The sequence below is a fragment of the Oncorhynchus clarkii genome, chromosome 3 (assembly GCF_045791955.1).
Source record: "Oncorhynchus clarkii lewisi isolate Uvic-CL-2024 chromosome 3, UVic_Ocla_1.0, whole genome shotgun sequence".
Taxonomy (NCBI): Eukaryota; Metazoa; Chordata; class Actinopteri; order Salmoniformes; family Salmonidae; genus Oncorhynchus; species Oncorhynchus clarkii.
Window position 1 is genome coordinate 82,656,414 of NC_092149.1, and position 56,235 is coordinate 82,712,648.

Here is a 56,235-nt window from a genome sequence, read left to right on the forward strand (position 1 = left end):
TTACCTTCTGAATTCTGCCATCGACGTCCAGGTTGAATACTCGGTACACCGACGAAGCTGATCCCATCTCTCTCTTTCCTCCCCTCTAGCCTGTCTCGCCGTCACCTAGGTCGAGGACTCGGAATGTGAGATATAGGCTACCGCTCCGCTCCGTCGGTGACCGAGCTGGAACCCCCCCACCCGAGAGCGATCTCTGAATGGGGAAATTAAATTAGCGTTTCAACATCATCTGTCTCCGTCACTTACCTAGCTCTCTCTCATCTCATAAACTCCCTTTCTTCTCCCCCTCCCGCCCGTCTCAGCCTCCCTCAACAATCGCACATACACTGGAGAGCAGGAATTATAGTTTCCCTCTGAGCCAAAACTGCTTGAATCAACGTTGTTTCCGATTGGATTAGCAAAGTCATCAATTCAAGAGAATTTCGTATTTAAAAAAAATACTTTTAACCTAAATCCAATGACAGGGTAAAATGTTTGATTGATTTCACGTTGAATTCACGTTAGTTGACAACTCAACCACATGAAGGCCTAAGTCAAAACTAGACGTTGAACTGGCATGTGTGCCCAGTGCGTTTTTTCGCTCTCATCGCCATAGTTACTGGGTCTCCTGAAGGAAGCAGGCGCGGCTGGTACAGGTTTGCCTGCAGGTCGCCCACTCAACCCCCAGAACGCAGTCGATCTGTCTGTCCGCTACGTCCATTCAACTTTTAAAAACACAGGCTAAATTCTACCCTGAGTATGGCTATTAAAGTCATCTAACTAAACTGTACTTATTTGTCAAGGAATTTAAAAAAAATGATATGAGCTAAGGAGAGATAACCAAAGCCGGGAGCAAGCACTGTGAAAAGGGAAGTTTCAAATTGAATTTAGTTTCTTGCGTGGGCACCCGCCTGTGAGATTCACTCGATAACATATCCAGTTTTGCAGACTCGAGTCAGCTCAGATGTTTGGTGATGCATGTCAGATGAGTCATCGACGATCAAAACAATATACTAATTATACCTTCAATAAAGACTAATTGAATTTAGCCATATAATCCTGAATAATTACCTTCTGGTTTATTTAGGCACAACATGAGCAGCTAACCACCAGTTATGACTGATTTGTTAAGGACTGTTAATGTTTATTACAGGACCGTTTCAGAAAATAATAAATCATGTAATTTGTCCTGCGAGAGGAGAGAGAGATAATGTGTCAGTTCAGTGGAGGACTAGTTGTCAAAAGTGTACAGTTTTTTTGTTTACATCTGCCCCCCCCAGCTGAGACAGCTAGAGACTTCAGACCACTCTTCATCCTGACTGGAACACCTTTAGCTTGGTTGACAAAACAACTCAACATTATGCTTCAAAACCGAGATTGAGATATTTTGCTTTGGTTATAGAGGCTTCCAGAGAATTTGGTAATACAGACATGCCATCATTTTTTATTTATTTACCAAGAGGTCATTACAAATCTACAATTGTCACCAAGACCATGTAGCTATAGTGATCAAGTAAGGCTCACACATACGTCACTGAACGAAGCAACTGCCTGACAAACAACAAAAGGCACACAGTATTTCAAGTACTACCACTGAAGAACTTAGATGAACGTTTTATCTTCCTCCACGATGTGCTCTATCTCCACATAAATAAAATGCACATGTTGTTGGATGGGGTCCATTCCACTTGAATTCTGTTTAACACAGGAAGTGAACTGGAATTGACCACAGCCTCTGCATGTGCCATCATGAAAGTTAAGAATATATATATTTTCTTATAAAGATGATTATCACCTACATTTTTTCACTCATTTGGCATTTTGTGCTTTTTACACTCTAAACGGGACTTGAGTTAGCAGGCATTAGTCAAAAAGAACACATTCAAAATGTTCACATTGTAGAGGCAGAATAAATGAACTCACTCTTATATGATCATTTAAGGTTTGGGACGATGGTATTTGATATTTTCTACATCTACATAAAACATCATCACTAACGTTTTCAACATCGCACTGCCTAAAGAAAAGCTTATTCAGAAATGATTGATCCTCCTCATCAGTTTGAGTATGAAATTCTACATACCAACTCTAACACAGAATGTTACATTCATAGGATTGAAGTCACCAAACATAATAAACATCATTTGTTGATCATATACAAAATAGCAGTACCTGAATATACTTCATTTACAGAGAAAATACACCACAGAACAGAATTATATAATGGCAACTTTAAAAAAATTATAATAATACATTTCATATAAATTATAATGCATTTCCACACAATCTTTGGTTCCATAAGGCAGACCTGACAGTAAAATATATATATATATATATATTTATATATATTTAAGGCCCAGTGTGCTGTAGAACAAGTAAAACAAAAGTTATAGTGGTACGTGCTCAGAGGAACTTTGGATGGCTTGGTTGTTTGCTTATTATCTTGTTACCGAATCTTCAATCGGCTTTCATTCGGTTCTAAGGAGGTGCTGCTTCACACTAGCTCAGTTCAGTTACTGGACGGAGGTACAGGTTAGTGGCATAAGATGCAGCGTGTGTGTCTGTGCTGAGGGACAGTCTGTTCACTCCTCTGTCTGGAGTTAGTGCAAAGTGCTCAGTGCTCTTTCATCCTACAAGAGAGAAACAGAAAAACAGACTTTGATCAGGGACTATGATTTATTTATTTGCATGAGGTAAAAAATAAATAAAAAAACAAGAGATGCTCGTTAAGGCACTTCTCACTTTCAAATGTTTATAGAATAAAATCCAAAAAGTATCCTGATATAAGAAACAAATAGATTTACAGAAAGAAAATGAAAACATGATGAACCAGATTTAAAAAAAAGAGAAAGGAGGTTCAAATTAAATAATAACAATTATTATTATTATTACGGGACAAAGATAGGCAGAAGGTTATTTAATAATAAGGCACGAGGGGGTGTGGTATATGACCAACATACCACGGTTAAGGGCTGTTCTTAGGCACAACGCAATGCGGAATCCCTTGATACAGCCCTTAGCCGTGGTATATTGGCCATATATCAAACTCAGAGGTGCCTTATTGCTACTATAAACTGGTTACCAACGTAATTAGAACAGTAAAAATAAATGATTTGTCATACCCGTGGTATATGGTCTGATGTACCATAGCCGTCAGCCAATCAGCTTTCAAGCTCGAACCACTCAGTTAATAATGGGATTTATACAAAGGGTGGTGTCTCACCCTGGAGGACTATTGGTTAAAAACACATTCCAGCCCAGTGTCTATTCCACAAGTTACCACCAGCTAAATCTATGATGCTGAAATGTCTATTTACTCTGTTCCATCTCACTGTGCAATCCACTGTCTCATCAGCCCAGCCAGGCAATTTATAAACTTGAGCTCCACTATAAAAAGCATTGAGACATTAATCTCCCATTTCTTTTAGACTAGCAGTTGGTTTACAATAGTGGAGATTTGTATAAACCTTGCTTTCTCTCTCTCTGACATTTGCAACATTGTTTCAATATTGAAATTCGATCTCCAGCTGTGCCATAGTAATGAACGTGTAGGGGTCGGGATTCTGGACAAGACAGAGAGGCATGCAGCTTTTCTCAGCCAGTCAAAATCACGAATCAGCATAATTATTATGGACATATGGCAGAGGTTATTGGGATGAGTCATTGTATGGAATGTCTAGTAGATATTCCTTAATTTTGTATTTGAAGGAATTGAAGGTGTTGCAGTGCATGAGGTGGTTCCAATAACATATATATATATATATATATATATATATATATATTATATATATAAATAACACACTAGATGACTAACAGTGGGCGCTGTTTTGAAGCCACCGTTCCTCCATCTTGGTATTCCCCCACCATTGTAAAAACATCTATTACATACACCATAATGCACACTTTTAAATTATATTATGTGAGCTAAAGCTAAATATAAAAAATGAAAAAAATCTATTAAAAAAACATTTCTTAAATTTTTATTATTTGAGATTACTAGCGTTATTGTCTCCACTACAGCAAAAACAATACTTAAATCCTTGTAATTTTGTCTTTGAAACATTTAATTGAAATACTGTACAATGCCATGCGTTCACATGGAAGACTGCTCCTACTGTGGAGCGCCAATATGGCCGACAAGTGGATTCAAATGGGCAATATTAAGCACCAGCAATACAGGGTTTATATACATCATTGGGTGGTCCGGGAGACTGTTCCAAAACAACAGATGTGATGGAAGATTGACCTAATCTTGTACGGAAAAAATGGATGTGGAGATCTCTGGCAGTTCTCGTAGAATAATGAGGAACCTTAATATTGAATTTGAATAGTGTTTGGAAAGAAACGGAGAAGATTCATTTTGATTTGGAATACAAAAACAGAAACACTTGAAGATGGTTGACATAAATATTGAGGATTTAAAAAAGGCGAGGAACTGGCACGACTGTCTGAGTGAGTTGCTATCCTCACAAAAACGTTTTTGGAGAAGGAAGATGTTATTGAGGTTGTTTTTAGAAGTAGTGGCCCAGACTATATTGCAATCTGAGATAAAATAATAGATTAAGGTGTATTAGGCTACAGATAAAAACTAATATTTTCTTGGGATGAGATGTTGAACTCGTCCCATGACACCCGATAGCTTTTGCAATTTTATCAGAGAGAATTTAAATACGATATTTTTCCTCAATAAGGATACCTAGGAATTTGGTGGATTGAACAGTAGATAATTGAACAGTAGATTGATGGTAGATAACAGTAGATTGATGGTAGATAACAGTAGATTGATGGTAGATAACAGTAGATTGATGGTAGATAACAGTAGATTGATGGTAGATAACAGTAGATTGATGGTAGATAACAGTAGATCATTTAATATGGATTTCCTCTTGGGAATTGTTAAAACATTTTCTAATAAAAAGCATGTAAGATTCTGGCAATTGCTCAGTTTATCTACTTAGCCAGATGAACACGTGGGATAACACCTCTTCATGCATACGCTAACGTACCTGTAGCGTACCTTATAGCTTTGTGATTTTTATTCGTTTTTATTTGAAATTCAGTTTGGTTTCAGTTAGTTTTCAGACTTGATTTACCTGTTCCATTTCAGTTTGATAAAAGCATTTATTATTTAGTCTTTATATGATATAGTTTCAGTTTTAGTGTTAGGGACAGTATGGGTTGTAGGCCTATAGTTTCAGTTTTAGTGTTAGGGACAGTATGTGTTGTAGGCCTATAGTTTCAGTTTTAGTGTTAGGGACAGTATGGGTTGTAGGCCTATAGTTTCAGTTTTAGTGTTAGGTACAGTATGGGTTGTAGGCCTATAGTTTCAGTTTTAGTGTTAGGGACAGTATGGGTTGTAGGCCTATAGTTTCAGTTTTAGTGTTAGGGACAGTATGGGTTGTAGGCCTATAGTTTCAGTTTTAGTGTTAGGGACAGTATGGGTTGTAGGCCTATAGTTTCAGTTTTAGTGTTAGGGACAGTATGTGTTGTAGGCCTATAGTTTTAGTGTTAGGGACAGTATGTGTTGTAGGCCTATAGCAGGGGTACTCCAGTACTTTTTGAGATGGTTTGGTCACACACATTTCCTTGGTGGCAAAGTTCCAGATGGATATTGTCATTTATCGGCATAGTAACAAACCCCTGACCCCCTGACCCAATTTCATCCTGAAATTCTTTGTGGGTGCTGTTCAGATGAACTTGAAAATGTGTTTCCGCATGTAATTTTTTTTAAACCTTCATTTAACCAGGCAAGTCAGTTAAGAACAAATTCTTATTTTCAATTACGGTGTAAGAACTGCCTTGTTCACCCTCTGTTCTACACACGCTGCCATCTTTTGTGCTTTTGCGATCGGCCACTTGCTGGTGTTGGGTTTGCTGCCGCCATTGTTCACAGCTATGGTCCGCGACCTCCCTCAGATTTTGTCCCTGTTAGCTACTGATAGCTAGTGACAGTGATGCACAAGCCAGGCCTATTTGAAAGATTGCCATCTACTGTCAGCATTTACCCGCCAGATTCAAAAGCTCACAAACCCCATTAGGAAAAAAAAAGGTTGAAAACCCGATTTGATTTTTAGAACGGGAGAAAAATAAACTACAATTAAACAATGTATTTTTAGTTTGTTTCACAGTGAAATATAATCGTTTTAGTTTTTCAAAAGTTTTTATTTATTTTATTTCAGTTTACTAAATAGTTTCTCCAATTGTAGTTTCAGTTTTGATTACTATAATAACCTTGAAGCTTCCAATCATCGTACTAACGCTAATTAGCATTGACTAGCGAAACCACCCAACTTACGTCATAATACACACAGACATAAAAATGGTATCCACAAGTTCATCTGACTGATTTATCAGTATTTCTGTGACATACAGTGAGTGGGGTTTCCGAAATGATTGACACCCTTGATAAAGATGAGCAAAAACGACTGTATAAAATAAAAATAGAGCTATATTGTATGCTCAAAACATTTTGATAATTATATTATTTTATAGTAATACAGTGGGAAGAAAAAGTATGTGAACCCTTTAGAATTACCTGGATTTCTGAATAAATTGGTCATGTAATTTCATCGGATCTTCATCTAAGTCACAACAATAGACAAAACACAGTCTGCTTAAACCAATAACACACAAACAATTATAATTTGTCATGTCTTCATTGAACACACCGTGTAAACATTCACAGTGCAGGGCGGACAAAGTATGTGAACCCTTGGATTTAATAACAGGTTGACCCTCCATTGGCAGCAATGACCTCAAACCAACATTTTCTGTAGTTGTGGATCAGATCGGCACAACGGTCAGGAGGAATTTTGGACCATTCTTCTTTACAAAACTGTTTCAGTTCCACAATATTCTTGGGATGTCTGGTGTGAACTGCTCTCTCGAGGTCATGCCACAGCATCTCAATCGGGTAGAGGTCAGGACTGACTGGGCCACTCCAGAAGGCATATTTTCTTCTGTTCAAGCCATTTTGTTGATGATTTACTTCTGTCTAATGGGCTGTTGTCCTGTTGCATCACCTAACTTCTGTTGAGCTTCATTTGGAGGACAGATAGCCTTACATTCTCCTGCAAAATGTCTAGATAAACTTGGGAGTTCATTTTTCTGTTGATGATAGCAAGCTGTCCAGGCCCAGAGGCAGCAAAGCAGCCCCAAACCTTGATGCTCCCTCCACCAGACTTTACAGTCGGGATGAGGTTTTCATGTTGGTGTTCCTTCCAAACAACAACACAATTTTAGTTTCATCTGGCCACAGAATATTTTGCCAGTAGCGCTGTGGAACATCCAGGTGCTTTTTTACAAACGTCAGACGTGCAACAATGTTGTTTTGGAACAGCAGTGGCTTCTTCTGTGGTGTCCTCCCATGAACACCATTCTTCTTTAGTGTTTTACGTATTGTAGACTCGTCAACAGAGATGTTAGCATGTTACAGAGATTTCTGTAAGTCTTTAGCTGACACTCTAGGATTCTTCTTAACCTCATTGAGCATTCTGCCATGTTGCAGTCATTTTTGCAGGACGGCCACTCCTAGGGACAGCAGCATCAGTGCTGAACTTTCTCTATTTATAGACAATTTGTCTTACCATGGACTGATGAACATCAAGGCTTTTAGAGATAGCTGTGTAACCCTTTCCAGCTTTATTCAAGTCAACAAATCTTAAATCGTAGGTCTTCTGAGATCTCTTTTGTTCGAGGCATGGTTCACATCAGGCAATGCATTTTGTGAATAGCAAACTCCAATTTTGTAAATGTTTTTTTATAGGGCAAGGCAGCTATAACAAACATCTCCAATCTCATCTCATTGATTGGACTCCAGTTTAGCTGACTCCAATTTGCTTTTGGAAAAGTCATTAGCCTAGGGGTTCACATACTTTTCCCAACCTACACTGTGAATGTTTTAATGATGTATTGAATATAGACAAGAAAAATACAATAATTTGTGTGTTATTAGTATTAAGCACACTGTGTTTGTCTATTGTTGTGACTTCGTCAAATTTTAAGTGACATTTATGCAGAAATCCAGGTAATTCCAAAAGGGTTCACATATTTGCCACTGTACAATTGCTCAAAGAAAGAGATTTTGTTTAACAAGTAATACATTTTGTCTTCTCTCAAAAAGTTACACGTCAAAATTGACACCTCTAAAGAGTCTTATAAATAAAGTAGTCAAAAGTGAAGTATTTGGTCCGGTTTTCCTAGAGCACAATGACTACATCAAGGTAGTGACTACAAACTTGTTGGATGCATTTGCAATTAGTTTTAGTTGCGTTTCAGATTATTTTGTGCCCAATAGAAATTATTGGTAAATAATGTGTCATTTTGGAGTTACTTTTTAGTATAAATAAGAATATAATACATTTCTTAACATTTCTACTATAATGTGGATGCTACCATGATTACAGATAATCCTGAATGAATCGTGAATAATGATGATTGAGAAAGTTACAGAAGGTCAAAGATCATACCCCAAAGACATGCTAACCTCTCACTTTGACCAATAACAGAGGAGGTTAGCATGTCTTGGTGGTATGATCGTAGAACATAGATCATCAACATAGAACATGATCAGTGGCCTCAATCATGATTATCAAGCCTGGATACCACCCTAATACAATAGGTAGAATATACACCAAACAGAGAGAAGTCACTTACTCTACTGTGGTGCTGCCGGAACGAGGTTTAACCACGGTGGCAGCGGTCAGCTCCTTTGTCACCAGCCGCAGCAACAGCTACAGAGAAAGCACATCCACACACATTAAAACCTAATTCTATGAGATCTACACACATTAAAACCTCATTCCATGAAATCCACACACACATTAATGCACATTTCAGGTCAACTATTTAGAAGATTAGCATGCGCACACACCACCAGTGCTAGGAAGTCAGCTGCCATCAGCATGTAGAAGACCTGGTTCCATCCCCGTGACGACAACACTCCTGCCAGGAGGGGACCTATCGCTGCACCTGAGAAGAAAACATCATCCCAGGACAGTTAGTAAGTCACAGAGATAGTCCTATGCTGAATTCGAAAGCAACCCGTGGTTGTTAGCTACCGCCTTGTGGAGCTAATTTATCATGTAGGATCTACTGGTGGGGCTGGAGGTGACCCGGAGAAGAGGGCGAGAGACTAACCTACTGATCCTGTGCCGTCGATGATGGCTGTGACAGTAGAAAGGGCTCTGGAGTTGCCCTTCAGGCTCTTGTGTGTTCCCTGGAGTCAAAAGGTCAAACAGAGAGAGACAGGATTTGAGGTCAGAGAGAGACGGGATTTGAGGTCAGAGAGAGGCGGGATTTGAGGTCAGAGAGAGGCGGGATTTGAGGTCAGAGAGAGGCGGGATTTGAGGTCAGAGAGAGGCGGGATTTGAGGTCAGAGAGAGGCAAGATTTGAGGTCAGAGAGAGGCAAGATTTGAGGTCAGAGAGAGGCGAGATTTGAGGTCAGAGAGAGGCGAGATTTGAGGTCAGAGAGAGGCGGGATTTGAGGTCAGAGAGAGACAGGATTTGAGGTCAGAAAGAGGCGAGATTTGAGGTCAGAGAGAGGCGGGATTTGAGGTCAGAGAGAGGCGAGATTTGAGGTCAGAGAGAGGCGAGATTTGAGGTCAGAGAGAGGCGAGATTTGAGGTCAGAGAGAGACGGGATTTGAGGTCAGAGAGAGGCGGGATTTGAGGTCAGAGAGAGGCGGGATTTGAGGTCAGAGAGAGGCGGGATTTGAGGTCAGAGAGAGGCGGGATTTGAGGTCAGAGAGAGGCGAGATTTGAGGTCAGAGAGAGGCGAGATTTGAGGTCAGAGAGAGGCGTGATTTGAGGTCAGAGAGAGGCGAGATTTGAGGTCAGAGAGAGGCGAGATTTGAGGTCAGAGAGAGGCGGGATTTGAGGTCAGAAAGAGGCGAGATTTGAGGTCAGAGAGAGGCGGGATTTGAGGTCAGAGAGAGGCGGGATTTGAGGTCAGAGAGAGGCGGGATTTGAGGTCAGAGAGAGGCGAGATTTGAGGTCAGAGAGAGGCGAGATTTGAGGTCAGAGAGAGGCGAGATTTGAGGTCAGAGAGAGGCGAGATTTGAGGTCAGAGAGAGGCGAGATTTGAGGTCAGAGAGAGGCGAGATTTGAGGTCAGAGAGAGGCGAGATTTGAGGTCAGAGAGAGGCGAGATTTGAGGTCAGAGAGAGACAGGATTTGAGGTCAGAGAGAGGCGAGATTTGAGGTCAGAGAGAGACAGGATTTGAGGTCAGAGAGAGGCGAGATTTGAGGTCAGAGAGAGGCGAGATTTGAGGTCAGAGAGAGGCGAGATTTGAGGTCAGAGAGAGGCGAGATTTGAGGTCAGAGAGAGACAGGATTTGAGGTCAGAGAGAGGCGGGATTTGAGGTCAGAGAGATGCAAGATTTGAGGTCAGAGAGAGGCGAGATTTGAGGTCAGAGAGAGACAGGATTTGAGGTCAGAGAGAGGCGGGATTTGAGGTCAGAGAGATGCGAGATTTGAGGTCAGAGAGAGACAGGATTTGGGGTCAGAGAGATGCAAGATTTGAGGTCAGAGAGAGACAGGATTTGAGGTCAGAGAGAGACAGGATTTGAGGTCAGAGAGAGACAGGATTTGAGGTCAGAGAGAGACAGGATTTGAGGTCAGAGAGAGGCGAGATTTGAGGTCAGAGAAAGACAGGATTTGAGGTCAGAGAGAGACAGGATTTGAGGTCAGAGAGAGGCGAGATTTGAGGTCAGAGAGAGACAGGATTTGAGGTCAGAGAGAGACAGGATTTGAGGTCAGAGAGAGGCGAGATTTGAGGTCAGAGAGAGACAGGATTTGAGGTCAGAGAGAGGCGAGATTTGAGGTCAGAGAGAGACAGGATTTGAGGTCAGAGAGAGGCGAGATTTGAGGTCAGAGAGAGACAGGATTTGAGGTCAGAGAGAGACAGGATTTGAGGTCAGAGAGAGACAGGATTTGAGGTCAGAGAGAGACAGGATTTGAGGTCAGAGAGAGGCGAGATTTGAGGTCAGAGAGAGACAGGATTTGAGGTCAGAGAGAGGCGAGATTTGAGGTCAGAGAGAGGCGGGATTTGAGGTCAGAAAGAGGCAGGATTTGAGGTCAGAGGCGAGATTTGAGGTCAGAGAGAGGCGAGATTTGAGGTCAGAGAGAGGCCCACACACAGGAAATACTGAAATATTATGGCCACTCAAAGTTTAGGAAGATAAAACTAGGGAGGATTATAAACTGTGTAAAAGGATAGCGAGACAGACTCGCAACACACACACACACACACACACACACACACACACACACACACTCACCAGATCAGCAGACACTGCTGTTGTAATAAGGGCATATGGTCCATTCACTAGCCCTCCACACACCAGCAGCATACCTAGGAGGTACACGGCACATCAAAACACCATTCACTTGATCGTTGGTTGAATGTCAAAACCAACCAAGCTTGTGACATAACACTGTTCACCTGTAAGTCATTTACAGTCAAAATAGCACAGCCAATATAAGTCAATGGGCTCATGAGAGGATTCAGTCAATCCCTCAACACAAACTGGAGAATATGAGAATGTATCCCTACCGATGGTGGGTCCCAGTCCAAACTCACTGATCATAGAAAAGCCATAAAGCTGAAACAAAGAACAAAAAACAACAGCTATCAAATACACTGAGTGGACAAAACATTAAGAACACCTGTGTACACAAAACATTAAGAACACCTGTGTACACAAAACATTAAGAACACCTGTGTACACAAAACATTAAGAACACTTGCTCTTTCCATGACAGACTGACCAGGTGAATCCAGGTGAAAGATATGATCCCTTATTGATGTGACTTGTTAAATCCACTTCAAAATCAGTGTAGATAAAGGGGGGGAGACAGGTTGAAGAATGATTTATAAAAACTTTGAGACAATTGAAATATACTGAACAAAAATATAGACGCAGGATGCAACAATTTTAATGATTTTACAGTTCATATAAGGAAATCAGTCAATTGAAATACATTCATTAGGCCCTAATCTATGGATTTCACATGACTAGAAATACAGACATGCATCTGTTGGTCACAGATACCTAAAGGTAGGGGCGTGGATCAGAAAACCAGTCAGTATCTGGTGTGACCATCATTTGCCTCATGCAGCGCGACACATCTCCTTCACATAGAGTTGATCAGGCTGTTGATTGTGGCCTGTGGAATGTTGTCCCACTCCTCTTCAATGGCTGTGCGAAGTAGCTGGATATTGGCCTGAACTGGATCACGTTGTCGTACACGTTGATCCAGAGCATCCCAAACATGCTCAATGGGTGACATGTCTGGAGAGTATGCAGGCAATGGGAGAACTGGGGCATTTTCAGCTTCCAAGAATTGTGTACAGATCCTTGCAACATGGGGCCGTGCATTATCATGCTGAAATATGAGGTGATGGAGGTGGATGAATGGCACGACAATGGACCTCAGGATCTCGTCACAGCCTTTCTGTGCATTCAAATTGCCATCAATAAAATGCAATAGTGTTCGTTGTCCATAGCTTATGCCTGCCCATACCATAACCCCACTGCCACACCATGGGGGTCTCTGACATCAGCAAACCGCTTGCCCACACAACACCATACAGGCTGTGTGCCATCTCCCCGGTACAGTTGAAACTGTGATTCATCTGTGATGGTCTGCAGTTGTGAGGCCGGTTGGACGCACTGCCAAATTCTCTAAAACAAAGTTTGGAGGCGGCTTATGGAAGATAAATTAACATTAAATTCTCTGGCAACAGCTCTGGTGGACATTCCTGCAGTCAGCGTGCCAATTGCACATTGTGTTGTGTGACAAAACTGCACATTTTAGAGAGGCCTTTTGTCCCCAGCACAAGGTGCACCTGTGTAATGATCATGGTGTTTGATCCGCTTCTTGATATGTCACACCTGTGAGGTGGATGGATTATCTTGGTAAAAGAGAAAATGCTCACAAACAGGGATGTAAACAAATTTGTGCACAAAATTTGAGAGAAATAAGGTTTTTGGAACCTTTGGAAGGTATGGAACATTTCTGTGATATTTTATTTCAGCTCATGAAACATGGGACCAACAATTTACTTTTTATATTTTTGTTCAGTGTAGATTTTGTATGTGTGCCATTCAGAGGTTGAACGGGAAAGAAAATATTTAAGTGTCTTTTGACCGGGGTACGGTAGTGGGTGTCAGGCGCACCGGTTTGAGTGTCAAGAACTGCAACGCTGCTGGGTTTTTCACACTCAACAGTTTCCTGTGTGTATCAAGAATGGTCCACCACCCAAAGGACATCCAGCCAACTTGATAACTGTGGGAAGCATTGGAGTCAACGTGGGCCAGCATCCCTGTGGAACGCTTTCGACACCTGGCAGAGTCCATGCCCTGACCAATCAAATCAAATTGTATTTGTCACATACACATGTTTAGCAGCCAACTTGGTTAGCAGCCAATTGAAGCTGTTCCGAGGGCAAAACTGGAGGGTGAAAATTAATATTAGGAAGGTGTTCTTAAATGTTTTGTACACTCAGTGTACATGTCCTGTAAGGTTCATGATGCATGCTCATATTTTTATTCATTGAGATGATCAACTGTGATTCCTGTCCTGTACAACAGGGGGAGGCAGAGAGAGAGGCAGAGACAGAGAGAAACGGACCGACTCACAGTAGGAGCAGCCAGCAGCAGCATCACTGCACAGGTAGTGGCCCTCTTTCCCAGCTTATCAGATATGACCCCAGCCAGGATTCCCCCTATACAGACAGACAGACAGACTATGTGATGAGCACAACAATCAAGACAATAGGAGTGGTTTGAGGGTAGTTATATTCCAATGATGTCTATTAGTTTCCAATGATAATCTCAACAAATAAAAAACAATCTCTGACACAAAACACACAAAAGGAGCAGAAACATCCAGATCATAAGACAGTTATATGGTTCGTTTTGACATCATGAAGCTACATGAAAAAAAAAACAGATGTAAAAACAACCACTGGAAAAACTAAAAAAGGGAACATACCCACAATTCCTCCCACGTCAAACAGAGTGGAGAGCTCTCCGGCCTTCTTGGCATCTAGGTGAGCTGAGACAGAGAGACAGACAGCACATTATCTCAACACACCCTCTGGCAAACAAAACAAGTGACATACTAATAATGCTACCTGGCAGAGCACGGGAACAACTACCTGGCAGAGCACGGGAACAACTACCTGGCAGAGCACGGGAACAACTACCTGGCAGAGCACGGGAACAACTACCTGGCAGAGCACGGGAATAACTACCTGGCAGAGCTGACCATGAAACATCAAGACCTAATGTCAAATAGTCATCAGACAAAGACTGAATGCCCTGACATGCAAGATATACTAGATGTCTCTTACCACAATGCCCAAATAGAGTTTCTATACAGATATAGCAGGGGGTGTTGGTGAACTGAGTGTAGTGTAATGTACATACCAGTGATGTGAAGTAGTTAAGTAGTACTTTTAAAGTATTTTTACCTAAGTAGTGTTTTGGGGAATCTGTCATTTACTATTAATATATTTTTGACAACTTTTACTTTTACTCCACTACATTCCTAAAGAAAATAATGTACTTTTTACTCCATACATTTTCCCTGATACACCTAAAAGTACTCATTACATTTAGAATGATCAATCAGGACAGAATTATGGCATCTATCAATATAACACCTTGTCATCCCTACTGCCTCTGATCTGGCGGACTCACGAAACACAAAATACTGTGTTTGTAAATGATGTCTGAGTGTTGGAGTGTGCCCCTGTCTGTCCGTAATTAAAAATAATAAGAAAACCGTGCCGTCTGGTTTGCTTAATATCAGGACTTTGATGTATGGCATTTACTTTTACTTTTACTCAGGTATGACAATTTTGTACTTTTTCTACCACTGACCTTAAGTACATTTGAAACCAGATACTTTTAGACTTTTACTCAAGTAGTATTTTGCTGGGTAACTTTCACTTTTACTTGAGTAATTTTTCTGTTAAGGTATCTTTACTTTTACTCAAGTATGATAATCAAGTCATTTTTCTGTCAAGGTATCTTTACTTTCACTCAAGTATGATAATCAAGTCATTTTTCTGTCAAGGTATCTTTACTTTCACTCAAGTATGACAATCGAGTCATTTTCCCACCACTGCAACACACCTGCTTTCGTGATGTAGAGCGGCAACCAGAAGAGGAAAGTGTAGCTGACCAGCTTGGCAAACAGCAAACACAGAGAGAACTCGATCACTCCCTGGATGGAGAAAGAGAGAGAAGCAGACTGTCAACAAATAAACGCTATATAGTTGTCTAGAATAGAAAGGTACTTGGTTTATGTTTAGGGCCAGCGTTTTCCCCAGTTGCTTACACAGTACCTATGCAATTCTTTTTGATCTATTTAAGAGCCGGCAGGGTTCCGCTGCCCCTTGTACTTGATTTGATCAATTAAGGTCATTGATTAGATAGGAACTCCCCTCACCTGGTTGTGTAGGTCTTAAATTGGACTTGAATTGAAAGAAAATAACAAAAACCAGCCGATACAAGCCCTCCAGGAAATGAGTTTGACACCCTGGCTTTGGGGAACAGGGCCTGGGCGTTGGTGTGTGTGTGTGTCATACGGGGTTGGTGGCACATTAAAAATGGGGAGGGCTCGTGGTAATGGCTGGAGAGGAAACAGTGGAATGGTATCCATTTGTTCCGTTCCACACTATTATGAGCCTTCCTCCCCTCAGTAGCATTTTTGTTTAACTATCCTTGTGGGTACCAGAAGTCTTCATAAGGATAGTAAAACAAGGACAATTCTGACATGTTGGGAAATGTTGCTGTTCCCTACAAGTAAAAATGCTATTTTAGACTTGAACATTACAGTTAGGCTTAGGTTTAGTGTTGGGGTTAGGAATAAGGGTTTAGGAATGAGGAGTAAGGGGTTAGGGGTAGGTTTAGTGTTAGGAGTTAGGGTTAGTGCTAGGGTTAAGGGTTAGGTGTAGTTTTAGGGTTAAGGGTTTAGGGTTATGTGTAGTTTTAGGGTTAGGGGTTTAGGGTTAAGGGTTAGGTGTAGTTTTAGGATTAGGGGTTTAGGGTTAAGGTTTAGGTGTAGTTTTAGGGTTAGGGGTTAAGGGTTAGGTGTAGTTTTAGGGTTAGGGGTTAAGGGTTAGGTGTAGTTTTAGGGTTAGGGGTTTAGGGTTAAGGGTTAGGTGTAGTTTTAGGATTAGGGGTTTAGGGTTAAGGTTTAGGTGTAGTTTTAGGGTTAGGGGTTAAGGGTTAGGTGTAGTTTTAGGGTTAGGGGTTAAGGGTTAGGTGTAGTTTTAGGGTTAGGGGTTTAGGGTTAAGGGTTAGGTGTAGTTTTAGGGTTAGGGGTTTAGGGTTAAGGTTTAGGTGTAGTTTTAGGGTTAGGGGTTAAGGGTTAGGTGCAGTTTTAGGGGTTTAGGGTTAAGGGTTAGGTGTAGTTTTAGGGTTAGGGGTTTAGGGTTATGTGTAGTTTTAAGGTTAGGGGTTTAGGGTTAAGGTTTAGGTGTAGTTTTAGGGTTAGGGGTTAGGTGTAGTTTTAGGGTTAGGTGTAGTTTTAGGGTTAGGGGTTTAGGGTGAAGGAACAAAGGATTTGGGATGGGAATCAATTATTTGGTCCCCACAAGGATATCAATACATAAGTGTGTGTGTGATATGGGTGGTGTGAGTGTGTGTGTGTGTGTGTGTGTGTGTGTGTGTGTGCGTGTGTGTGTGATATGGGTGGTGTGAGAGCTCAGGTGACTGACCGGTATGCGTAGTGCTCCCATGAAGCTGATGGCCGAGGGCTCCGATTCGCTCTTCACCACTACCACCTGCTGTACAGGGAGCAGCAGCTCTGTGTCCCAGTTCTGAGAGGGAGACCAAGGGTTAATAACACAGATCTAGATACAGACATTAACCAAAAAACACAGACAAACTCAGATAAAAACAGACACACACCTGAGATTTGCCTCCTTGTTTGTACGAATGATAGAGCTGGTTATGTCCATTCACCCCTTTCCAGCTATTGGTCAGCTTCTACATTAGAAAACAAAACCAAGTACAACACCATTTACCATCATGTTACAGAATCCACATGAAGCTACAGTCAGCTTCATGTGGATTCTGTAACATGATGGTGAAAACTGACTGTAGCTTCATGTGGATTCTGTAACATGATGGTGAAAACTACAGTCCGTTTCCACCATCATGTTACAGAATCTACATGAAGCTAGTCAGTTTTCACCATCATGTTACAGAATCCACAGGAAGCTACATTCAGTTTCCACCATCATGTTACAGAATCCACATGAAGCTACATTCAGTTTTCACCATCATGTTACAGAATCCACATGAAGCTACAGTCAGCTTCATGTGGATTCTGTAACATGATGGTGAAAACTGACTGTAGCTTCATGTGGATTCTGTAACATGATGGTGAAAACTACAGTCCGTTTCCACCATCATGTTACAGAATCTACATGAAGCTAGTCAGTTTTCACCATCATGTTACAGAATCCACAGGAAGCTACATTCAGTTTCCACCATCATGTTACAGAATCCACATGAAGCTACATTCAGTTTTCACCATCATGTTACAGAATCCACATGAAGCTACATTCAGTTTTCACCAGCAAGATGCAGTGTTCCAGCAGCCACCAATGTAAACATCTGTAACGCAGTTCAAAGTCGTGTGGGAGGATGAAAACATCACCTGTCAATCAAGAATAACCCTAAATAAAGATTTTACAATGAATCCACCCACATTGTAAACAATTATGTTTTGTTTCCCTTTTGGACGTGTGACACTCAGGTACTCTGCTGCTACCAGTGGGATAAAGTGGGAGACAGTTGTTATGGAAACGATGCTATTCAGGCAAATTCTGAAGACGTGGGCTACGCACAATGAAACCACTCATGGCTCACAAAACAAAAAAAAACAATGTCCACAACACATTTCCAAAATGGCACTTACACTCGGCATAGGACAAAAACAAGGGGGCTTTGTCTGTGAGATTCATACCTCTGAAATGTCGTCCCCATATTATGTCTATACTAAAAGATGCTTTGGGAGACACCCAGAGAGACATGATAAGTACTCACAGTGTTGCTGGAAGCAGGGTTCTGTACATCATGGATGCTTTTCAAATCATTTGGATCTGCAGACGACAAAACCAGGTCAGATTAGATGTCAGCATGCAAACGTTTTACCATTCCAAAAATCATGCACTTCTCTGAGGTCAACGGCAAGAAAGTCCCTTCCCATCTTCCTACAACCAGTCACAGAGCAGTACTCACGTTCGATGAGGAAGAGGAAGCAGACGACGCCCATAGCAGCGATGACGAGGCCGGGGACGATGAAGGACAGGCCCCAGTTGGAGGAGACCCAGTAACCTGCGATCAAAGAGCCCAGGATGTTGCCCACTGAGGTATGGGAGTTCCATATGCCCATGATCAGACCCCTCCTGTAGGGAACACCGGTTAAAACAGGGTTAGGATATAGTGTTCTGATCAGTTAAAACAGGGTTAGGATATAGTGTTCTGATCAGTTAAAACAGGGTTAGGATATAGTGTTCTGATCAGTTAAAACAGGGTTAGGATATAGTGTTCTGATCAGTTAAAACAGGGTTAGGATATAGTGTTCTGATCAGTTAAAACAGGGTTAGGATATAGTGTTCTGATCAGTTAAAACAGGGTTAGGATATAGTGTTCTGATCAGTTAAAACAGGGTTAGGATATAGTGTTCTGATCAGTTAAAACAGGGTTAGGATAGTGTTCTGATCAGACCCCTCCTGATTAGGGGTCTGACCCACCAAATAACATAGTTAAATTCCTATTGTAACTTCAACGTATCTGAACTATAGCGGAATCATCAGAATAATAACAACAACAACAAATCTTGTGGCTTACCTTCCCTTCCCAAACCAGTTACCGATGCACGTGACCACACTGGGCCAGCCAGTGGTCTGAACCAAGCCATTGGCCACCTGAGGCAGCGGAGAAACACACAGAGGAGTATGTTGTGTTAGACTTGGGAGCAACGATAGCAGCTAGAAAAACATTCAGAATACAGAATAGTTGTTCTCTGATCTCGCCAACATTTGTGTGTGTGTGTGTGTGTGTGTGTGGCATTCTATGTATGCGTTTGATTCACCTGGACAAATATATAGAAGCTGAGGTTGTGGATGTTGTAGATGCGGCCCAGACCAAACAGACAGGTGAAGAGGCCACTCATCAGCATGCCGAACGTCAGGTACAGACGAATAGGCAGGCGCTCGCCGATGATGCCACTGCGGGACGCACAATGATGACACAATCATAGGAATAGACACAATCTCCTCCCAGGTTCAGGACTTAACATCACTAGGCCTCTTATAGAATACAAAACTGTCACCAAATCAGATCTTCAGCATTGACACTCTTGCTCAAGTTAAAATAGCAGCTAGCAGTAAGATAATGGTGGGTATTCCTAATCACCTGACCTGTCCAGGATCAACTCCAATACCTTTCTAGCTAATAACACAGCCAGAGATTTCCCCCTGGTCAGGTTAAATGGACAGCCTGGATGAGGCCTTACCTGAGGTACATTCCCACAGCGTAGGCACAGAGGAAGGAGTAGTCCATGGCTCCCAGAAGCTGCTTATAGTTGCTTTTATCTAGAAATGGCGAAAAAAAGTTTTTGCATAAGAATAACATCAATTCAACCAATGGCCACTTACAGTGGGGCAAAAAAGTATTTAGTCAGCCACCAATTGTGCAAGTTCTCCCACTTAAAAAGATGAGGCCTGTAATTTTCATCATAGGTACACTTCAACTATGACAGACAAAATGAGAAAAAAAATCCAGAAAAATCACATTGTAGGATTTTTTATGAATTTATTGGCAAATTATGGTGGAAAATAAACTTTTGTTATTGACCAAATACTTATCTCAATACTTTGTTATATACCCTTTGTTGGCAATGACAGAGGTCAAACATTTTCTGTAAGTCTTCACAAGGTTCACACACACTGTTGCTGGTATTTTGGCCCATTCCTCCATGCAGATCTCCTCTAGAGCACTGATGTTTTGGGGCTGTTGCTGGGCAACGCAGACTTTCAACTCCCTACAAAGATTTTCTATGGGGTTGAGATCTGGAGACTGGCTAGGCCACTCCAGGACCTTGAAGCCACTCCTTCGTTGCCTGGGCGGTGTGTTTGGGATCATTGTCATGCTGAAAGACCCAGCCACGTTTCATCTTCAATGCCCTTGCTGATGGAAGGAGGTTTTCACTCAAAATCTCACGATACATGGCCCCATTAATTCTTTCCTTTACACTGATCAGTCGTCCTGGTCCCTTTGCAGAAAAACAGCCCCAAAGCATGATGTTTCCACCCCCATGCTTCACAGTAGGTATGGTGTTCTTTGGATGCAACTCAGCATTCTTTGTCCTCCAAACACAACGAGTTGAGTTTTTACCAAAAAGTTATTTTTTGGTTTCATCTGACCACATGACATTCTCCCAATCTTCTTCTGGATCATCCAAATGCTCTCTAGCAAACTTCAGACGGGCCTGGACATGTACTGGCTTAAGCAGGGGGACACGCCTGGCACTGCAGGATTTGAGTCCCTGGCGGCGTAGTGTGTTACTGATAGTAGGCTTTGTTACTTTGGTCCCAGCTCTCTGCAGGTCATTCACTAGGTCCCATCGTGTGGTGCTGGGATTTTTGCTCACCGTTCTTGTGATCATTTTGACCCCACGGGGTGAGATCTTGTGTGGAGACCCAGATCGAGGGAGATTATCAGTGGTCTTGTATGTCTTCCATTTCCTAATAATTGCTCCCAAGGTTGATTTCTTCAAACCAAGCTGCTTACCTATTGCAGATTCAGTCTTCCCAGCCTGGTGCAGGTCTACAATTTTGTTTCTGGTGTCCTTTGACAGCTCTTTGGTCTTGGCCATAGTGGAGTTTGGAGTGTGACTGTTTGAGGTTGTGGACAGGTGTTTTTATACTGATAACAAGTTCAAACAGGTGCCATTAATACAGGTAACAAGTAGAGGACAGAGGAGCCTCTTAAAGAAGAAGTTACAGGTCTGTGAGAGCCAGAAATCTTGCTTGTTTGTAGGTGACCAAATACTTTATTTTTCACCATAATTTGCAAATAAATTCATTAAAAATCCTACAATGTGATTTTCTTGATTTCTTTTCTTCTCGTTTTGTCTGTCATAGTTAAGGTGTACCTATGAAGAAAATTACAGGCCTCTCTCATCTTTTTAAGTGGGATAACTTGCACAATTGGTGGCTGACTAAATCTTTTCTGTATCTGAATACTGACCACTGGATTTGGTTATGGGGATCAACAAAAATGAGCGAATAGTAACAAGTGTAGGGAAGCTAGGTCGGTGGAATAGCTGGGAGGGAATGGGAATTGGTGTACGAGGGATTGAGAAGAAGAGGGTCATCAGAGAAAGTGTGTCAGGCAGAGAAAGAGGGGGGAGAACGAGGGTTGAGTGGGGTCTCACCAAAAGGTTTCCAGCTGCAGTCCGTCTCTGTGTGGAGGCTGGGCAGCTGCCTACTACCAGCCGTGGAGAGCTCATGGAGAGCTGAGCAGTTCTTATGCAGCTCACTCTGTGGAGCAAGTATGATCTCCATGAGAAAACATATTCATTACCCTCATAGTGAAAAAACCGCCCACCTGCTACAGCATACATGTAGCTTGTCATTCATCCATCCCAATGTCAAGCAGCTTGCAGCTATGGTTCCAATGTAAACAATGGTCGATGCGTTCTCTGGAAAATAATGAAGGATGTGGAGGGTGTGGTCCACAACGCGCTAGCAGAGAGGCATTATTTTCCAGAAAACGCATAGAGCCTCGAGTTGATTATCCCTTTTTATACCAAGGCTATAATTTAAACACATTTACCACTATGAACTGTGTTCATTTGCAGGTAGAAGAAGTGTGTTCAACATCCACTGAGGTAGCTAGCAAGTTTACTTGATAGTGACAGTAGTTGCCTTGGTAACCTAACACACTTGCTAGTTTAGCAAACCAAACATCAGTCCTAGCTTTCTATAATGAAAATCGAATTCAACAATGCCAATCATGTTTGACCTCAAGCAGCTCAAACTGAACATCTAAGAATGAACTATAGCCATTGAATTTTACCATGTAAATATACCGTGCCTTATAGGGAAATAATGCACACTCTAGAATGCCCTTCAAGTCAATCAGAAAGGAGTATTCAACAATGCCATGGTATAATTAAGCAATTAGGCACCTCAGGGGTTTGTGGTATAGGGCTAATATACCATGGTTAACATGCTGACCAGACCGGACATGTCGCATTTCAAAATAAATTTAGAAATCCATGTTATTCAATTATTGCGTGCGCGCCAACAAGCGTCTGCGATGCCATGGGCTAAAATATGAGTCCTTTCTATTTCTGACGCAGATCGCGCTGCAAGTCCTGCCTCTCCCATCTCCTCATTGGTTTATAGAAGCAGGTACCCACGTGCCATCTCCTCATTGGTTATACCCACGTGGGTGATTGAAAGACAAACTGTTTTGCCGGTAGTCGTGGTAATACTATGAAAGTTTAGATGCCAATCACCATATAAGCCTGGAAGGAGGAGAGATGACTAGAAACGATTCGGTTGGCCGTTTTATGTGTGGATTAATATGTCGGAGTAGAGGTCCTTGTGCCTTTCAGGTAAAATAACAACTCAATGTTTACATCCCAGGACAAATTAGCTAGCAACAGCAAGCTAGCTAAGTAGGACAAATTAGCTAGCAACAGCAAGCTAGCTAAATAGGACAAATTAGCTAGCAACAGCAAGCTAGCTAAATAGGACAAATTAGCTAGCAACAGCAAGCTAGCTAAGTAGGACAAATTAGCTAGCAACAGCAAGCTAGCTAAGTAGGACAAATTAGCTAGCAAGTGCAAGCTAACTAGCTAAATTGCCATACATGTTTAATGCTTTTCGATCGGTCCCCAAATTAATGTCATTGGTTCAGAGTTTGTTTTGATATTTTAACCTGCGTGTCGTGATCGCGTTTGGTGTAGGGCCGAATACTTTCGCAAGGCACTGTATATATAGTGTGTGGAGACGAGTGTATAGTAAGTAAGTCTCTGTTTATGCAACATGCCAGTGTAGTACAGTGAATTCCCTATAGGAATACATCAGTGTCTGTGTGTGTTACCTTGACAATGCTGATGGGTTTTCTGGACAGGTGGAAGCTGGTGTACAGCAGGAAGGTGAGGCCAAAGGTGAAGGCTCTGTACCTACAGGGAGACAACACAGGGGGCATCAGTAAGGGACTGGGAGGCTCTGTACCTACAGGGGGACAACACAGGGGCATCAGTAAGGGACTGGAGGCTCTGTACCTACAGGGGGACAACACAGGGGGCATCAGTAAGGGACTGGAGGCTCTGTACCTACAGGGGGACAACACAGGGGGCATCAGTAAGGGACTGGAGGCTCTGTACCTACAGGGGGACAACACAGGGGGCATCAGTAAGGGACTGGAGGCTCTGTACCTACAGGAGGACAACACAGGGGGCATCAGTAAGGGACTGGAGGCTCTGTACCTACAGGGGGACAACACAGGGGGCATCAGTAAGGGACTGGAGGCTCTGTACCTACAGGGGGACAACACAGGGGGCATCAGTAAGGGACTGGAGGCTCTGTACCTACAGGGGGACAACACAGGGGGCATCAGTAAGGGACTGGAGGCTCTGTACCTACAGGGGGACAACACAGGGGGCATCAGTAAGGGACTGGAGGCTCTGTACCTACAGGGGGACAACACAGGGGGCATCAGTAAGGGACTGGAGGCTCTGTACCTACAGGGGGACAACACAGGGGGCATCAGTAAGGGACTGGAGGCTCTGTACCTACAGGGGGACAACACAGGGGGCATCCGTAAAGGACTGGAGGGGAGGAGGAGGTAGTAAGTGGGTGGCATTCATCCACTGATACAGGGTGAGATATACAGTGCATTTGGAAAGTATTCAGACCCCTTCCCTTTTTACACATTTTGTTATGTTACAGCCTTTTTATAAAATTCGATCAAACATTTCTGGAGAGACCTGAAAATAGCTGTGCAGCGACACTCAATCCAACCTGACAAGGGTTAAGAGGACCTCCAGAGAGTAATGGGAGAAGCTCCCCAAATTACAGGTTTGCCAAGGTTGTAGCATCATACCCAAGAAGACTCAAGGCTGTACTAGCTGCCAAAGGTGCTTCAACAGGTACAGAGTAAAGGGTCTGAATACTTATGCAAATGTGATATTTCATTTATTTTTTTTCCATTTGGAAATTTAAAAAAAAAAACTGTTTTTGCTTTGTCATTATGGGGTATTGTGTGTAGGTTGATGAGGGAAAAACGATTTAAATCATTTTAGAATAAGGCTGTAACGTAACAAAACGTGGAAAAAAATCAAGGGGTCTGAATACTTTCCGAATGCCCTGTACACCCACCACCCGTCAGCGTCATGAAAAGTTGTGCACGCAGTTCTTCATCAGAAAGCTCTCTCTTGACCTATCCGTGGATCACAACTTCAAAATGCTGCTCATGCAGGTTAACCAACACGAAATCAGATGGTTATCGTCTACGACATCGCAGATATCAGAGGATTGATGACCTAGATGTCAGCAAGGCAAGGCCAAATATCTCAAATAGTGCTAGATAAAACCAGAAGAATTGTATACATGTTGAACACACAGTAGCTACAGTTGAAGTCAGAAGTTTACGTACACCTTAGCCAAGTACATTTAAACTCAGTTTGTCACAATTCCTGACATTTAATCGGAGTAAAAATTCCCTGTTTTAGGATCACTTTATTTTAAGAATGTGAAATGTCAATAACCGTAGAGAGAATTATTTATTTCAGCTTTTATGTCTCTCATCACATTCCCAGTGGGTCAGAAGTTTACATACTCTTAATTAGTATTTGGTAGCATTGCCTTTAAATTGTTTAACTTGGGTCAAACGTTTCGGGAAGCCTTCCACAAGCTTCCCACAGAAAGTTGGGTGAATGCTGACCCATTCCTCCTGACAAAGCTGGTGTAACGGAGTCAGGTGTCGGCCTCCCTGCTCACACACGCTTTTTCAGTTCTGCCCACAAATTTTCAATAGTATTGATGTCAGGGCTTTGTGATGGCCACTCCAATACCTTGACTTTGTTGTCCTTAAGCCGTTTTGCCACAACTTTGGAAGTATGCTTGGGGTCATTGTCCATTTGGAAGATCCATTTGCGACCAAGTTTTAACTTCCTGACTGATGTCTTGAGATGTTGCTTCATTATATCCACATCATTCCTTTCCATAATTCTTTCCTCATGATGCCATCTATTTTGTGAAGTGCACCAGTCCCTCCTGCAGCAAAGCACCCCCACAACATGATGCTGCCACCCCCGTGCTTCACGGTTGGGATGGTGTTCTTCAGCTTGCAAGCGTCCCCCTTTCTCCTACAAACATAACGATGGTCATTATGGCCAAACAGTTCTATTTTTGTTTCATCAGACCAGAGGAAATTTCTCCAAAAAGTACGATCTTTGTCCCCATGTGCAGTTGTAAACTGTTGTCTGGCTTTTTTATGGTGGTTTTGGAGCAGTGGCTTCTTCCTTGCTGAGCGGCCTTTCAGGTTATGTCGATATAGGACTCGTTTTACTGTGGATATAGATACTTTTGTACCTGTTTCCTCCAGCATCTTCACAAGGTCCTTTGCTGTTGTTCTGGGATTGATTTGCACTTTTCGCACCAAAGTACATTCATCTCTAGGAGACAGAACGCGTCTCCTTCCTGAGCGGTATGAAGGCTGCGTGGTCACATGGTGTTTATACTATTGTTTGTTCAGATGAACGTGGTACCTTCAGGCGTTTGGAAACTGCTCCCAAGTATGAACCAGACTTATGGAGGCCTACAATTTTTTTCTGATGTCTTGGCTGATTTCTTTAGATTTTCCCATGATGTCAAGCAAAGAGGCACTGAGTTTGAAGGTAGGCCTTGAAATACATCCACAGGTACACCTCCAATTGACTCAAATTATGTCAATTAGCCTATCAGAAGTTTTTAAAGCCATGACATAATTTTCTGAAATTTTCCAAGCTGTTTAAAGGCACAGTCAACTTAGTGTATGTAAACTTCTGACCCACCCACTGGAATTGTAATACAGTGAATTATAAGTGAAATAATCTGTCTGTAAACAATTGTTGGAAAAAAATACTTGTGTCATGCACAAAGAAGATGTCCTAACAGACTTGCCAAAACAAAATTTCTGGAGTGGTTGAAAAACGAGTTTTAATGACTCCAATCTAAGTGTATGTAAACTTCCGACTTCAACTGTATAACCAGTCTGGCATGTTTTCATGGTCATCACACACATCAACACACATCACCGGTGACGACAGACCCTGACGTGGGTTCACCCCTGACCTAACCAAACACAGCCACCCCGACGTGGGTTCACCCCTGACCTAACCAAACACAGCCACCCCGACGTGGGTTCACCCCTGACCTAACCAAACACAGCCACCCCGACGTGGGTTCACCCCTGACCTAACCAAACACAGCCACCCCGACGTGGGTTCACCCCTGACCTAACCAAACACAGCCACCCCGACGTGGGTTCACCCCTGACCTAGCCAAACACAGCCACCCCGACGTGGGTTCACCCCTGACCTAGCCAAACACAGCCACCCCGACGTGGGTTCACCCCTGACCTAGCCAAACACAGCCACCCCGACGTGGGTCTACCCCTGACCTAGCCAAACACAGCCACCCCGACATGGGTCTACCCCTGACCTAGCCAAACACAGCCACCCCGACATGGGTTCACCCCTGACCTAAACAAACACAGCCACCCCGACGTGGGTCTACCCCTGATCAAGCCTGAAACAGACACTTATGGCATGTAAAGTCACACCACCATAAACCAGCCCTAGAGACCAGTTGCTAAGGGGAGGAAAGCAGTCAGAGGGAAGAATCCCTGATTGCCTATGTACACTCACAATAGCTGGGCAGCATGTGTGTGTTTATATCTCTGTGTGTGTGTGTGTGTGTCTCTCTAGTGGAAAGGGGGTTGTGTTATCTCCCAAGGCAGGACAGAAATTAGACAGTTAGGACACTGGCAGTGTCTTCCCTGTCAGCAGTAATTTAGTGTAAAACACATCAGTGGCTCTGTGACAACACAGAACACCACCACTGTCCCAGCTCCACCGCTCTGAGAACACCAGACAGAGAGTGGCTACAGCCACACAGGACAAAAGGTTTACAGCCTTGACTTCAGCATGCCACTCACACGGACTAACTGTCAGTCGGAATGCAATGGAATGTGGGAGAGTTCAAGGAAATACTTCATAGTGTAATACCCCTATGAAGATTCAGGTTAACAACTTGGTTCTCCGCTCTTTTTCAGTTTGACCTTTGACTATAGTTCTACTGATAATAGAAGTAATCACGTGACTTGACAAGGAACAATTCCTGGCCCTAATAATGAATGGGATAAGCAACAGGTGTAGACTAGACAGTGAAATGCTTACTTACAGGTCCTTCCCAACAATGCAGAGAGAAAGAAAATAGAGAAATAATAGAAAAGTAATAACACGTAATAATAAATGAACAATGAGTAATGATCCACGGGGTACCAGTACTGAGACAATGTGCATATAACTAGGATGAAAGTGACGAGGCAACAGGATAGATAATAAACAGTAGCAGCAGTGTGTGATGAGTTAGTGTAGAAAGGGTCAATGCAGATAGTCCGGGTAGCTATGTGGTTAACTATTTAACAGTCTTAAGGCTTGGGGGTAGAAGCTGTTCAGTAATCATTAACCTGCCTGCAGGTATCCTGGGCCAACATCACATAGATGGTGCTTACCTATCATTTACAGCTGTAAGCCCTATACATTATATGATCTATGTGCTGTCTGTTGTTAGCACAGTGCTCTCTCTCTCTCTCTCTCTCTCTGTCTGTGGCACGGCCAATTCCCTGTCTCGTACACATAATTATATTGGACAAAATATAAAATTGATACGGGCAGCACAAACAGGCGCAAGACAAGGCAGTACACTGACACTAGGGTCACATACACAGGCATCGTATGGCTTGAGCCCTGATATAATAAGTCATCAACAATTTACAACTAAGTCCAAGTGTGAGCAAAATCCCGCAGAGGCAAAATCCCCATAAACAGAGTAGCACAAACCAACAGAATGATGGGCTGTGTATCCTTCACTCACTTTTCACCCTAAAGAATGTCAATACAAGCACACAACCCAAGTGGACAGACAGGACTCTGTGGAATTATAAAACAGAAACACGAATATCTGGTTTGATTAGAAGAGGGACATGAATAGTCGGCTTACTTGTCAGAGGACGACAGCCTGCTTCTTGAACCAAATGCCACCAACCAAAAGCAAGTCGTTAGCCCTGACCCACTCATATTGTTCTGACAACACCGCCATCTTGATTAATTAAATGGATGAACTACTTATGACAGAGTGCATTTTGATCTGAAAGACAGAGACAAAAAGACAGACAGGCAGATAGACGTACAGACAAGACAGACACAGGCCAGAAGGTGGACAGACGGGCGGGCAGAAGGACAGACACAGGCCAGAAGGTGGACAGACGGGCGGGATAGAAGGACAGACACAGGCCAGAAGGTGGACAGACGGGCGGGCAGAAGGTCAGACACAGGCCAGAAGGTGGACAGACAGGCGGGCAGAAGGACAGACACAGACAAAACAAAACTCACCACTGATCTCTGTTGAAGGATGCCAGGAAACGGATGCCAGGTGGCACGGGGGCCATGATTTGTCGATAACAGGCACTGGGCAGTCAGACGGGCAGGTCTCACAGCGATGATGATGATGATGATGACCAACACGCAGACCTACAGCTCCATTCTGTGAGCGTAATGCAAGGCCCAGGAGACATGGCCAAGAGGCTGCAGGAACATCCCCTCAGAAGCTGTATTCTCCTGTACGGGGCAAAATAATTCAAGAGTTTTAAACACAGCAAGCATCTCTCTCCGTTCCATTTCTATAGCGTACGTTCTCGAACGTATACTTTGTGCATGTATCTGTCCAGGGTCCTTCCACCTCAAAAATCACAAGAAAGAGGTTTGACACCAACCATCTCAGATTGTTCTGAGATTGTATCAGTTACTAACTACAAAAACAATGACCTTTTTGTGAAACATTATTTTGTTGAAATATAATTTGATCTCTGAGAAACAAATTCTGTTTGACAAGTCATATGAACCTGCGGCTTGGAGTATTGCTTCTCCATATTATGTAATCTATTCCCTATGAATCTGGAGATGTCCTTTTTTTTCCCTGTTCAGAGAAATTTGTCATTGAAGTCACTTGCATTATTTACCATTAAATAGTGTGAAAGTACCAGGTTTTGATCTGTTGTGTGGTCATCCTCACATTTCAAGCTAGTCCTCGACGAAAGCAATTCAGTTTTATCCTTCTTTATTGTTATTTTGTTGAAATTACATTTTTTTCCTCAGGAATGTCAATATTACCCGTTTCTAACTACAGAAACTATTTCTGAATTTTCTGAGACGGTGGGTGTGATAGCTTGTTGAAATGACACGGAACAACTCTCCAGAAAGGCGTAGTAGGATACAGTAAACTTTCCATAGCCACTCATCTCATTGGGGGTATCAGAGATATTGCTCACATTCATACAACTTCTGCTTAATGCATGTAGCATGAATACCAGTACCCTTCTATGCCAGAATCTTGGTCTGGGAACATGACGTTGCCAAGCACTGAACCACCAACTGTGTATATTGACAGCTTGGCTTGCTAAACTATGCATACTATTTAACTCTGTCATGAGCCTCTGCCACGACATTAGTCATTTACACTACTGATATGGTCACGGTCATCATTTTGTAAGTTGAATTGATTAATTCTACATACTAAAACTTTCAATAGTTTCCCATTCCCATGGGAGACAAGTAGTAAAATGTATTCACTCACTAAGGTAAATCGCTCTGTATAAGAGCGTCTGCTAAATGACTAAAACTTAAACAACATTTCCCCCAAAAATATTTGGCCTATACAGTACAGCGGCCTACAGTTGGCTACAGTTTAGAGCAAAACCTCATATGTGGAATCTTGGATGGCACATCAACTGGACCAGGCTTTTCATTCAGATTGTGACAGAGCCTCAAATCCAGTCACTGAAGTTGATTACTGAAGTTCATTCAACAATAGGTATCTATCTTTCTTATTTTTATCAATTTTTCCCCATATATTACCGCATTACCATCTAACATCCTGTAGATTAAATCGAGATTGTTATACAGAGCCCAATACTGTTGTTTTACCATTTTCTTGGACTGTGGCAAAAACAGTGAACACATTTGACTTCCCAGTGTGGCAGACATCAAAGAGAGAGAAGCCTGCTGTAGGACATTTGCCAGTTTGCTTGAAAGTCACATACATCAATGTTTCCAATCATTATGATCATCAGCAACATTGTAACCAAATCGATACTCCAGTCGAAAGATACAATGGTTTTAGATGAAGAATCCTCCTTACAATGTATCCGACAGCTCTTTGTTTAAACCATTGTGTTCAAATGGCTTGGTCGCTTCACTTTCTGCTCATCCTCGTGCCCTCGATGCTAGACAAAAACAGCGGTCTATCTGTGGAAAATCGCCGACCTTATCAATTCACACACATGGAGGGATAAATGATCAAACTTACCGTGGCTGAAATCGCGGAAATTTTCAAAAGAACCGTCTTGTTTCTCGTCCAACTCGGGCGGTATAGCTATCACTTCCTTGTTCTTTCACAGAGCTTCGTGGAACTGTCATTCACAGTCACACTGGTCGCCCAACCTCCACTTTGGTCTACAAATGACGTCAGAACAGTACATAGAAACTGGTGAGCGTTTGATGGCCCTACCTAATTATCAAAAAATGCCTTTGGTGTGGCCACAAAGTAAATCAACAAGGAAATGAAATACAATAGTTATGTGCTACTAAACAGGTTTCCATCCAACCTTTTTTTATGCGACTAAAGTACATATCGGATTATAGAAAACATGTAATAACACAAGGAAATCAGATACAACATGCATCTGTTACTAACCAGGTTTCCATCCTTTTTATGCGAGTAAAGTAACGTAACATGTCATGTAATGACAGGCCTGATGGAAAGAGCAACATTTTCGGTAAACTTTCCAAATGTCGACAAAACAAAATATGCTAGACAGGGTGGAATATTTTTGTGTCGGTAAAGGTAATGTCGGCGGAAAGTCTTTTATGCGAAAATATTGATATAATAACCATTATATCGAAGTAAACTTGGAGTCACGCGTTGACATGTTGTGTGGTCCTCCAACTAGGACTTGTCGGAAAAGCATGCAGTTTTTAGGCTGAAAGTTTGTTTTTTTTACAGATGAAAGTTATGATAGATTTCATAGGGTGGTGAAAATGCACGATGATGAGCTTGATGCTCCTTTCAAATAAATATCGAGAGTTTTATTCTGGTGACATGATAATCGATGCTTGGCTGCCGTTTGACAAATAAAAACAATCTCGCGCTTTTGTCCATATTTTTGTTGTTGCTTTCTGTCCATAACAATTGTGCTTTCAAGACAACTGGGAAATCGGACAAATACGAGATCAAATCATGACGTCAGTGATCTTCAGGTCGGAAAGTCGTTGCTCTAGTTCCCGAGTTGAATTCTTAGTTGGATGACGGTTTAAAACGATATTTCCCAGTCCGGGCTATTTTTTTAAAGGAGTTTCCAGTTGTTTTAAAGACGCTGTGGTCCGAAGTCGGAGATTTAAAAGTTGCCAGTTTCGAGTTCCTAGTTGTTCTGAACGCGGCATAACCAACAGCGCACAACAGAGCGCTTTTGGCTAGAGTACACGTGCCTGCTACAGAGTGGGCACACTCGCTCTAATATAACGCAGACATTGTTGTGAGAAAACCATCAGTAGAGTTGAAAATGCGATGGAAACCCATTTGATTAAGTTATATTTTTTATTCAGTACACGGGAATTTAACAGTAAAAGTTATTTGTATGGGTACTGCGTCATCAAGCAAAGTCAACTTGATAAAAAAACACATATCTTCTGGAAAAAAATGCGCATATAATCCTTCTCCAATTTCGATGGAAACCTAGGTACTGGAACACTAACATTCTTATAGTTGCTCTATTTGAACAGGAATTTCTGAGATATCCTTATCACCAAACGATAAGGCTGAACAACTTTTACATGGCACAGAATAAATTAGGATATAAATGTTAATAAATGTACACCTAACAGTTTTGAAGATATTGACGCTTGTTTATAATATTTTCGTAGGTTTTGTTACGTTTATCCATGGGTCTCGTGTCTGCGCTCCAGTCCGTCATTGTCATGGCAACGGTAAACAGAGGAAGAGGTGAGTTGAAGAGACGAAACTTTATAGTTTACAGGAGCCAAGAGAAACGACTAGCAAAACATGTCGGATGTTGGATCAGAGGATTTTGATGATGATCAGGGTTACCTTGGAGTGAGTAAAAGTGTGCTGTAACTTGGTAAAAAAAACTCAGCAATCCGATTTTGAGCTAGCAATGCCAATTTAACGTTAGCTAGCTAACTTTAACAGCTAACGTTACTTGCGCTTACGCAACATTGACAGAACGATGTAATTGACTGACACAGGAATATGAAGGGGACCGAAATGAAGCTGGAGAGAGACATGGGGTCGGGAGAGCTGTCCTACCCAATGGAGACACTTACCAAGGAATGTATGAAAACGGGAAAAGGTCTGGCCAGGTAACTGTCACCATAAATAATAGTATTGGTTGATTCCTAATATTTGTTGTTTCCTTTGACCATTTCCTTGACTATTTCCGTGTGTCCCAGGGAACATACCGATTTAAGAATGGGGCCAGGTACATTGGAGAATATTATCAGAACCTGAAGCACGGACAGGGTATCTTCTACTACCCAGATGGATCCAAATATGAAGGTCTGTCTGTCTGTCTGTCTGTCTGTCTGTCTGTCTGTCTGTCTGTCTGTCTGTCTGTCTGTCTGTCATATACGCCCCTACCCTCTCTCTCTCTCTCTCTCTCTTTCTCTCAGGCAGCTGGGTTGATGACCAGCGCCAGGGCCATGGCCTCTACACATACCCCAACCAAGACACATATGAAGGAGAGTGGTTACACCATCAAAGGTAGTTAGAGTTGGGCGCTATCCAGATTCTCATACCTTCATACCGTTTCTGTATTTAGGCAACAGGGTAGAGCTCTGCTACCCAACCTGAGCCCGACATTATACATCGGGTAGGACCTGTTTTTCATAAATAACTAGGATAGGACCTGTTTTCCATCAATAACTAGGATACGACCTGCTTTTTATCAATAACTAGGGTAGGACCTGTTTTTCCATCAATAACTAGGGTAGGACCTGTTTTTCATCAATAACTAGGGTAGGACCTGTTTTTCATCAATAACTAGGGTAGGACCTGTTTTTCATCAATAACTAGGGTAGGACCTGTTTTCCATCAATAACTAATGTAGGACCTGTTTTCCATCAATAACTAGGGTAGGACCTGTTTTTCATCAATAACTAGGGTAGGAACTGTTTTTCATCAATAACTAGGGTAGGACCTGTTTTTCATCAATAACTAGGGTAGGACCTGTTTTTCATCAATAACTAGGGTAGGACCTGTTTTTCATCAATAACTAGGGTAGGACCTGTTTTCTATCAATAACTAGGCTAGGGCCTGTTTTTTTATCAATAACTAGGGTAGGACCTGTTTTTCATCAATAACTAGGGTAGGGCCTGTTTTTCATCAATAACTAGGGTAGGGCCTGTTTTTCATCAATCACTCTATTGAGACATATAGCAGACTTGTTGAAAAATATGTTGTTGATCTCCTTAAGAACAAACAGGAGTACAAATCTTTACATAATTTACCTCAGGATGAAAAACAAGCTTTGCTTGATTTACAATCCGATACGTCAGTCCTTACAGGGCGGGTTGGTTGTACTCATGGATAGGACAGTTTATGTAAATGAGTGTCATAGACAACTATTTGACAACACCTTTTACAATAAACTCAGAAGTGACCCCACTGTCCAATCTCAGAACATGATCTTTACTGTCCTAGATGAAGTTCTGGTCAGATATCCAAAACAGAACACAACTTTTTGGCTATTCAACACTAAAATTGCCACTTTTTATACTTTGACGAAATTACACTAGAATGTTACAAAACCTCCAGGGCGCCCTATTGTAGTGGCCATTGATGCAGTAATGACCCCTCTATCGACTTTTGTTGACTTTTTTATTAGACCACTTGCAGAACAGCTCCCCGTTGTAAAGGACACCAGCAGTATGATCTCAGAATAGCTCCCCTCCTTTGTAAAGGACACCAGCAGTATGGTCTCAGAACAGCTCCCCTCCTAAAGGACACCAGCAGTATGGTCTCAGAACAGCTCCCCTCCTAAAGGACACCAGCAGTATGGTCTCAGAACATCTCCCCTCCTAAAGGACACCAGCAGTATGGTCTCAGAACAGCTCCCCTCCTAAAGGACACCAGCAGTATGGTCTCAGAACAGCTCCCCTCCTAAAGGACACCAGCAGTATGGTCTCAGAACAGCTCCCCTCCTTTGTAAAGGACACCAGCAGTATGATCTCAGAACAGCTCCCCTCCTAAAGGACACCAGCAGTATGATCTCAGAACAGCTCTCCTCCTTTGTAAAGGACACCAGCAGTATGATCTCAGAACAGCTCCCCTCCTTTGTAAAGGACACCAGCAGTATGGTCTCAGAATAGCTCCCCTCCTTTGTAAAGGACACCAGCAGTATGATCTCAGAACAGCTCCCCTCCTTTGTAAAGGACACCAGCAGTATGGTCTCAGAACAGCTCCCCTCCTAAAGGACACCAGCAGTATGATCTCAGAACAGCTCCCCTCCTTTGTAAAGGACACCAGCAGTATGATCTCAGAACAGCTCCCCTCCTTTGTAAAGGACACCAGCAGTATGGTCTCAGAATAGCTCCCCTCCTTTGTAAAGGACACCAGCAGTATGATCTCAGAACAGCTCCCCTCCTTTGTAAAGGACACCAGCAGTATGATCTCAGAACAGCTCCCCTCCTTTGTAAAGGACACCAGCAGTATGATCTCAGAACAGCTAGCCTCCTTTGTAAAGGACACCAGCAGTATGATCTCTATTATTGAATCTCTTGATCCTCTCCCGGAGAATACTTTGTTAGTTACGTTTGATGTTGAGTCGTTATACACAAATATTCCACACGAGGGCGGTATTGAAGCAATGGAACATTTTCTTCTGCAACGTGACCCAAATGAACTACCGTCCAGTGCATGCATTGTAACATTGGCTGAAATAGTACTCACACACAACTACTTCGTGTTTCTAAATGATTTCTTTATTCAGACGGAGGGTACTGCTATGGGATCCCCCATGGCTCCTAACTTTGCTTATGTGTATGTGGGTTACATGGAGAAACAGTCTATTTTCAATCCTCTCAAAAATGTTTTCTTGCCTCACATCATTATTTGGAAACGGTATATTGGTGATATTTTTGTTCTATGGAGGGGTGACGCAAAACAGCTCAGGGTGTTGTATGCTTTTCTTAACTCCTGTTCTGAGCATCTGAGATTTACTATGCATTCTGATACACGTCAAATCAGTTTTCTTGATCTTCTGATCTTGTGTGAAGATAATGTTCTATACACTGATCTTTACAGGAAGCCTACTGATCGTAAACAGTTTGTTGAGGACCGATAGTTGTCACCCACTTCCCTTGAAAAACAGTCTTCCCTACAGCCAATTCTGTCGAATCAAAAGAATTTGTAAAAACCAACCCGATTTTGACAGACATATGGCTTAGACTCAAATAATATTCAAGGAGACAGGGTGTAGCAATAGTGATGTTACACAGGAAACGGAAACCAGTTGTTACTTACGTTATTAATGTGCTGGTTGACAACATGCCTAGTAAAGTTTGTGACTACAACAAAAAAGCATATTGAAACAGAGGGTACAACATTGGTCAGATTAATACTGCCATTGAGAAAATTCAAAACATAACATGACCTTTTTCCAAGGTCAGTCTCGCAAAAATAAGCATTCTTGCGTTCTAACTACCCGCTATTCAAAGTGCTCTGATCAAATTAAGGGAATCGTTCACAAACATTGGCACATTCTAAGATCCGATGATAGTCTCGGTAATGTGTTTTGGTGGCAGCGGTGCTCAAAAGAACCTGGATCTCATCGACGTAAATGAAGAATTACATCACAGGCGGCAGTTTGAAAAAGTGCCGCGTTTAAAGGCTAGTCGTCTCGCCGAACGTCAACGTTAGCTAGCTATCGTGAGTGACTCTATGCTAAACTCTAGCTGGCTATTGGATACAAGCAGATTCGTGAGTAGCTAATGTTCCATTCTACAACTAAATCGCCATGGAAAATGCACTGAAACCTCCGGGAAAAATATACACTGCTCAAAAAAATAAAGGGAACACTTAAACAACACAATGTAACTCCAAGTCAATCACACTTCTGTGAAATCAAACTGTCCACTTAGGAAGCAACACTGATTGACGATACATTTCACATGCTGTTGTGCAAATGGAATAGACAACAGGTGGAAATTATAGGCAATTAGCAAATCAAATCAAATCAAATTTTATTTGTCACATACACATGGTTAGCAGATGTTAATGCGAGTGTAGCGAAATGCTTGTGCTTCTAGTTCCGACAATGCAGTAATAACCAACAAGTAATCTAACTAACAATTCCAAAACTACTGTCTTGTATACAGTGTAAGGGGATAAGAATATGTACATAAGGATATATGAATGAGTGATGGTACAGAGCAGCATAGGCAGGATACAGTAGATGGTATCGAGTACAGTATATACATATGAGATGAGTATGTAAACAAAGTGGAATAGTTAAAGTGGCTAGTGATACATGTATTACATAAGGATGCAGTCGATGATATAGAGTACAGTATATACGTATGCATATGAGATGAATAATGTAGGGTAAGTAACATTATATAAGGTAGCGTTGTTTAAAGTGGCTAGTGATATATTTACATCATTTCCTATCAATTCCCATTATTAAAGTGGCTGGAGTGAGTCAGTGTCATTGTCAGTGTGTTGGCAGCAGCCACTCAATGTTAGTGGTGGCTGTTTAACAGTCTGATGGCCTTGAGATAGAAGCTGTTTTTCAGTCTCTCGGTCCCAGCTTTGATGCACCTGTACTGACCTCGCCTTCTGGATGATAGCGGGGTGAACAGGCAATGGCTCGGGTGGTTGATGTCCTTGATGATCTTTATGGCCTTCCTGTGACATCGGGTGGTGTAGGTGTCCTGGAGGGCAGGTAGTTTGCCCCCGGTGATGCGTTGTGCAGACCTCACTACCCTCTGGAGAGCCTTACGGTTGAGGGCGGAGCAGTTGCCGTACCAGGCGGTGATACAGCCCGACAGGATGCTCTCGATTGTGCATCTGTAGAAGTTTGTGAGTGCTTTTGGTGACAAGCCAAATTTCTTCAGCCTCCTGAGGTTGAAGAGGCGCTGCTGCGCCTTCTTCACGATGCTGTCTGTGTGAGTGGACCAATTCAGTTTGTCTGTGATGTGTATGCCGAGGAACTTAAAACTTGCTACCCTCTCCACTACTGTTCCATCGATGTGGATCGGGGGGTGTTCCCTCTGCTGTTTCCTGAAGTCCACAATCATCTGCTTAGTTTTGTTGACGTTGAGTGTGAGGTTATTTTCCTGACACCACACTCCGAGGGCCCTCACCTCCTCCCTGTAGGCCGTCTCGTCGTTGTTGGTAATCAAGCCTACCAAGACACCCCCAATAAAGGAGTGGTTCTGCAGGTGGGGACCACAGACCACTTCTCAGTTCCTATGCTTCCTGGCTGATGTTTTGGTCACTTTTGAATGCTGGCGGTGCTTTACTCTAGTGGTAGCATGAGACGGAGTCTACAACCCACACCAGTGGCTCAGTTAGTGCAGCTCATCCAGGATGGCACATCAATGCGAGCTGTGGCAAGAAGGTTTGCTGTGTCTGTCAGCGTAGTGTCCAGAGCATGGAGCCGCTACCAGGAGACAGGCCAGTACATCAGGAGACGTGGAGGAGGCTGTAGGAGGGCAACAACCCAGCAGCAGGACCGCTACCTCCGCCTTTGTGCAAGGAGGAGCACTGCCAGAGCCCTGCAAAATGACCTCCAGCAGGCCCCAAATGTGCATGTGTCTGCTCAAACGGTCAGAAACAGACTCCATGAGGGTGGTATGAGGGCCCGACGTCCACAGGTGGGGGTTGTGCTTACAGCCCAACACCGTGCCGGACGTTTTTCATTTGCCAGAGAACACCAAGATTGGCAAATTCGCCACTGACGCCCTGTGCTCTTCACAGATGAAAGCACGTTCACACTGAGCACATGTGACAGACGTGACAGTCTGGAGACGCCGTGGAGAACGTTATGCCTCCTGCAACATCCTCCAGCATGACCGATTTGGCGGTGGGTCAATCATGGTGTGGGGTGGCATTTCTTTGGGGGGCCGCACAGCCCTCCATGTGCTCGCCAGAGGTAGCCTGACTGCCACTAGGTACCGATATGAGATCCTCAGACCCCTTGTGAGACCATATGCTGGTGCGGTTGGCCCTGGGTTCCTCCTAATGCAAGACAATGCTAGACCTCATGTGGCTGGAGTGTGTCAGCAGTTCCTGCAAGAGGAAGGCATTGATGCTATGGACTGGCCCGCCCGTTCCCCAGACCTGAATCCAATTGAGCACATCTGGGACATCATGTCTCGCTCCATCCACCAACGCCACGTTGCACCACAGACTGTCCAGGAGTTGGCGGATGCTTTTGTCCAGGTCTGGGAGGAGATCCCTCAGGAGACCATCCGCCACCTCATCAGGAGCATGCCCAGGCGTTGTAGGGAGGTCATACAGGCACGTGGAGGCCACACACACTACTGAGCCTCATTTTGACTTGTTTTAAGGACATTACATCAAAGTTGGATCAGCCTGTAGTGTGGTTTTCCACTTTAATTTTGAGTGTGACTCCAAATCCAAACCTCCATTGATCATTTTTTGTGTGATTTTGTTGTCACAACTATGTAAAGAAAAAAGTATTTCAATCAGATCTAGGATGTGTTATTTTAGTGTTCCCTTTATTTTTTTGAGCAGTGTATTTTTACCCCTTTTTCTCCCCAATTGTGGTCTCCAATTAAGTCTTGTTCCATTGCTGCAACTCCTGTCCGGACTCAAGAGCTGTGCGTCCTCCGACACACAATCCAACCAAGCCGCACCGCTTCTTGACACAATGCCCACTTAACCTGGAAGCCAGTCGCACCAATGTGTCAGAGCGGACAGGCACATCCCTGCTGGCCAAACCCTCCCCTAACCCAGACGATGCTGGACCAATTGTACGCTGCCCCATGGGTCTCCCAGTCACAGCTGGCTGTGACAGAGCCTGGACTAGTGGCCACTGAGATGCAGTGCCTTAGACCACTGGGCCACACGGAAGCCCCCGAACTGTCTTAATTTTAATTAGACTTTACTAACAACAAAAGGGGCTTTGTGTTGGAGCCTATTTCTTCCTCTTTAAGAAATAAGAGGTGGGCCTACCTGTTTGACTGATGAAATTAGGCTATATCCATAGATTTGTCGGTCAATTCCTCCACCCATGCACTCTTTAAAGGTCAGTGAAGGGCTGTTAAGTTTAAAAATGAGAGGGTATACCATAAGCCTACCTTTTATTAAAGAAAATGTTTTTAAAAAAGAGCACAGGCCTACCATTTGTTAGCTTAAGATTTTGAAGAAAATTAAACGGGTCCAATTACAGTATATAAAGTAATTTATAACAGCGCTTTGGTCCGCAATGCTTTATGCTAGAAACAAGCTGTCAAATACCCAGGAAAGACGTGACTCCGATGCATATGGGGATATCATTGTTTTGTTTCTCTGACATTCAGAGGCTGACTTTGCTTGGGAAGTCATCTAATTCTGTCACTATCAATTTGTTAAGCTATTCACTTTCTGTACAATAGAAGATGTTTAAACCCAGACAGCTTTGAGGGAAACACTTGTGACCTTCTCTCGTTGGGTTAAGCCACGGACCAAGAGTTGCCAGCAGTTAAAGCTCACATTTTTCTGCGTCGGTAGACCTACTCTGTCTGTGGTGGACAGGTAGACCTACTCTGTTTGGGGTAGGCCTAACTTTTGAAAGTACCATGCTCAGATTCCTAATGACGTCTCAGATTTAATTAATTGCAAACAGTGACAGCTTTGTTGCAAACAAGATACACTGATTTGGCATTAGAGAAATATTATTACATGAGCAAATAGTCCTCTCTCTGTGAATGCTTAGCCTGTAGGCCTAATTTTGTTAATTTGTAAGGTATTAAAAATAAGATTCCGCTAATATGTAAAATTACTTAGAATTGCATGACATTTTTAATTAAAGGAAACATTTTTCTCGAACCTGCAAATACGATGATAGATTCATGCTATGCTTTTACTATAAATGAGATCTTTCCACCCCTACTCTTGTCCAGGGTGGTTTATGAACCCACAACCTTCTGGCCCGCAGCCCTGTGCTCTATAAATAGTCCTGTGTTGCCCATATAATGCTGACAGGATGAAGTTTCTAAAACTGGATATCTCAGGCTCTGTTCTGTCCAGGAAGTGAGGGTAAACTGTATATCTCAGGCTCTGTTCTGTCCAGGAAGTGAGGGTAAACTGTATATCTCAGGCTCTGTTCTGTCCAAGAAGTGAGGGTAAACGGTATATCTCAGGCTCTGTTCTGTCCAAGAAGTGAGGGTAAACGGTATATCTCAGGCTCTGTTCTGTCCAGGAAGTGAGGGTAAACGGTATATCCCAGGCTCTGTTCTGTCCAAGAAGTGAGGGTAAACGGTATATCTCAGGCTCTGTTCTGTCCAGGAAGTGAGGGTAAACGGTATATCCCAGGCTCTGTTCTGTCCAAGAAGTGAGGGTAAACGGTATATCTCAGGCTCTGTTCTGTCCAGGAAGTGAGGGTAAACGGTATATCTCAGGCTCTGTTCTGTCCAGGAAGTGAGGGTAAACGGTAGACATGTTCTCTGCCACCCACTTCTGTTTTTAATTATTATTTTGGGTGTAGGGGAGGGTCACTTGTTTTGCTTTTTTCAAGCGATCAGGGAGAGTTTTGGTCAAATATATTTTTCTGAAGGGAGGGCCATTCATTTTCATTTCAGAGAGCTTCATTTTTCTCCATCTAACCTTTTTTTATTATGAATAAAGTTCACTCCCTCCCATCAACGGTAGTTACTGCTGTGACAATACAGTTCATTGTTTAAGAAATAGGGCAACTGTACATGACAGAGGTCAAACCTTTTCCTTGTACCTGTAATAGGAATTTACAGGTGAACTAAAAGTTGAGCAGTCGTTGGTAAAGCCAATCTAAATCATCCCGGTTTAATTATAAGTTGCAACAGGGAGACACCATCCAGCACAGAAGCAGAGGACATATCGAACTGGCCTCTTGGTAACAGGCCTGTTACAGTATATTACAGGAACATGGAAAAGGTTTGACTCTGTCAAGTTCATATCCCCGAGCTGACAAGGTACAAATCTGTCGTTCTGCCCCTGAACAGGCAGTTAACCCACTGTTCCTAGGCCGTCATTGAAAATAAGAATTTGTTCTTAACTGACTTGCCTAGTTAAATAAAGGTAAAATAAATATGCTAATCAAATATACTGTATTTGCCAAATGCTTCATAAACAACAGTGACTTACAGGTCATTTTCCAACAATGCAGAGTAAAATAAATTGAAATAGTTACAAAAGGAATAAATACTTAGTGAATAACGAGTAAAAAATAACATGGCTATATAGAGGGAGTACCAGTACAGAGTTGATGTGCAGGGGTAATTTAGGTAGCTATATACATAGAGGTAACATGCCTAAGCAACAGGATAGATAATAGGGAGTAGCAGCAGCGTGAGCGTGTGTGAGTGGTGTCAGTATGCATGTGTGCGTGTGTGTGTGTGTGAGTGTGTGGGTAGAGTCCAGTGTGTGCGCATAGAGTCCGTGCAGAAGGGTCAATGCACGTAGTACGCTTAGCCATTTGATTAACTAATTAGCAGTCTTAACACCCCTGAGGGGCCCCCGTGTTGATGGTCAGCATGGTGGATGGGTTGTCACCTTGGCGTTCTTGGACATGGGGTCTATGGTAGTCTGCCTTGAAACAAGTTGGTATTACAGACCGGATCAGGGATAGGTTGAAAATGTCAGTGAAGACACTTGCCAGCTGGTCAACTCATGCTCAGAGTACGTGTCCTGTTATTCCATTTGGCTCCGTGGCCTTGCTAATTTGAACCTGTTTAAAGGTGTTACTCACTTTGGCTACGGAGAGCGAGATCACACAGTCGCCCGGAACAACTGATGCTCTCATGCATGGTTCAGGTTTGCTTCCCTCGAAGCGAGCATAGAAGGCATTCAGTTCGTCTGGTAGGCTCGCGTCCCTGGGCAATTCGAGGCTGGGTTTCCCTTTGTAATCCATGATAATTTGCATGCCCTGCCACATCCGTCGTGCGTCAGTGTTGCCTGTTTGACGGCTCATTGGAGGTCGTAGTGGTATTTCTTATAAGTGTCCGGATTAGTGTCCCGCTCCTTGAAAGCGGCAGCTGTGGCCTTTAACTTCTCACATTGCTGTTGTTGCCTCTAATCCATGGCTTCTGGTTGGGGTACTTACGGTCACTGTAGGGACGTCGTCATCGATGCACTCTTTAATGAAGCTGGCGACTGATGCAGTTAACTCCTCAATGTTATTGGCTGAATCCTGGAACATATTCCAGTCTGTGCTAGGGAAACAGTCTTGTAGATTAGCATACTTTTAATTGGACCCCTTCTGCATTGAGCACGTCACTGTTACTTCGTGTTTTGAGTTTTTGCTTGTAAGCAGGAAGCAGAAGGAGAGAGTTATGGTCCGATTTGCCAAAGGGAAGGCGAGGGAGGGCCTCGTATGCGTTTCAGTGTGTGGAGTAAAGGTGATGTAGAGTTTTGTCGCCTCTTGTTGCAGAAGTGACATGCTGGTAAACACGAGGTAAGACGGATTTCAGTTTCTCCCTGCATTAAAATCACCGACCAGGAGAAACGGCCTCTCTGAATGTGCATTTTCTTGTTTGCTTACGGTGCTTTACAGCTCGTTGAGTGCGGTCTTAGTGCCAGCATCGTTTTGTGGTGATAAATAGACAGTTTTAATCTATATTTTTAAAATCTATCTTATGTAAATAGTATGGTCTGCAGCTCCTCATGAGGTATTCTAACAGGCAGCTGTTGTCCTCCCTTCGTCCTCCCCGAGTCTGCCGTCGGGTCATGACGACGCATAGAAAACAGCACCAAGTGTACTGTAAACATCCGTACTGTAAACACCAGCTCGAGAGTCTTGTAAGAAGTTTTTTTTTTTTTAAAGTGCAGGGACTTTGTCAGTGTCACGTTCTGACCATAGTTCTGTTATTTTATTATTGGTTTTAGTACGGTCAGGGCGTGAGTTGGGGTGGGCAGTCTGTTTGTTTTTCTGTGTTGGTTTTTGTGTTCGGCCTAGTATGGTTCTCAATCAGAGGCAGGTGTCGTTAGTTGTCTCTGATTGAGAATCATACTTAGGTAGCCTGGGTTTCACTTTTGGTTTGTGGGTGTTTGTTTTCCGTGTGAGTGTTTGTTGCCACGCGGTACTGGTTCGGTTTTGTTTGTTTCACGGTTATTGTTTTGTATTTTGTAGTGTTCAAGTTTATGTCTTAAAATAAACATTATGGACACTTCCCACACTGCGCATTGGTCCTCCGATCCTTCTCGCTACTCCTCCTCAGAAGAGGAGGAAGAATGCCGTTACAGTCAGCTGCTACAGAATCACATTGTTTCACAGAATACAATATTAATCCGTGTGTCCTCGGACCTCCAGTCAGGTGTCAATCTCTATCAACAGATGTGAGTTTAATCCATAACATTACGTGTAGTGACTGTCAACCAGTGTTACAAACAACACTGAACATCATGTGTATTACATAAAGGGGAAATATATAAATGGGCAAAACATTATGTTAATCATTCTTAAATTAATATTGAAGCGTTTATTTACAAAATGCATTTGTGTTTTTTTCATCAGTAATGAAAGTTTATGTGTACCTTTATGTGTGTGTAATATTTTGTATTCGTAGATTTTAGATGTGTGGGTTTATATGTCCATTGTTCAGATGGAATGGAATGTTTGTATCCTGTATCTTTAACATACAAAATCGAAACCATCATAAATCTAGCCTCATGCTGTAGTGTTTGGTTGGAGTTAGGCCTCTGGATTACTTTTGAACAGAGTCCAGATCTCATATTACTGTACTGATTTAAAAAAAAATGTAAATAGATTTTTTTTTTTTTTAAATGTTGATGTCACAAATGTATCATTTGTACAGTTCTTTATTAAAAACAGTATGTGTGACGTTTGACTGTCTAAAGTAGTGGCCCCTTTTTATGCCGGTGATGTACATGTTGGATAAAAAATATCACGACAGGCCTGATGGAAGACAGAAAATGTGTCGGTAAACTTTCGAAATGTCGAAAAAACAAACTACGCTATAGAGAAAGTGGGATGTTTTTGTGTCTGTAAAATTAATTGTGCGAGAAATTTCGGTGGAAACGCTTTTATGTCAAAATATTGATATAATAACCATTGTATCGAAGTAAACTTGGGAGTCACGCAATGACATGTTGTGTGGTCCTCCCAGTATGACACATCGGGAAAGCATACAGTTTATTAGGTTCCAGAACTTCACAGGGTGGTGAACGAGCACGGTGATGAGCTTGATGCTACTTTACAATAAATATCGATGGTCTTATTCCGATGACATGATGATCGATGCTTGACTGCTGTTTGACAAATAAAAATATTCTCGCTCTTATCCATAATAATCTCATCATGTAGACTAGCCTACCTGCGCACAGTACCTGCGAGCTGTAGTTCGCACGTGTCAATACCAGAGTGGGCACGTTCGCTATTTAACGCAATATGCTTTGTGACAAAACCATCAGTAGGAATGAACATGGGATGGATGTTTTTATGCGGATTTTTTTGAAATTTTCGCATTAAAATACTTCGCCAATTGGATGGAAACCTAGCTACTCAGGCAAATATATCTAATTTTGCAACAACAACGTGATTGTTTGTCTCTGAAATGATACCATCAAGTGATAGACATGTATTTGTTTGACATCTATCATTGAACAACCCCATTCCATGATTAGGTGGTGAAAAAACACACATCTCTTTAAACCCCAAAAAAGTGAATTTACCAACATTTCTGATAATGGTTATACATATAGAATGAAACGTATTCATATTAAATATTCCTATTACAGTCCCCCACCTGATCTTACCACTCTTTGTCTTTATAATACCAGAAACGGACAAGGTATATACCACTACAACGACACAGGTTCCAGGTACATGGGAACGTGGGTGATGGGCAAGATGGAGTCAGCAGGAGAATTCATCCACCTGAACCACAGATACCAGGGCAACTTCCTCAACAACAATGTAAGTCAGCCCAGAAGGAATCTGACATGATTAAAGGAAAAACACGGACTTAAATGAAAACAATAACCACATAACACAGCATGATCAAATCAAATAGGACATGTTTAGTTACAAGTTTATCAGCATACAACAAGATCGTTGTGTACTAGCATATATAAACGGTCACTGTCAGCCATTTGTGTTTCAGCCGTCAGGCCCAGGGAAGTATGTGTTTGAAATTGGCTGTGAGCAGCATGGAGAATACCTACAGGTGGATCAGGTATGACCACTACCACATATTTGCATATGCAGAAATTGCAATGATATGATAAAATAACCTGTACAAGAGCAGAATGTCTCTCTAGCTAGCAAATGTTTGTTGTTTGAAGTATCTGGAAGAGATCATGACAAAAGACACTTAACAGAGAGCTGCTTCTCTCTCTTGACTAAAACTCCAGCCTGCATCAGATGAGGAGAATGGTAAACATGGGAAAGCCCAGAAGTCCAGGTCTCCCTACCCTGGCCACGGGGAGGGCTATTTTTCCATAGGGGCTTCAGGAGAGGAGGTGCCACAGCAACTACTAGAGTGCTGCTGTGCTGTCCCTTTGTTGTAGAATAGTAGTTCCACTTCCTGTGTCCATTTGTTGCATGACGCCCTTTAGTGGTTGATTGATGCAAAGATAAAGCTTTTTTTTCCCCTCAACAATTCTCAAAATGCTATTGGGCTTAGTCTGTTAAAGTGCATACACCTAGATATTTGCATGATTATCATCCTTCATGATATTGTAACAGTAGTCATGGATCCACTGTTTGTCTTCTAGTCTCTCTGTGTGTTTTTTGGCTGAGTTGTGCACTGGAGTTTTAGATGTTTTGAGGCTTGCCGTGCTTTAGAAGGAGCTGTTTTTGAACAATTTAACCATCTAATAGGAAGCACTACACAGATCTAACACAATGACAGCGAAACACTTACAGCACGGCATTGCACTTAAAACATCCCAACTGTGTCCGTAGAAGAGGAAATTAAAATAGATGCATAAAGGTGCTTTAGGCAGAAATGGCCAACCTTTTCTTGACCTCTGTTACTGCTTCTCCATGGACAACAGGACAGAGGGGATGCCGAGGAGGATGAGACAGTATCCACCATGGTCCTAAAGTGGAAGCCCAAGGCTGTCACGGGCCTGTCCCTCTGGACCCCAGCCAAAGATCCATCCTCGGGTGAGCAGGACCCTTTACGTATCCTGTAGTAGTGTGTATCACGTGTGACTGTGAAGAGAGTACCTTGTCTGAGGAATAATTATTATTATTATTATTTTTTTTTACATGTATCAATTAAAATAGTTTTTCTATCAACAGACGGAGAAGGACTGGCCTCTGCAGACGAGAAAGGGGGATCCAAACCTCCCACTCCAGAGACCTGAGACCTTGCCAGATTCGCACAGCAAACACACATTTCAATAATAAAGACATCTCTCTCATAATTACTGGGCTGATTAATAAGAGTCACTGAGGAATTATTTGAGTATGAAAAGGTTTGATGTGATTATAAAACATCTCCAATTGACTGTGTGGTTTAGCCAGGGTAGAAAATATGGGTAAAAGTTTAATGAATATTGCCACCCGGTGGGGAAATCCAGAATAACGACCACTTAGTTTAGGTGTTACGTCATCATCATGCGACGAGCGGAAACGCATGCGGAAAGCGCAGAGAGGAATGTGTCTCTGCTAGGCAAAACGTGTTTCTACGTTAATTTGTTGGAAACATGGCGCCGGTACAACAAGAACCAGAGATCCAGTTCGCTCAAAGATTGGCTTCTAATGAGAGGCCCATGCGAACAAAAGCCATCAAGAAGCTAAGAAAATATATTCGTGTTAGGTCACAGAAAATCCAAGGTAAGGCTAACGAGGTTACCAGGAAAATGGACCACGCGCTTGGCTTCCACACACGCAGCTTGTCTGCCTCATCTCTTCGTGATCCTAGCTTAGCTACCTTCGATTCGTTTGTGCACGTTAAACCAATTTGATTTATATAGTTTTAACAATACAATAGTGGACTCGTTAGAGCACGAAAAATGATATAAAAGAGCTTAGAATGTAACACATCAAAGAAAATGATCACATTTGGTCGGGAATACAAATTGTATGGGCCCAGTGACGATGCGAGCAACAATGTTGCCATCTCTTTTCATAGTTGTGATTTTTGTCTCTAGTTGTTTGACCGGCACTTGCCTTCTCTCCAGGTGGGTTTGAAGGTGACGAGTTACTCAAACTATGGAAAGGCCTCTTTTATTGCCTGTGGATGCAGGACAAGCCACTTCTTCAGGTAAGTCGTAGCCACTGTGACCCAACTTATTTGCATTCACGTTTTAAAAAAAAAAGGTTTAAACTAGAAGAGTTGATACACAAAATACTCGGACTATAAATTGCTTGATTATGATTTTTGCCAACAGGAGGAGCTGTCGAATCAGATCTCTGGCCTGATACACAGCTTCCAGAACATCCAGAGCCGTAAGGCCTCATTTTTATTACGTACTACTATGTATCCAATATTGTCTTTAAAAAGTTACCCACGGGTCTGGGAACAAATGTTCTGAGAGTTTTGACAGACCTTATACAGAACGTGTACTCCAATTTCAATATCTGTTCCTGTTTTTACATTGCTTTTTTTTAATCCTTTTTTTGTAGAGTTTATGTTTCTGGAGACCTTCCTGCAGACCATCAAAAGAGAATGGACTGGCATTGACAGGCTTCGCATGGATAAGTTCTTCCAGGTCAGCATATTCATCCAATCAAATGTTATCAGCATTTCCTTACGCAATAAATCATCATGTATCGTTTTGGAGGATAAACAGAAAATATTTTGTACGTGAAAGAAATTACAAATCCTTTTTTTTGTCATTCTCTCCGACGGACAGCTGGTTCGTTTCGTGTTCAGGAACACTTTTGAGATGATGAAGAGGAAAGAATGGGAGACCAGGTGGGTGACGCTTTGACCCTTGACCCGTTTAAAAAAAAAAACTTGAAAACACTTGACAAACGTACATTTTGGGGGTGTACTGTCCCTTTAAGTCTTTGTGCCTGCATGCTTCCTGTGACGTTAGATCGAGTTGTTCTGTCTTTCTACAGTGTGGTGACCAGGTTTCTGGAGCTCCTGACTGCCCAGGTCCTCCACAGCTCCAGCGGGGCTCCCTGTGGATTACAGTTCCACATACTGGACATCTATATGACCGAGCTGGCTGCAGTCGGCTCAGCTGAGGTATCAACTGGTTATTTTAATGCCCCAAGAGATGCGTTAGGTTCACTTTGTTGTTTACGATTAGAGTTATAATTGGGAGGTAATAAATCAACCAATACATCCACATTTAAGGATAGGGAAGTAATGAGACTTAAGTTTGATAAAGATCTGTCATTTTGATTGGGTGTTAGGTGGTCCTATTGGGTGAGTGAGCTGGTTGTATGCTGATTTGTTCCATTTCCACCACAGTTGAATGACTGGTTGTGGTTTGCATGTGATTACAGCTCACAGCGGCTCAGAACATGACATTCATTGACCCTTTCTGCAAAACAGCGTCTAAAACGAAAGAGTAAGTTTTACAGGGACATTTTTGGGGAGGGGTCAAGATAATCACCTCTACCTTTTATAATGAGTTTCAACCCTTCCTGCACATTCCCTCTGTCTCAGTCGGATCTTGCTCAGGGCTATCTGCAGCAGCATTTTCAGCGCCATCGTGGACCAGGCTCCCTTCGCCATTGAAGACCTGTTGAAGGAAGTGAAGGCTACAGGTGGAGGGGCTGAGGAGTCCGACTCGGGACAGGCTTCTGAAGAGGAGGAGGGGCTAGAGAAGGATCCCCCCAAGGGCAAAAAAACTGCAAAGGAAGCCCTCAAGAAAAACACTGGAGGGCAGACCAATGGTAGGCATTGAAATCCTAAGAGCCATAATTTATGGATCAGCTTTAGCTTGAATACCACAAGTATTGTTGCATTATATGGAAGTATCTTATTACTGACACAAAGCCTGTATTTGCAAATGTCCAGATATAATCCATAAGTCTTGTTCTCATTTTCATTTGTGGTTTTAGGTACTGTGTCAACTGAGGAAGATGATGATGATGATGAAGAAGATGGTCTGGGCGATGAAGACGATGACGAAATGCTTCACATGGAGAGTGACTCCGAGTCTGAGATGCCAGATGACGCGGGGATCGGACCTGTTCTCCAGTTTGACTACCTTAGCCTGGCAGACCGGCTGTTTGGGCTAGCCAGACGCAGCAACACCCCTAGCCACAACAGACAGAGACTGTACAAAGTCGTCAAGACGTAAGTAAACACACACACACACACACGTAAATTAGAAATCCTTGATATGGACACTGATGAAGAGGAGTTGGTTCAGTTTGTGTATTGACTGACACCTCTTCTCTCCCTCTGTTCTCCTGCAGTCTCCGGGATCTCAGTGAAGGTAGGAATCCCGATGGTCATAACTTTCATCAGCGTGTGCCCATGATAGATGCGCAAGGAAAGCTGACGTCTCTCTCTCTCTCTCCCTCCCTTTGTCTCCTCTCTTTCTCTCTCTCAGGAGTCTTTCCACAGGATGAGTACCCAGAGGAGGTGTCGACAGATGAGGACGATGATGAAATGTTTGGCAGCAGAAAGAGGATGAAACGAGGACGAGGCTTCGGGGAGGAGGAGGAGGAAGAAGAGAGCTCACCAGCCAAGAAATGGAAAGGTACCTAAAACCCCTGTATTTAAACGATCGTCTTTGATCTTCAGTTCTTTTACTGCATCATTTATTGGTTGTTCTTACATCATCGATGTCTTGTACTTAAGGCAAGAAAAAAGACTCCAAAGCAAGAACGTCTGACCAGACTGCCGCAACAGATGACAGCAAACCAGCAGAGACTCCCGGAGACTCCAATAACAAGAAGAAGAAGAAGAAGAAGAGGAGGAGGAAGAAGAAGAAGACGACTGGAGAGGTGAAGACTGAAGAGCAGAACGGGGTGGCGGCGAAGTCGGAGGTTAAGGTTGAGGAGGACACAACTCCTGCTTCTGCACCGCAGACGGCAGACTCTAAAGATGCAGAGACGGAGCCCTCTATCCCAGCCAAGGGCACCGATACAGGAGCGTCTCTCCTGAAGGAGAAGGCAAAGGTGGTAGCCATGGAGACAGGGGTCCAATCAGGAACTCCACAGGATGTAGTGGTAGGTAACCTGTCATCTGTCACAGTCATGGAGGTAGACCAGAAGAAACAATCAGAAACTCCGGTACCAGACGCCACATCTTCCAAGAAGAAAAATATCAAGAAGCCTAAAACGCCTGCACCGAAGCAGAAGGAAGAGGTAGCAGAACCAGCAAAGTCTGCCCCTGAGACTGCTACTACCACCCCAAGCAGGAGAAAAAATACCAAGCAGGAGCCTGAGGAGCAGACCACCGTAGAGGAAGTTGAAATGGCGTTAGAAACAGTAGACGAGACCACGGCCACCCCACCGAAGAAGAAGAGGAGGAGGAGGAGGAACAAGGTTAAACGGAACGCTGAGACAGACACAACACAGGTGGACCTTGAACCAGACTCTACCCCAGCCGAGGAGCCTCCAGTTGACCTCCGCATCGCCGCCACTCCCCTGAAAAAGAAGAAACTAAAGGTGGCAAAGGCGGGAGAGGAGAGCGCCGGGGGTGAAACACGGCCAGGAACTGAAGCAGACGTCCTTGTTGTAGACACCAAGGTGGAGCCGGCGTGTGTCGCTACATCAACCCCGCTCAAGAAGAAGAAACATGCCACGGCCGAAGAACAGAGTGTGGAGGCCGAAGGTGAAACCCCGCCGAAAGCAGACGCAAACCTCACACTGATCGACGCTGAGGTACAGACGCTGGAGGCCGCCACACCTACCCCACTCAAGAAGAAGAAACATGCCACGGCTGAGGTACAGACGCTGGAGGCCGCCACACCTACCCCACTCAAGAAGAAGAAATATGCCACGGCTGAGGTACAGACGCTGGAGGCCGCCACACCTACCCCACTCAAGAAGAAGAAATATGCCACGGCTGAGGTACAGACGCTGGAGGCCGCCACACCTACCCCACTCAAGAAGAAGAAATATGCCACGGCTGAGGTACAGACGCTGGAGGCCGCCACACCTACCCCACTCAAGAAGAAGAAACATGCCACGGCTGAGGTACAGACGCTGGAGGCCGCCACACCTACCCCACTCAAGAAGAAGAAACATCCCACGGCTGAGGTACAGACGCTGGAGGCCGCCACACCTACCCCACTCAATAAGAAGAATAAAAGCTCTGGACTGGTAGAGCAGGAGCCAGAGACCACGACAGTGGAGGAGAGCGTGTCAGAGGAGCAGCCTACAGATGCTGACCTGGACACGCCCCTGAAGAAAGGGAAGAAGAAGAGGAAGGTCCCGGTAGTGATAGAGTTCGAGGCTGAGGTCAACGGGATGGCTGGAGGCAAGAAAGCCAAACTGAGCAACGTGAGTTTTAAGTTAACATTAACTTCACTTCCTAGGCCCAGGTTGAGTCAGCCTGACACATTTGATAGCTGTCCCCACCATCAAATATGCAAATAGTTAGAAAGTAAGTAGCTACACTAAATGCGTACCATTTTAGTTAGATGAGCGCTAGTAAGCTGTGTTCGCTAGCAGCCATTGAACAGGTTTCCAGTTAATGAGCTTGTTTTAACTTTTTGTTTCCTCGTCTCTTCAGGACAGCAGAGAGCTTTCCACGCCGGTGAGCGCCAAGAAAACAAAAAAAATGACTCCCAAGAAGGCAGGGGCGGAGTCTGACTTCATCACGTTCCAGAACCATGCCACCATCCCTACTCCCCTTTTCTTCAAGACCACCAAGGGAAGTCCCAGCACACCGCTATCCAGCAAGAAGGTACTGGTTCAAAACCTACAGTCTTATTATTTCAGCAAGTTACTCCCTCACCATCTGTCCTTAACTTCTGTTTACAAATGTGAATTCCTCGTGATATTTTATCCTTTTTTTTTCCACAGAAGAAGTGTCCGACTCCAAAGTCCGAATCCAAGAAGGTTACCTTCGGACTCAATAAAAACAAAACTGCAGGTATTCGAGGGCAGGATAGCACCTTATTTGGACTCTATAATTACCTTGTAATGACCTATATATCTTCTGTTATCAGCGATAATCTAGTTTCCAGGTCCTCATTTCTTTGTCGTTCCATAGTTTTGATGAGACTTTCCTATTTGTTTTTTTGCCCATTCATGATCCCCAGAGTTCAGGAAGACTGACCGCAGCCTGCTGGTGAGTCCAGAGGGGTCATCCCGAGTGCCCTTTGACCCCCAGCAGAAGCCCCTGTTTGGGGTCCTGAAGTCCCCAGAGGCCTCTCTTACCAAAAGCACTAAGAAGACCAAGAGCACCCTGAAAACCACCCCCAAACGCCCCACCGCGGCTGACTTCTTCTAGTCTTCTGTGAGGAGACTGGCGAGACAGATGACCGTCCCACCCCCACTGTTTGTCTGCCAGGAATATATAATTATAAACTGAATATCCACAGATTCCCCCGTTGGGAAGAGAGTGATCTTGATATACAAATGTTTTTTTGTTTTTTTTTGTCATTTCAAATTTTCCGTGTTTTGCTGTTCTGTGGGTGAGCAAGTTTTCAAATAAAGACTCACTTCCTCATTTTAGTGAACCTGTCGAACTGTGGGTGTTTCTTCTTCCGCCAGTCTTTTAGTTTTGAGCCAGACAGCATGTTTTTTGTGTGTTAAACAGCACTACATTCTTGCTTTGCCGAAGAATATAGGATTTGGTTGTTGGCGTGGGGGATTATCGGATTATTATATTATTATATATCCCAATCAACATTTGTATTTCTTTTTTTTTCTCCCAAGGGTTTGGAAACAAATTTAAACACGTACACACTTCATCAGCACAGTCATACACTTTGACTTATTCTACATTTTGTTGTTAACAGCCTGAATATACCGCATTAGGACAAAGTGAAACATGTTTGAAATGATTTACATGTGTGTATTCACACCCCTTTGCTATTAAACTCCACATTGAGCTTGGGTACATCCAAATTATTTTGCTCATCCTTGGGAAAAGGGAACATTCCTTTGCTCATCCCCACTACAACTTCATTGGGGTTAACCTGTGGCCAGTTCAGTTGGTTGGAAATGATTTAGAAAGAAACACCTGTCTATATAAGGTTCCACCGTTGACACTGCCTATCAGAGAGATGCAGAATAATCTAGAAGACGTTAAACATGGCGTTCCTGGATGGGGCAAGAACGAGATGTATGTTAAGTACACTATCGTCATTAGGAGACGTGCCGTTGAAGTCCGAAGTTTACATACACTTAGCCAAATATATTTAAACTCAAGTTTTTCACAATTCCTGACATTTTAATCCTCGTAAAAATTCCCTGATTTTGGTCAGTTGGGATCAACACATTTTAAGAATGTGAAATGTAAGAATAATAGTTGTTTATTTCAGTGTTTATTTCTTTCATCACATTCCCAGTGGGTGAAGTTTACATGCACTCAAATAGTATTTGGTAGCATTGCCTTTAAATTGTTTAACTCGGGTCAAATATTTCGGGTAGCCTTCCCACAATAAGTTGGGTAAATTTTGGCCCATTCCTCCTGACAGAGCTGGTGTAACTGAGTCAGGTTTGTAGGCCTCCTTGCTCGCACATGTTTTTTCAGATCTGCCCACAAATTTTCTATGGGATTGAGGTCAGGGCTTTGTGATGGCCACTCCAATATCTTGACTTTGTTGTCTTTAAGGCCATTTTGCCACAACTTTGGAAGTATGCTTGGGGGTCATTGTCCATTTGGAAGACCCATTTGCGACCAAGCTTTAACTTCCTGACTGATGTCTTGAGATTTTGCTTCAATATATCCACATAATTTTCCTCCCTCATGATGCCATCTATTTTGTGAAGTGCACCAGACCCTCCTGCAACAAAGCACACCCACAACATGATGCTGCCACCCCCGTGCTTCACGGTTGGGATGGTGTTCTTCGGCTTGCAAGCCTCCCCCTTTTTCCTCCAAACATAACGATGATCATTATGGCCAAACAGTTCTATTTTTGTTTCATCAGACCAGAGGACATTTCTCAAAAAAATACGATCTTTGTCCCCATGTGCAGTTGCAAACTGTAGTTTGGCTTTTTTATGGCGGTTTTGGAGCAGTGGCTTCTTCATTGCCGAGCGGCTTTTCAGGTTATGTCGATATAGAACTCGTTTTACTGTGGATATAGATACTTTTGTACCTGTTTCCTCCAGCATCTTCACAAGGTCCTTTGCTGCTGTTCTGGGATTGATTTGCACTTTTCGCACCAAAGTACGTTCATCTCTAGAGGTAATGGTAGATAGGACTAGATAGGTTTATATAGCGGGGTAGAGGTAATGGTAGATAGGACTAGATAGGTTTATATAGTGGTGGGGGTAGAGTTAATGGTAGATAGGACTAGATAGGTTTATGTTAATATATATTTATTGATTTATTTCCCTTTTTTTCCAAGCAAAGTATAAGGGATTTATACTCCAGTCTAGTAGGTGCAACATTTATTGTATGCTAACCACCGTTAAACCTCATCGGGAGAAGAAGTGCATGTCAGAGCAGAAACTGTACCATCAAGTCCAAGGAACTGTCCGAAGGTCTCCCGAGAACCTGCCAGAAGAACAACAGTCTCTACAGCACTTCACCAATCTGGGCCCGGTTTCTCGATAGCGATGGAATTTAGGTTTTAACGATGCATCTTTCCTACAACGGGCAGATGATGTAACAAACGTTTCCCTGAGAGAATGTTCGCTAAGTGTGACGTTGAGGCGTATATCGATACTGATAGGATCGAAAGGGAACCGCTGCTCTCAGATCAGCTTTATCCATTCAAATCTTACCTAAAACATTCAAATTCTTTCACGATAGTTCTGTGTGTAAAGTGACGCTGGAAGGCAAAAAAAGGTATCTAACGACACACTTAGCTGTTCTGCAAGTGGTCTGAAGCAAACCGTTAGATTACGAGCGTTTTCAAGTGCAACGTTAACAATGGTTTTGGGAAATAGCTTGGAGATTTAACAATACTCCTTCGAAGGTTCTAACAATGAACTTAGCCCTGGGCTTTATGGGAAAGTGGCCAGATGGAAGAAGCCACGCCTGAGAAAAAGGCCTTTTTTCACGAGAAAGACTGAGAACATAAGGCAAAATATTCTGTGGTCTTATGAGTCAGAAATGGAACTCTTTGGCCTGAATGCAAAGAGATATGTCTGGAGAAAACCAGGCATAGCTCGTCATCTGTCTAACACCATTCCTACCGTGAAGCATGGCGGTGGCAGCATCATGCTATGGGGATGCTTTTCAGCAGCAGGGACTGGGAGACTGGTAAGGATAGAGGGAACAATGAATGGAGCCAAATACAGGCAAATCCTTAATGAGAACCTGCATCAGAGTGCAAACAACCTTAGACTGGGGCGAAGATTTTACATTCCAACAGGACAATGACCCCAAGCATACAGCCAAAGCAATGCTGAAATGGCTTTGGAACAAAAATGTGAAAGTCCTTCAGTGACACAGCCAAAGCAACGCGGAAATGGCTTTGGAACAAAAATGTGAAAGTCCTTCAGTGACACGGCCAAAGCAATGCTGAATTGGCTTTGGAACAAAAATGTGAAAGTCCTTCAGTGACACAGCCAAAGCAATGCTGAAATGGCTTTGGAACAAAAATGTGAATGTCCTTCAGTGACACGGCCAAAGCCCAAAATCTGTAAGGGAGAAA

The 56,235-nt window shown here is 43.0% G+C and overlaps 3 protein-coding genes across 4 annotated transcripts; 2 read left to right on the forward strand and 1 right to left on the reverse strand.

Moving 5' to 3' along the window:
* Positions 1-1,395: 1,395 nt before the first annotated feature.
* LOC139405515 (glucose-6-phosphate exchanger SLC37A1-like) lies at positions 1,396-30,805 on the reverse strand. The gene is made up of 20 exons (XM_071147917.1): positions 30,658-30,805; positions 28,686-28,910; positions 23,126-23,207; positions 21,447-21,552; positions 19,524-19,602; positions 19,101-19,236; positions 18,857-18,933; positions 18,245-18,411; positions 18,050-18,105; positions 16,907-16,984; positions 16,714-16,815; positions 15,125-15,215; positions 13,977-14,039; positions 13,622-13,707; positions 11,533-11,581; positions 11,258-11,331; positions 9,118-9,196; positions 8,852-8,949; positions 8,635-8,711; positions 1,396-2,609 (listed from the first exon to the last, which is right to left on the reverse strand). Exons 2-20 carry the CDS (start codon positions 28,739-28,741, stop codon positions 2,594-2,596), a joined length of 1,572 nt encoding a protein of 523 aa, XP_071004018.1. The 5' UTR covers positions 28,742-28,910; positions 30,658-30,805; the 3' UTR covers positions 1,396-2,593.
* Positions 30,806-32,343: 1,538 nt separating this feature from the next.
* Positions 32,344-46,944, forward strand: LOC139405517 (radial spoke head component 1). The gene is made up of 8 exons (XM_071147920.1): positions 32,344-32,460; positions 32,613-32,726; positions 32,817-32,922; positions 33,036-33,126; positions 45,367-45,502; positions 45,690-45,761; positions 46,585-46,696; positions 46,835-46,944. Exons 1-8 carry the CDS (start codon positions 32,410-32,412, stop codon positions 46,897-46,899), a joined length of 747 nt encoding a protein of 248 aa, XP_071004021.1. The 5' UTR covers positions 32,344-32,409; the 3' UTR covers positions 46,900-46,944.
* Positions 46,945-47,152: 208 nt separating this feature from the next.
* On the forward strand, positions 47,153-53,134 carry LOC139405516 (ribosomal RNA processing protein 1 homolog B-like). Of its 2 annotated transcripts, none has more exons than XM_071147918.1 (15): positions 47,153-47,371; positions 47,719-47,801; positions 47,929-47,986; positions 48,164-48,249; positions 48,394-48,455; positions 48,605-48,734; positions 48,998-49,062; positions 49,161-49,390; positions 49,559-49,796; positions 49,919-49,938; positions 50,056-50,205; positions 50,307-51,955; positions 52,188-52,361; positions 52,481-52,550; positions 52,720-53,134. In XM_071147918.1, exons 1-15 carry the CDS (start codon positions 47,242-47,244, stop codon positions 52,908-52,910), a joined length of 3,336 nt encoding a protein of 1,111 aa, XP_071004019.1. In that variant the 5' UTR covers positions 47,153-47,241; the 3' UTR covers positions 52,911-53,134. The 2 variants fall into 2 exon arrangements, with proteins under 2 accessions (XP_071004019.1, XP_071004020.1); XM_071147919.1 differs by having other exon boundaries at positions 52,484-52,550.
* Positions 53,135-56,235: the final 3,101 nt, after the last annotated feature.

Coding starts and splice junctions, on each gene's coding strand:
- LOC139405517 (XM_071147920.1), top strand. CDS start 32,410: ATGTCGGATGTTGGATCAGAGGATTTTGATGATGATCAGGGTTACCTT. Junction 45,503..45,689: donor GCAACTTCCTCAACAACAAT/GTAAGTCAGCCC, acceptor TTTGTGTTTCAG/CCGTCAGGCCCAGGGAAGTA. Junction 45,762..46,584: donor AATACCTACAGGTGGATCAG/GTATGACCACTA, acceptor CATGGACAACAG/GACAGAGGGGATGCCGAGGA.
- LOC139405516 (XM_071147918.1), top strand. CDS start 47,242: ATGGCGCCGGTACAACAAGAACCAGAGATCCAGTTCGCTCAAAGATTG. Junction 47,802..47,928: donor AGGACAAGCCACTTCTTCAG/GTAAGTCGTAGC, acceptor TTTTGCCAACAG/GAGGAGCTGTCGAATCAGAT. Junction 48,456..48,604: donor AGGAAAGAATGGGAGACCAG/GTGGGTGACGCT, acceptor GTCTTTCTACAG/TGTGGTGACCAGGTTTCTGG.
- LOC139405515 (XM_071147917.1), bottom strand. CDS start 28,741: ATGGCCCCCGTGCCACCTGGCATCCGTTTCCTGGCATCCTTCAACAGA. Junction 11,332..11,532: donor TGGACTGGGACCCACCATCG/GTAGGGATACAT, acceptor TGTACCTCCTAG/GTATGCTGCTGGTGTGTGGA. Junction 8,712..8,851: donor CTGACTTCCTAGCACTGGTG/GTGTGTGCGCAT, acceptor CTTTCTCTGTAG/CTGTTGCTGCGGCTGGTGAC.